General features: G+C 37.6%; 7 protein-coding genes across 10 annotated transcripts; 5 read left to right on the top strand and 2 right to left on the bottom strand.

The window, feature by feature from the left end:
* The first annotated feature begins 19899 nt into the window (after positions 1-19899).
* On the top strand, positions 19900-24653 carry LOC110760114 (nudix hydrolase 10-like). The gene is made up of 9 exons (XM_021962310.2): positions 19900-20210; positions 20672-20886; positions 21876-21941; positions 22413-22550; positions 22886-22963; positions 23059-23109; positions 23214-23248; positions 23956-24064; positions 24285-24653. Exons 2-9 carry the CDS (start codon positions 20710-20712, stop codon positions 24495-24497), a joined length of 867 nt encoding a protein of 288 aa, XP_021818002.1. The 5' UTR covers positions 19900-20210; positions 20672-20709; the 3' UTR covers positions 24498-24653.
* A 10106-nt stretch (positions 24654-34759) lies between these two features.
* On the bottom strand, positions 34760-36332 carry FLA1 (FASCICLIN-like arabinogalactan 1). Its single transcript, XM_021962571.2, has one exon. It carries the CDS (start codon positions 36195-36197, stop codon positions 34965-34967), a length of 1233 nt encoding a protein of 410 aa, XP_021818263.2. The 5' UTR covers positions 36198-36332; the 3' UTR covers positions 34760-34964.
* A 5587-nt stretch (positions 36333-41919) lies between these two features.
* Positions 41920-42961, bottom strand: TIC20-V (TIC 20-v-like protein). The gene has a single exon (XM_021962330.2). The coding sequence runs from the start codon at positions 42959-42961 to the stop codon at positions 42158-42160; it is 804 nt and encodes a 267-aa protein (XP_021818022.2). The 3' UTR covers positions 41920-42157.
* A 3044-nt stretch (positions 42962-46005) lies between these two features.
* Positions 46006-48576, top strand: LOC110760380 (uncharacterized). The gene is made up of 2 exons (XM_021962637.2): positions 46006-46199; positions 46327-48576. Exon 2 carries the CDS (start codon positions 46842-46844, stop codon positions 48192-48194), a length of 1353 nt encoding a protein of 450 aa, XP_021818329.1. The 5' UTR covers positions 46006-46199; positions 46327-46841; the 3' UTR covers positions 48195-48576.
* A 1189-nt stretch (positions 48577-49765) lies between these two features.
* On the top strand, positions 49766-52433 carry LOC110760405 (ADP/ATP translocase, mitochondrial-like). Its single transcript, XM_088252217.1, has 4 exons — positions 49766-49954; positions 50701-51226; positions 51336-51707; positions 51875-52433. Exons 2-4 carry the CDS (start codon positions 50723-50725, stop codon positions 52169-52171), a joined length of 1173 nt encoding a protein of 390 aa, XP_088108343.1. The 5' UTR covers positions 49766-49954; positions 50701-50722; the 3' UTR covers positions 52172-52433.
* Positions 52434-52920: 487 nt separating this feature from the next.
* Positions 52921-57804, top strand: SLO1 (SLOW GROWTH 1). 4 transcript variants are annotated; one of them, XM_088251991.1, is made up of 4 exons: positions 52921-55480; positions 55676-55772; positions 56051-56299; positions 56410-57804. In XM_088251991.1, the coding sequence occupies exon 1, from the start codon at positions 53209-53211 to the stop codon at positions 55276-55278; it is 2070 nt and encodes a 689-aa protein (XP_088108117.1). In that variant the 5' UTR covers positions 52921-53208; the 3' UTR covers positions 55279-55480; positions 55676-55772; positions 56051-56299; positions 56410-57804. The 4 variants fall into 4 exon arrangements, with proteins under 4 accessions (XP_088108117.1, XP_088108116.1, XP_088108115.1 ...); XM_088251990.1 differs by having other exon boundaries at positions 56391-57804; XM_088251989.1 differs by having other exon boundaries at positions 56051-57804.
* A 257-nt stretch (positions 57805-58061) lies between these two features.
* LOC110760595 (E3 ubiquitin-protein ligase BIG BROTHER) lies at positions 58062-63812 on the top strand. Its single transcript, XM_021962899.2, has 9 exons — positions 58062-58117; positions 59035-59121; positions 59208-59374; positions 59738-59981; positions 61021-61055; positions 61434-61478; positions 62217-62344; positions 63283-63391; positions 63481-63812. The coding sequence occupies exons 3-9, from the start codon at positions 59234-59236 to the stop codon at positions 63535-63537; spliced, it is 759 nt and encodes a 252-aa protein (XP_021818591.2). The 5' UTR covers positions 58062-58117; positions 59035-59121; positions 59208-59233; the 3' UTR covers positions 63538-63812.
* Positions 63813-70796: the final 6984 nt, after the last annotated feature.

The raw sequence follows: 70796 nt of genomic DNA, 5'->3' as shown, positions 1-70796 counted from the left end.
TGACCTGAAAAAACAATAATATCCTTGATATTTCGTCGATATTATCGATATTTCATACTATGGTGACGACACATGAACGCGATGTACCGAGATCACCCCTCATTAAGTATGAAGGGCCAAAGTCATCTCTTGTTAGGCAATAAGTCTTCACATAATTAATTCATATTCTTAATTTATTAAATATAAAAAATAATGTGTTTTCTCTTTTTATAACAAAGGGGACGGATTGCAGTATTCATATCATTCACTGATACTAATGATTTTATCAATTTCTACTTGAAAAGATAATGGGATTGTTATTGTATTTTATTCCAAAGGACAGTCCCAAGTAGGACTATTTTTTGTAGCGACCCCTCATTAAGTATGAAGGTCCAAAGTCATCTTTTGTTAAGTGATAAGGACCAAGATCAACCTTCCATTTCCTAACATGGTCTGGCCAATGCCTGCATCGGACGAAAGGGTTACCAGAACAGAGTCCACATCCATCATCGGATCTTGATCGAGTCTTGAATTTACACTCGCGACCGGGCAATGAGTTCAGGACTTCAGAGCAGTTGGATGACCTAACTGGCGAGCCCAATGAGGAACCCCTGCCGGAACGAATTTCAATTCCCTTAATACTTCATTTTTTGGCCTCGCTTGGTTCACGGAACGGATTTGAGGGGAAATCACTTCCCATGTCATTTCTCAAGGGATGGGAAATGTAAGATTCCTTTCCCACGTTTGGTAATGTCGGGAAAGAAACCGAGAGATTTCACTTTGTTTCTTTTCCTATGTTTGTTTGGAGTCGGAATAGAAAACAAAGTTTGTATAATTTTTCAATTATACTCATATTAAATCAAAAAAAAAAAAAAAAAAGAATGCATTTAATGATACATTGTAATTCTAAATTGTTCATGGGGACAAAATGGTCATGAAAAATGTGCATTGAATGTTAGCTCATTTTCCCAAACTTTCCCATGAGGAGGGAAAATAAAACCCAAGTTGAGAGGAGGGCTTCACTTTCCCCCCTACTTTCCCATGCGCTAGACAACCATTTCCCATGCTCGGATTTACCAAACATGGGAAAGCAATTGATTTCCCATCCCCAAGCCTCCTTTCCCATGAACCAAACGGGGCCTTTGGGTGAGCAACCGTACATGGGAATATTGGCACAAAAGCGAAAGTAAAGCTTCACTCTACGTTTCTGAGCCATGGAGTTAAGGTACTTGAAACTCATCATCCAAGGGCCTTTTTTATAGTTTCATTCGAGATGATTCTATCAATTCAAGCAATTCCATAAAACTTTAAAATTTGAATAGAAATTTTATCAAGCAATTGCAACTAAAGAACGGAGTTATAGCCACAAGCAAAACATGTTTACCAAAATTTGAAGTTGAGGTGGTTAGACTCACCCAAGTAGGTGAAGCGACCTAAGTGTGTGTTTAGTGTAAACTTCAGTGCCAATTCCAGTTTGGTACTCTATGGTTGCACTCACAAGGCATGTTTGCCCGTGTCTTCTCAATTTTAACAATTAGGTATCACGTTCTTTCCAATTTTTTCCAATGCGGCTTCACCGTTAGGGTTTCCATCAAATCTTCTGTTAGTTGCCTACGTTGCATTTATGAGTCCCACAGTTTTGTTTTTGTTTTTTAGGTGTAATAAAATAATCATAGAATTTTTAAAAATCAATTTCTACCTCTTCACTCAAGCACCAGCATCCCCTTTAGTCCGATCCCATACTAAACCATCATCCCCGACTAAAGCCCATTTGTGTCTCCGTCTCTATGACTCTCTGTCTCTCTATGTCTCTTTCTCTCTATGTCTCTGTCTCTCTTTCTCTCATCCCTTAATCAATATCTCCTCTCCGATGCACCTTTAGATCTACCTCTACCCCTCCTAGATCCCGCATCACCCTACCAGCTCAAATTTGCTGAGATTTTTTGGTACACTCAAATAAGAAGGAGAGGCAGAGCCCCACAAATGACGCAGTGGAAGATGGCGGTGAAAACCAAACCAATCTTTTGATTTGGGATTTTTTTTTTTTTAGTTGGCAACATCAAGCTTCGATTTAATGTGTGTATTTTGGGAAAGAAAGAGAAAGAGACATACAAAGAGCCAGAGGGCTGGGGGGAAGAGAAGGAAGGCATGTGTATAGGGGGTAGGGTGGGCTGGGTTGGGTGGATGTAGGAGATGCGAAGGGGCTGCTGGCTATCTCTTTGGAAACATTCATGCCATTGGTGTTGGGCTATGATGGTCAGGTAGGGACTATGGTTGGGCAAGACAGTGGGTGGTGAAGCGAGATGAGCACTTACAAACATGGACTATTGGGATAAAATTCATGCAAGAGGAGTTTCATTCGTTTATAATAAATAAGTTTCTTAATTATCTAAAATTAATACAAGTTCTTTCATATTTTAGGATTATCTAGGTTTATGATATAATTATTTATAATAAATAGGGAGATTTGGTTCAATGTAAGTGATATTTTCCCGATATCTATAAATAGGTGTTTGAGTTGTTAATGTGTGACATGTCTTGAATTATTAATAAAAATCGAGTTTATCTACAAGTATATTTTCTCTACATGTCAAAACCTTAATGTGAATTATCCTGGTTATGATTTGAAAACATCTTCTTACAAATTATATCTACTACTTTGGGCAAAGATTTTATCAATTATATCTCAGGAGTATTCTCTCTCCTTACTGAGAGTAGAGATCCTTTGTTATACATTCATTTGTCTCTATGACTTTATTGAGAGCCCCCGATAACACCTTTGAGTCACATTATTATAACACAATTGTATAGTGCATTCAAAGACAAACAACATAGCCACAAGACAACTAAGATGTCTCAGGTTTGAAGATCAGTTTGCACCATTGCAACTCATGAGTTCCAGCTTGACATATGAGTAAAGACTTATATTTTAGAACTCATGGTTTGATCGCATTCAGTGTACTTGTTCCCTTATAAGCACATACAGACTTATCTTGGTGTCCCTACACTCAATTACTCGAGACCTTGTCATCCTTCAATAGAGTAGATATAGTGTGTACTGGTCTTTGCAGAAGATCAACGATCAATTGATAATCCTATGACCAGGAAACTTTTAGGATATGATTAGGAACCATGAGAAGTCTCATTATATGCAATTTCATTACATAGCTCTCATGTTATTTCATATTCCTAGGAACACTGTTGTTTTACACTTATAATTACATACCAAAAATCATGACTGAAAACAACTATTCCTGCCCATTAATAACTTAATAAGTCATTAAAAAAGATGTCCTTAACATTAACTATTACACAATTAGTTGGCGTTAAGGGCATACTACTAACAATCTCTCACTTGTTCTTCAAAATCAATCTGACATGTATCTAATACACATCCTTTCCATGTGTCAGTCTAGCTATAACTGACTCATAGGCTTTGTTAGTGGATCAGCTACGTTGTCTTCTAAAGCTTCCTTGAGAACATTGACTTCACCCTAAGCAATGTATTCTCAGATAATGTGGAAAGGTCTCTCACTGTGTTTGGATTTCTGATGAGACCTTGGTTCCTTGGCTTGAGCTATTGCCCCATTGTTGTCAGAGTATAGGATGACTAGTGACTTGATGGTTGGAATTGAACTTCTTCATCCAAACAGCTTCTTTTGCTTCCTCATATGCAACTATATACTCTTTCTCAATTTTTGAATTTGTTGATGTGCTCTGCTTGTAGCATCTCCAACTTATTACCCCTCTGTTCTGCTTGGCATGATTTCCCAAGTGCGAGATTATGGTCCCTAACTTGGCATGAATTGTATTATATATTTCATATGAAGGCTATGTTGCATGAACACTTCACTAAGCTGAAGTGTTAGAGTGTCGGACACTTATACAGGACTTGGATATGCCTCAGACATGGTCAAGACACTCCTTGAAATGGGTCAACTCAAGGTCAAGACATGATAGGGATTTTGTAACTTCAAAAAAAAATTGGGGTCAAAACATAATTGTTGAAACTTTATTAGACAACATGACCATTTAAAATAAATAAATAAACTGGGGTTAAAATTGTATTTCAAAACTCTTTTATCCTTATACCTATTACCTTATCATCCATCTTCTTGCTCTCCCAACTTCCTCCATCTTTTTTCTTCCTTTCTCTCTCTTAATTTTCATTATATTTCCTTGAAATTTGGATTAACCACGTACTTGGAGATTAGAATTTCTGACAATATCTTCATCTTCTCAATTCAGTTTTTCATTTTGAATTTAAATAAGGTTTTCCTTAGGGAAAATGAGTAGTACTAAATCTAATTAGAGCTCCTCCATTTCTCATGCTCAATGCTCCTTTATGGAAGTATACTTGACTCAAATAAGAATAGTAGAGGAGGAAAAATTAGTTTGAAGCTTCATTTGTTAAAAATTAAAGGAGGTTGGATACAGCTTACAACAAAGTTACACAAAATAATTTATCGAAAATACAACGCTTGCTAGATGCAGCAAAATTGAGGGTAAAAAATTCTCAAGCTAGATGGCAAGACCTGCCCCAAATTCCTCGAAACCCAGGATGAATCATGTGGAAATTCCGACATCACACCAATGCCGAACCCACTTACTAACGATATAGCCTCTTTTCCAAACAAGGAAAAGAAGGACGAGAATTTCTATCGAAATTTCGGCAGAGTCTCCCCTGAAAAATGGACATTTACCAAAATTTTCAACCTGTCAAAAATACAGTTTAAGATTTCCAAACATCAACATGCACAAAGTACGTTACACACGACAAATAAATAGGCCTCTAGCCTCATAACCCAACATTTTCCAAAACATCCTTGCTTTAGAACTCCTTTGCAAAACCTTACAACTGTAACAAATATTGTAACAGAAATCAGAGAAGCTCTTTCCCTTTCCAAAATTCAAATATACACTTATGACAATGCAAGCACAGTTCAAACAATTTATTTTGCGGCTACAGCTAGGTTCAACCCCAGGCTACGTACGTACCCCTTTGTGAAGGATCAAGCCACACGTAGTTCTTATGTCGACAATCACGATTTCAAATGATATACGATTATTTAAAGTAAAACAAACGATTAATTTTAGATTCATCTACAACTTCAAATCCGACGAAACACACCCTGAACACATAATAAATTCCTTCCCTTATGTCAATTCATCCCCGCAACCATACCCTATCCAAGGCGTATGTTGCCGAACAACACTTTTCAATCCATGACTTGAACATTCATGCATGTGCAGAGTACTCATGAAGCACAATCCCAAGAGTCTCAACCCAGAAACGAATCCACATATATATATAGGTTATCTACTGTAGACGCCCCTGAACTTGGCCCCCAATTGAAATTGGGTCCGTGAACTTTTTTTTGTGCCAATTACATCCTTTAATTGGACAAATAGTTCCAATTAGGTCCTACTATCCAACTTTGTCAATTTGTCTGTCAAAATGAGGGGGTAAAAGCATCCTTTCGGGTTCTTCATCTAGCATTGACCCCAACTCCACCTTCTTCATCCATCATCGACCCAACAACCCCACCTCAAGAATCTGACTATTTTGGAAAGCCATTTGTTAGAGGAGACTTCGTGCAGAAAATTCCAACGCTCTAGAATTTTAGAAAGACAAAAAAAATAAAAAAATAAAAAAATAAAAAGCAGTGAGAAAGAGAAACTTACCCTACCCAACAATTCTCTTCTTCAAGGAAACTTTTCAATTCCACAATCTCTTAGCCTCTTCCTGTGGTTTTCACCTTTTCTTTTGCTTTCATTTGTGTTCATCAGTCTCCCTCTCTGTCTCTCCCTCTCTCTCCCGCATCCTATTCCCCCTCTTCCTTCAAAACCCAGATCCCAACCCAATTTGCAAAAATTTCTTTGTCGAAAACCTTAATTTGGGTACCTCAAGGAGATGCTTTTCTGGTCAAGAAGAAGACACAAAACACAACACTCTATTTCACATAATGTACAAAACCCAAAATCCCAAGTAGACAACTTCAATCTATCTTGACATCAGGACTGTGGAGGGTTTCAGGGGAAAACAATCCAATCCGGGGATCGTTTGACTAGACTTCATAGAGGAATCCTCAACAACCATACGGCCTGGGATGAGCCGTCCAACCAGGAGACTGCGCTAACCAGCACGCACAGCAAAATCCTCAATACTCGTGCGTCTGTGACAAGTCCTACGCGCGCAAACTAACTAGCTACCCATTTCCATGTATCAAAGTATCCATGTCCACTATTTCCAAGTATTAGTATTCAAGGGGAGGTACATATGATAGTACACATCATGTACCGGGGAAAACAATCCATCGTGGGAATCGTTTGGTTGAACCACACGGAGGACTCCTCAACAACCATGTGGACAGGGACGAGTCGTCCAACCGGGGGACTGGGCTGACCAGCATGCACAGCAGAATCATCAATACTCATGCGCCTGTGACAAGTCCCCACGCGCACAGACTACCCCGCTATGGGTCTACGGTAACACCCCATCAAGAGTGCCCGGGTCCCGACATATCCATACCATATCCACAATTTCCAAGTATCCATCCATTTCAGAATCAATAACCAACGAAGCCCACACACCAGAAAGTCCAACGCCACGTGTAGGTATAGTGACCAGGGAGGGTACATATGATGGTGAGGTTCATAACTCTTATATAAATATTATAAAATAATATTCACTTTCTTAATTCAATCTTCCCAAATATTTATCCATAGTATAGGAAATAAACTCTCAAAGATATATTCCATAAAGACCCAAAAATAATTCAAATAGTAATAAGATCTTGTTTACACTTAATTTCCATAAGATACTATATTCCACAATTAAAATAATAGACTTTCGTAAATAACTTGATATCACCCAATCCATATACTTTAATAATAATCATAATAACATTAATTAATGATAAATAATAACCTTTCGAGATCCCATATCCTCGTTAACCCATTAGAAGAACGAAGTACCCTTAAAAAACAAATGTCCACATATTTACTAATAATCATAGCCGAGCCCAAGGCTCACTTTCACAACCCACCAATCAAATATCTCAAGCTCAACCATTCCATAACTTTAATTGTCAATATAATATCCAAGAATTCCATAAGATACTATAAAACAATCTCATAATCCCAACATAATCAGAATAACTCAAATAATAGTCAAGACTCGTTTACATGGTCATTCTAGTACTTCTCGAATGGTGAAACTCCCTCGGAAGATTCACGGTCAACTGATCGGTTCATAATTGTATATCATTTTGTACCCTTCTAGCTTATGATTTGGTTATGTTTTTTAGTTAAACTTGTGCTTTTAATCCTTTTTGTGTTTATCTTTCAGTTCATTGAGCTTTAGGTAATAATGATGGCTTTAGAGAGCATAATTCATGCAATTCAAGCATGTTAAGGCCTAATTTGGATGAATGGATGAAGAGCTTAAAGACAAACTCATTTTGGCTACAGCCCCCTGCCAGTCCAGTTCCGTAGGTCATATTGCAAGCTTTGTTTCAACAACCTACATAGCTCGAATGAGGCCACATTCTTCATGAAAGTTGTTCCGATTGGTGTGTACTATAACATATCCAAAATTCAGCCCCATTGGATAAATCTGGAGTCCGTTACCTAGCAAACACAGAACCATGCTCAGGATGGATCTTATCAGCGCGGAAAATGAGTTAGCAATTTGTTTCGGCCTTAACTTCTTCCTCCGACCTTGGATTGGCCCAAATAACATATGGCTGGAAAGAAGACATTCTGAACTCCAATTTCGAGTGCTTAAAGTCATAATTTGATTAAGAGAAGCCCAAGTTGTAAGCCCTTGAAGTTGCTGGTCATGCTGACCTCAGCATGTGCTGGTTGGATGCTTGGTCATGGTGAGCTAGGTATGAGCTATCATTTCTGGTTGGAAGCTTGGTCATGGTGACATGAAGATGAGCTAGGGCTGCTGGTGGGATCTATTGGTGAAGTGCATCAACCAATTCAAGATTTTATAATACAAGTGCATCACCCAATTTAGATTTTCTAATACAAGTGCATCAACCATTTCAGATTTTATAAAACAAGTGTTGTATGCATTAGCCATATTGAATTCAGATTTTCACTTCCCCTTGGCCTATAAATAGGGAAGTTCTCTAAGCTTGTAAACACACCCCAGGGGGGGGAGCTCTCAAACACTTCTCTAGAGCTCCCTTCCCTTCTCTCCCTCAAATTCTCTTAATTTTGCTTTCTAGTTCTCAATTCTAGCTTTCCTTTTTCTTCTTAGTTGTAATTTATTTTTCTTTGTAATGTAAATTCTTTCCTTAAGTTTTCAAGTTGAATTAGTTTCCAAGTTTCAATTATGGTTTTTGTTCTTATTCATTATGCTTATAAGTTAATATGCTAGTTTGAATGATTGATCACCATTTAGGCTTGCATGTTAGCTATCTTGGTTTGAATTAAAAGTATACACCATGCTTTAATTCGAATTGAACTATGAATAGGAAGAGTATGTATGGACATTCGACAACAGGGATTAGATACATACTTGGTTGTTTAAAATGTTCTTCTATGCTTAATGGGTTCCTAATGCTTAATTTTAGGTTAGACAACAAATGATCAAATTAGGGAATTAGGAACACAAGGTTATGACCACACACCATGGCTTAATCATACTTTAGCTAGAATCAATCCATTAATCTAATTGAACTTGGGAACTTATTTGCTTGAGTTATTTCCTTTTTTTTCTTGTTGTATTTATTTCCTTTCTTTTTCATTTCTGTTTTGTGTAGGGAAAATGAATGGGATCATTCAATCACCAATCCTCGTGGGATCGACCTCGCACTTACATACGCTATACTACCGAACGGCTCGTGCACTTGCGAGTATCACAAGTTGAGGATGCAACTGAATCCATTTTGGTGCAGCTGTATCTACACAACATCAACCGAGAGTCAAACTGTCCAAACTTGGTCAACCAGGCCCGCAGGGCCCATGACCTCCGATTTTTAATCCGAAAGTTCCTACGGGTATAACAAGGTTTAATAAGCATGTCCTGCAAGTTTGGTCCGAATCGAACGGTCGGATCACTCATGATCGCATGATCGGACGGTTATCGTTTAACGCAAACTTTAAGTTATTGAATCGGAACATTTGGGGCTCCGATTCACGATCCATGAAATCCTACACGATCCTAGGAACGTCTAGATCAACATGTATTGAAATGAAGTCGATCCAATGGTCCGAACATATTGTACCCGGATAACGGTCCGATCGACAGTCAAACAATAACCAAATTCAAATCTGAGCATACCATCATGCTCGGGACGACACGAGAAACATTTTAGGACACAAAGACCAGCCACAAAGTGGCCCACACGTGCTAGCAGCGCCTGGGTGTCCAAAGCGATTCTGGAAATCGGAAAATCTCCAAACTGCCGGTCAAGATTTATACATACATGATCAAAACAATGAATTAAGCAACTTTTGTTCTTGGACCAACCCCAAAAAGTGGCCGGAGATGGCTGGAATCACGAGCCGAAACCGGCCAAAACTTTAATCGCTTAATTGACAACCAAAACGCAGAAATTGATCCTAAACAACCCAACCACCAGGTAGAACACATTAAGACCAAGTTCGAAGAATTTGGTGGCCGGAATCGCCCGAACGAACTCCAAGAAGTTATGGGTTTTTGGCAATTTTTGGCGAAATATGGTGGCGGTTAGGGCGGCGAAGGGTCGGGATAGATAGAGGACAATGAGCTGGTTCTTTTGGTACCAACCTCGTCACGTTTGGTGGTCGGTGGCTGCGGTAGCGACCCAAAAATGGGGCGGATGAATAGTAATAGGGGGTTGTTTGTGCGAAGGGAGAGGGAGAGATCGTGAGGGAGAGAGAGAGAACCAAGTTTTTTTTAAAATAAAAATCAGACTTTGAATTATTTACGGTTATGCCACTGGGCTTCCGTAACTCGTAACTTCTTTGTTACAACTTTGGTTTGAGTCCATTATGTGTCTACGGACTCATCTCGGCACGATCTAAGTTGTAGTACCATTCATTTCTCCAAAATCCTTCCGGATTAAAAAGTGACCAAATTACCCCTGCCCTTGGGGACAAAATTATAATTTCATAATGAAATAAATTAAATAATATAAATGACTAATTAAAGTTGGGTCAGGGTGTTACACTAGAACTGTTTCTTTGCCCACATCAAGCAAAGCCGGTTCTTTACCATTTGAATTTTTATAATTTGGTGCTATGGATGAAGGAGTTTGTGAACCAAAGAATAGGAAGGGAAGTGGACCTCTTGAGAAAGCCTTCCACATCGATTGGATGATCTAATTACAAGAATGTTTTACACAAGTGGCTTGTCATTGAACCTTGCAAGGAACCTATACTCTGTCAATGCCATTGGTAAGGCTTGTTCTCACCTCGTTCCAGATTATTGCCCTTCTGATTATAATGAATTGCGAACTACACTTTTCTAAATAAAAAAAGAAGATGAGTCATGTTGGGATAAAATTAGAGTCGATAAAGAATAAATGGAAAGATAAAGGTGTAAGTGTGTGTAGTAATGGATGGTTGGATTCACAAAGAAGACATCATTAACCACCAACTGATGTTACATTAATCGTCATTCAAATGAAGCTTCTTTCAATTGCCGATACACACTTAACTTCCATCATTGGGATGACGAGCAGGTATAAGGAATAAAGCGTGAATGACAAAAATTGGATCCGTATCAAGAAGATGATGTTGAAAAAACAAAAACAATCAAAGAAAAAAAAATATTGAATGAGGTACTTTGTTGAATGTTTTAAAAATATTCTATGTGGCCCACATGAGACCTATGTGGTAAATAAATTATTTAATTGGTTTAATAAATATTATTCAAAATAATTATATTGGTCAAAAAAATAGAAGTAGTTTCCTATTTTATTACTGTGATGAGTGGTAATTGATTATGGGCTTCACTAGCAAACGGGTCCTCTCTCTGCCTATAATAGTGCACATATCCATATTATGCGTACACTGATGAAGACGTGTATTAAGGTTTTTCTAACGTGCAAAAGGCTAGAGAGAGAAGCCTATTTCCTCTACATTGAAGACTCGCCTACAAATCGCTCAAGATAAATATCTTGATATGGTAGAAGACTAATTATTCAAGGCATGTATGTAATTTATGTCTAATTGAATTTCAGCCTAATGCTATTGTGAAAAACATGAAGTTCAAGATCTTGGATCATGGATTGGGTCTTATGATTTTAGCCAATATTAAATTTACACTTTGGTCTAAAATTGGATGAACAACTATAATTTTTTTATGTGGTGTATGAGGTTTTAATTTAAAGATTGACCAAGAGTAGTAGACCGCTCCATTGCATTGCACGTTGTTTACATACAAGGTCACTTTTTTTTGTTGTTGTTGAAGTTATTAGTAAATTCATTTAGTTTTTCTTAATCATCATAATTTTATCATTTATCATTTCTCCACTTTTAGGTATCAGAGCAAAGAATGATTTGATGTTGCTCCAAATTGTGTTGCTCTGTATAAGGATAAAGAGAGTTTAATAGAAAGACAAAAAAAAAAAATTTGATCACTAGTTTCCTAATAGTTTGGAGAGAAGAATTATCAATGAGGAGTTTACCTCTTTTTCAACTTAACTATAAGATTTTTCAAGTAGTGACTCTATGAAAGATAGATGTTATATGCAACCAATGAAATGATAGGTCCATGGAGCTTCCACTCCAACCCTTTAAGCTTTGGCTTTGGAGTTACTTGGACAACCTTGTTCATCCTCATGTTGTGAAAGAAATTGGAGTACATATATTTTTGAACATGAGGAGGAACAAGATAGCACCACAAAGAGTCGAAGATTTGGTATTTATTCATAATAATCTCCATCTTTTATCAAGAAAAATGCCAATTTACAAAGAAGGTGAGACTAAGATGTGGGTTGTTCATGAGGATGGATTTGATATAATGAACATGGAAAATGTAGGTTTACTCGAAGTTGCAAACCTTTCATTTGATGAATCAGAATTAGAGGCCATCATGTTTTCTAATAACAATGAAGAAATGCTTGAAGATGTCTTGGGTTCTTTTTCCATCAGAATGCTTGGTCGGGCTTTGTTGATTCTTGGACCGCCATATAATGGTGAATCAAGCCTTCATTGCCCCTTTTTATGAGTTAGCAAGAACTAGGCTCAAAGCATCCAAAAGGAGAAGCAAGTCTTAGGGGAGTACTCTGTTGTTCTTCCAACCACATCGTGTTTTGTGTTGACGTTAACGACAGCCCTGAAAATGGGTAAAGATGATTTGATGATGTTGAACAGAGATTGTATGAGCTTGGCATGGGAGTTTGGAGTGAGAGCTAAAGACCCACAAGTTTAGCAAATGAGAATGCATGTGCTTGGCTTGGTGTTGGATATGCTTGAGTTTGGGTGTTGAGAATTTGTTGTTTGAAGCTCTGACTATGGTGATTTAAGAGTTTCAAGAGAAGGAGAATGGAAGGAAAAGCTTGAGGCTTGAAGGCTTTGGTGTTTATAGCTTGGCAGAGTATGAGGAGGAATGAAAAGCTTAGCATTATGCTTAGTGAGGCTTTATAGGGAAGATAAAGGATTTCAAGGCTGAGAAAGTAAGAGAAATGGTTGTGATGCTTACAACAACCAAGAGAATAGGTTAATGGTCACTGGATGCTTGTAGTAGCTAAGAGAAGGGTGATGGTTGCTGGGATGCTTGCAACAGTCAAAAGATGGAGGTTGATGGTTAAGGAATGATTGTGATGGCTGCTATCATGTTTGCAGCAGCCAAAGGAAGGTGTTCTGATGGTTACTGGGGTGCTTGGAGCAACTTAGAGGAGAAGGGTGATAGCCAAGGAAAGATGTCGATGGTTGGGAAGCTTGCAACCGCTAAGAGAAGGGGGTTCTCATGGTTGCTGAGAGGCTTGTATCAACCAAGAGAAGTTGGTTTCTCCCTGACTCATAGCTTCTAATTTATAGAAGGCAAGTGTTTTCCCTTATTTCCATTGGGCAAAAGGAAAGGATGAAACCATCATATTTCCAATGTGTAAAAGGGAGCAATGGGGCATACTTATTTCCTGCAAGTAAAGCTATGTATCGGAAACTGACTATTTCTTATCGGTAAAAGGAAGTGTTGGAATTGGCTTGTTTCCATCGGGTAATAGAGAGTGCTTGAAGAATATTTCATTTGCTCACTCACATGAAAGAACTTCAAGTAATGTCTTAAATTGTGGTGCTCCCAAGCAGCCCAAAGTCTCCATTATCCAAGAGTTTTCGTGGCCTTTGTGGACCTTCGCAACCTTCCATAGCATAACCCCTCATGCAAGCCCCTTGAACCACATGACTTGGGCTCATGTGAGCTTGGTAGATGATTAGCATAAGAAAAATGTATTAGTTTTGCATGGAGTTATTTGACATGTGCTTGAAATACTTCGGCATGTGTTATAGTGGCTTGGCCTTTTGTGACCAAGCTTAGTGACATATCATATTTAAAGGAATAGGTTTTTGGCATGGTATGGATATTACTAGAATATGTATAAAATCTTATGTACATATTTATTTTATCAAATTAATTCCCAAAAATATAATTGGAATTAATACAGGACTAATTTATCCCTTATTTCGTACGTCATATTGGGCTTTTAAATGCATGTGGGCTTCTCGTGACTTTTTGGGCCTCAACAAGTTGATTGAGACTTGAAATCAATTTATGTTTTGTGTTGTGTTGTATTAATTATGTAAGGTGAATGAATCATGTTGAACATAAGTACTTTGCTTTATTTTATGGTATTATGAAATTAAAGTATGAGCATGGTATTTTGTTGGTTTAAATATATATTTAAGCATTATTATAAATTATTTTTTTAATTGCCGTGTTTGTCCTAGCTTTTTTATATTTGTCGTATCCTCGTGTTCCCGTTTCGCATTTCTTTGTTCGTGCAACATAGAATGAATTGAAGGATTGTTTCAAGTGTTGTTAATGATTACTTTTGTTGAATAATCTACCAAAATTAATTAGGATTACCATAGGGTTGGTTTTCCCCTGTTTGGGCCTATTTTCAACCGTCGTAAATAAATAAAGCAATTGAGCCAATGCATGGCCTAGGGCTCGAAACTAGTGGGTAGAAAATAGGGAAATTGGCGGCTTTACCCCTGGCTCACCTAATTTATTCACTAATATCCTTATTTTGAAACCCAATCACAAATGCCCCCTATAAAAACTCTCTATTGACAGCCTATTACCCATCTTTCACTTTTGTTTAGCCGTTCTGAGCTCTCTGAAATCCTCTTTCACAATTTCTCAATCTCACTCACTCAGACCTCCTCTCCTCTCTTCTCTCTCTCTCTCTCGCACCCACATCAGCGACAATCACTGTCACCTCCTCAGAAACCCTAACCCACATCAGCGACAACGACCTTTCCACCTCCATCTCTCACTCTCTGTCACCTCTTTCGACCTCTATACCTAGAGATGGCGTCTCAGGTAGCCAATTTTCTCCTACACATTTGGGTTTTCTTCTCCTTATTTCAATTTCATATATGGGTTTGGATTTTTGGTGCTTGATGTGAGTTCAAGTCCCTCCAAGTCAAATTTGGGTGAGATTGTACATAAATTTGTTGAAACATAATTGTGGGTTGAATTTAAAATTTTACTCTCTCTATATACAATTAATATTTTCAGCTTGTGTAGAGAATGTTATTTTAGTGGCATTATACAAGAACTTTTTGAACCAAAATTTTGGGATTGTGCAACAAATATTTCTCAGTTTGTCTTAAGGAATATTATGCTTGAAGCTTGTCCAATCTACAATGATTTTGAAGATTTTATTTTGCTTATTGAATTTGATTACTGAGTTAGGTTTTTATTCTTACAAAAAACAATTGAAGAAACACAGTTATTTGGTTCAATGATCTGAATTTGTTTTGTTCTGTTTTGGGATGTGATTTTTGAATGAACTACATAAATTGATTATGTCTTGAGGTGGAGGATATCTCCAAAAGTGATTGTGGAGTTTGTAAGTTTTATGAGAATGCCAATATTTTAACATAAGTTTGATACTGTAAAGTTGGCATATGTTGGATCTTGTTTTTCTCTATTTTTCGTACTTCAATCTTAGATCTGTTTTTGGTGCAGTCTACAATCCTCAAGGTTGGTATCATGCCAATGTTGTGTTGGTGCTGTGAAAAGGGTTCTTGGAAAACTTAAGGTTTGTTGATAGCTCTTGCATTTATCTAGTTCCATTATCTTGCTTTACTTCTTCTCTGAGACTATGCTTCTTTAACTGTTTGAACAATGCCAAATGCACTATTGATGATTTCCTGATTTGTATTTTTATTCGCCTGCCAAGACACATATTCACTTCACCCATGTTTATAATAACTTTTATATTGCAATTGAGTAGTACGAAATCGCGTGCATGAATGTGAACTTTAATTTTACAATGGTACTATCTTGTGAAAGTTTCTATATAAAGAATTGGGTCATTTAGAAAAGCCAACAATCTGTATGAATATAGGATTCTTGAAGGTAGTCCTTCACTGGAGAAACCACAGATAGATTTCTCAAACGTATATATAACTCAACAAACTTCAAGCTCAGCTCTTAAATGATGGTATTGGTTTCTGTTATGAATTTTGGAATTGGTTTATATTTTGAAATTGGTTTTAGTTGTGATTGAATGTTATGTTTTTGTTTCCATTGTGATTGAATGATTTGCTTCTAATATGCATTTTTGATCCGTTTTATACAGATGGAAGATTGTCTTGATTCAAGTGGCAGCATCCTCTTGGGGAGGAAATTACTATAACTTTCAGCTTAAATTCGGTACCAAGAGGAGATATCGTCGAATTTTGCTGATAGATATAAAACGTGTTAAAATTCCCGACCAAGAGGAGATGTAAATTTTTTGTTTTTTTGCCACTTTCTTATGTATATCTTAAGATGTAATGAGATAACATAGTTAGTTGATCAATTTATGAAAGTCAAGTTAGAAGGAAATTTGTCAATCTCTAGTTTCCATGGTTTTATCTTTCCCCTTGCAAAGAAGAAAAATACAAATGTAACCAAATCAGTGATTTCATTGGCAAATGCCATGACAGATATGTATTGCATATGTATTGCACATGTATAGCCCTTTATTGCTTGTGTATTGCCTCAGTATATCCTTTTTTTTAAAGTCTGTTGGAATAAATTTATAGGGGGAGTATGAAGTTTGTGTATTGCCATTAAATAGTCTTTTATTGCTTGTGTATTGCCATTGTATAACCCTTTATTGCTTGTGTATTGCTACTGTATTGCCCCCTCATATATTTTTTTTTTTCAAGTCAGTGTTGGAATAAATTTATAGGGGAAGTATGGAGTATGTGTATTGCCATTGTATAGCCCTTTATTGCATGTGTATTGCTACTGTATTGCCCTCGTATATCCTTTTTTTTTCAAGTCTGTATTGAGGGTGTTTATTGCTACTATATTGCCCCCGTATATCCTTATTTTTTTCAAGTCTATATTGAGGGTATAAAGGTGGGGATGGGGGAAAAAAGCTTCACAGATGTGGGGATGGGGAAAAAAAGCTTCATAGGGATGGGGATGGGAAGGGCATACCCACCCCCCATTCGACCCATTGCCATCCACAAAGGCAAGAAGAATGAATTATATATACACATAAGGTATATAATGTGCTCTCTTCAATGTATAATTGAATAAAAGTATTTTTCCATTGCATACACTTGTGAATATATAAAAACAAAAGATTCAAGATTGAAATTTCTCAAGTAAATTGAACTCAATTTCATTCCATGAGGACTAAATAATTAAATGGTCTGTCAGATACACAAGTAGTCCCTCAATTACATGTTTTTTTTTCCTTATAACTACAATACACTTCTTGCAACTAAATGGAATGTTTTCCCAACCCAAATTGATGAAGGTTCTCAATGACAACAATCTTCTAGAAGCCAAAAATCTAGGTCTAACTGTCATGAAAAAAAAGAGTCAATTATCTCAAGACTTAAGAGTTAGGATTTTGAATCACTAGAGACCAATCTTGTGGGACAAATTTCCTTCTAACTTGGCTTTCATAAATTGATGAACAAACAATGTTATCTCATTACATCTTAAGATATACATAAGAAAGTGGCAAAAAATAAAAAATTTACATCTCCTCTTGGTCTTGAATTTTAACACATTAGCAAAATTCGACGACATCTCCTCTTAGAACCGAATTTAAGCTGAAAGTTAGCAATTTCCTCCCCAAGAGAACGCTGCCATATGTATAAATTGGATCAAAAATGCATATTAGAAGCAAATCATTCAATCAAAATGGAAGCAAAAACATAACATTCAATCACAACTGAAACCAATTTCAAAACAGAAACCAATTCCAAAATTCATAACAAAAACCAATACCAAAACAGATTCAAAAACCAATACCAAAACAAGTTCAGACATATTTACAGGCACTACAAGTATCATAAACATACACTTACATGCAGTACAACAAATAGAGTGGATAAATGTAAAACTGCAGTATGACATACATTTTTTAATAGAAGAAAGAAATAAAAAATTATGATATACATCATTTAAGAGTTGAGCTTGAAGTTTGCTGAGTTATATGTACCTATGAGAAATCTATCTATGGTTTCTCCAGTGAAGGACTACCTTCAAGAATCCTATCTTCATACAGATTGTTGACTTTTCTAAATGACCCAATTCTTCATATAGCAAACTTTCACAAGATAGTACCATTGCAAAATTAAAGTTCACATTCATGGACACGATTTCGTACTACTAAATTGCAATATAAGTTATTATAAACATGGGTGAAGTGAATATGTGTCTTGGCAGGCGAATAAAAATACAAATCAGGAAATCATCAATAGTGCACTTTGCATTGTTCAAACAGTTAAAGAAGCACAGTCTCAGAGAAGAAGAAGAGCAAGACAATGGAACTGGATAAATGCAAGAGCTGTCAACAAACCTTCAAGTTTTCCAAGAACCCTTTTCACGGCACCAACACAACCTTGGCATGATACCAACCTTGAGGACTATAAACTGCACCAAAAACATCCAAGATTGAATTACAAAAAATAGAGAAAACCAAGATCCAACATATGCCAACTTTACAGTATCAAACTTATGTATTGGCACTCTTATAAAACTTACAAACTCCACAGTCACTTTTGGAGATATCCTCCACCTCAAGACATAATCAATCTATATAGTTCATTCAAAAATCACATCCCAAAATAGAACAAACAAATTCATATCATTGAACCAAATAACTGTGTTTCTTCAATTGTTTTTTTGTCAAAATAAAAACCTAACTTAGTAATCAAATTCAATAAGCAAAATAAAATCTTCAAAATCATTGTAGATTGGACAAGCTTCAAGCATAATATTCCTTAAGACAAACTGAGAAATATTTGTTGCACAATCCCAAAATTTTGGTTCAAAAAGTTCTTGTATAATGCCACTGAAATAACATTCTCTACACAAGCTGAAAATATTAATTGTAAACAGAGAGAGTAAAATTTTAAATTCAACCCACAATTATGTTTCAAAAAATTTATGTACAATCTCACCCAAATTTGACTTGGAGGGACTTGAACTCACATCAAGCACCAAAAATCCAAACCCATATATGAAATTGAAATAAGGAGAAGAAAACTCAAATGTGTAGGAGAAAATTGGCTACCTGAGACGCCATCTCTAGGTATAGAGGTCGAAAGAGGTGACAGAGAGTGAGAGATGGAGGTGGAAAGGTCGTTGTCGCCGATGTGGGTTAGGGTTTCTGAGGAGGTGACAGTGATTGTCGCCGATGTGGGTGCGAGCGAGAGAGAGAGAGAGAGAGAGAGGAGAGGAGATGAGGGTTGAGTGAGTGAGATCCAGAAATTGTGAAAGAGGATTTCAGAGAGCTCAAAATGATTAAACAAAAGTGAAAGAAGGGTAATAGGCTGTCAATAGGGAGTTTTTATAAGGTGCATTTGTGATTGAGTTTCAAAATAAGGATATTAGTGAATAAATTAGGTGAGCCAGGGGTAAAGCCGCCAATTTCCCAATAAATTAGCTGCGCCGGGGGCAAAGCCGCCAATTTCCCTAGAAAATAAACCTTTGGGCTAGTTCAAGTGGATTTAAAGGGAATTATCTATTAAATTGATAAATCATCTAAAATCCCTCAATGATATTGTTTCTTAGCAGTAAAGACAAGTTAATTAAATTAATTGATCTTAATTGATTAGGTCTGATCCTCATGAATAGCGTACCCTAGTAGACCATGGACCTATGAGCTAGGGCAAAAGTCATATAAAAAGGGGAGATTATTTTTTTTTTGGTGAGAACCAAGGTATCCCCCGCGCGATTGCGGGGACTAACCCTCGAGGTACTGTCGGGCGCAAAGCGGGGACCTCTCCCAACAAAGTCTGCTCTATTCGCAAGCGCCTGGGATCAAACCCAGGACCTCTTGTTTAAAGGATCCAAGCCCCTTCCACTTGGACCAACTCCTATTGGTAAGGGGAGATTATTCATTGTTAAGACACACAACTTTTCAACAATCAACTTGATCCTCATAAATATGACACGTCGAAGACTTAATCACAGACTCATCAGCAGCATGGTGGATAAGGTGCAGTGGGTGATTGAGAAAGGGAGGGGTTTGAATCCCTTTTGTGCGCAAGAGCGAGGCTTTTCAATATTTTTCTTGTATTTTAAAAATTATTTAAAAATGATTATTAGTCTATACAAATCACTCTCAAACGAGTCCTTATAAAAACGCTTATGAGTTGAATCTGAAGTTAGGTAACACCAAACCCAACTTTGGACAGCAACAGAAGCAAAATTATATGGACTATGGGGGGCGTAATCTCACTAATGAGGCCCCGAACCCTTAACGTACGTTTCTCCGCCTGCACTCTATCACTAATGGCGGTCCCCCCCACTAATATTCCTCCACGCAAGCCAAAACAATATGGGCGGCTACCAGATGGCGCAATCAGCGATCCTATTGGTTCTGCAAATGGGTGGAACTACGTCACCCCCCACTTCGCCGTAGAGTAGTTTTTCCCCATCCCCACCGTTACAATTATAAATACCCAAAGCCCCGCACTTGGAGAGTTGGACTGTTGGATAGTGGAACTGAACAGAGTGAAAAATCAAAGACTTGTCGAACTCGCAGCATTTCTTCACGAATTCAAATCTGTCTTAGGGTCTGTTTTGGTGCTCACTTCAGGTTCATATTTTATACTTTTCCTATATATTTGCTTGTGTCAATAATAATATTTCAAGCTTCTTGTATCTGTTGCTGTTCTTCTCTGAAATGTGATTTTGAATTTTTTTTTTTTTTTTTTTTCATTATCTGTTTGATGGAATTGATAGAATTTGTAATAATGGTTCTTATTGTTGCACTTGAATGGTTTTGACCTATCCACTGTTTTATTATCTGTGTGCAATGTGATATTCTAAGAAAATGATAATGGATTTGTATGAATGTTACAAAAGAATTTGGATTTTAATGAGTGAAGTATAGCTGCCAACCATAGTGATTTCATGAATAATCACTACCATTTTGTCAATTGGGGCTGTTATTTCATTCTCATTTGGTTAGGAAATCCGGTTTGCTGAGAAAAAATGCATATTTGAGGTGTAACTCAGTTTTATCTTTTCCTTCTCTCTTTGGGTGTTTTCTTTCAGGTATTTTTGGGCTTGTGACTTCTTTTTTGGTTGGAACAATGTCAATTTCCGTAAATTCATCAGACCGGGTTTGTGGAAATGGAATCCAGCATGTTGAACTACTTCCTGCAACCAATGATGTCCATGGAGGAGTTATTGTAGACATGAAGGATGCTATGGATGCTCAACACTTTCTTACTCTGCTTAGGGCTTCAATCTCACAATGGAGGAGAGAGGTGCTATTATCTATTATATATTTTATCGGATATCAACTTGTTCATTAAACAATTTTCGTTTAATAGTTTGATGGAGTCTTTAATCAATATTTTAAGGATATTAAAGGAAAGGTTGTAGAGTAAAATTCTTCTCCTCTAATTCCGCATCATCATGAAGAGCATAAAGAAAAGTATGAAAAAATTTGAGGTTGTGGATTGCAATAGGCAAGGATAACATGAAACTTTTGGAACAAGAATTATATGATGTAGACATCAAGCAAGGCAAGGGAGACTATGAAGCTCACAAAACAAGGAAAACACTAAGGTAGGAGTCATGCCATTTAATGAGCCTGTCAAGGAAATGGTTATAACTATTGATTTTATGTTTCCTGGTCAATCCACTTGCATGGCTGAAAAGAATTCATCTGTTGATCTTGCTAGTTGCTATTTCTGGCGCTAGATGAAAAAAATTGGTCGAAGCTCCAAAGTTGCAAATGAGTACTATGATATTACAAAATTTGAGATTGATTTTCTAAAAATCAGGTGAGAGTAATGGAGAATGATGAAAATCATAATTTCAGGGATTTTTATTGGGGAATTTTGAATGCAGATTTTAGTTTTAGTTTTGGAGAAACTGCTCAGTCTCAAAATTTGACATTGGTTTGAAACCAACTTTTAATAAATCCTTAGGTGTCGACTTGAACCCAAGTCATCTCTCAAGATTTCTGTCAGGGTTGTTTAATATTTAATACTGTAACTGAGATACGAAGTTGAGGTATGTGGTAGTAGGTAAAATCTTTCTTTGTTTACAATGTACCATCATATGGTATGATCTTTATCTAATAATTCAGCATGCCAGCAGTTTGACATATACTTAAATCTACTAATATGTATGTATGTATTTATGTTTGTGTATGTGTGTGATTAATGAATTTGGCAACATGGTTTATCTTTTTCTTGGTGGATATTCTGATTGTTTCTTCCTTCTATTCAATCATTTTCATATTCAGGGCAAGAAGGGTGTGTGGATAAAATTGCCAATTGAGCTTGTAAATCTTGTCGAAACGGCAGTTAAGGTAATTACTCTGCAGTACTAATACATTTGCACCGTAACTGTCTCCATAGACATTTTAATAATATCAACCCATAAGGTTGTTCTTAGTTTAGTGTTGCATTTTAAATGGGAACGTGACTGTCTTGATAGAAAAATAAAATATGAGCTATGTACTTACATAGAACCTGGAGGTCTTTGAACTCATACTCTGCATAGCTCTCATAAATATGTATATGTACAATGAAAAAGAAGGCAACGAGCTAATACTCTACATAGCTTCTGGCACAATAGGTTTTAACTTGAAGAAACTAAATTTCAACATAAAAATTAGTTTTATTTATTTTTCTTTCATCTTCTGTTTTTTAAAATAAATAAAAAATCAGGCAGTTAAGGTACAGTGCAGTTATGATTCGATGACGGCTTTATGTCATGTTCTGCCCATTAATCTTGATAAATCTGTTGTCTTGGCTTACACCTATTATGTTGATGCCAGGAGGGGTTTCGATATCATCATGCTGAGCCACACTACCTCATGCTTGTTTATTGGATTCCTGAAACTACTAATACTCTACCTGCAAATGCTTCACACCGAGTAGGTGTTGGGGCTATTGTTGTGAATGATAAAAGAGAGGTACTTGCTCTTATCTACCATTGCTTAATTGTTTTGGATAAATGTAAAACACTGAGTAGCTTGCTGGTACTATTGTTGTCTAATATTGCTTATCCATTGGACAAAGGTAGTACAAGAGAATCGTGTAATAACACATCTGCATGCATTTACTGGTTTAGTTAAATGAAATATCGCGGTCTTCTAATTCAGCTCTTGTGCATATATTCAAGTTTTTTACTTTGTTCATCACCCTTGTTCTTCTGTGTTTCTGATACAGTAGGCTTATCTTTTGTCTTCAGTTTGTCAACCTTGTCGTCATCTGTTGTTGGTTTTGAAATTAGATTTCTTCTGCGTAGATGCTTGTAGTCCAGGAGAAGAGTGGCAGGTTCCAAGGAACAGGTGTGTGGAAAATCCCAACTGGAGTTGTTGACGAGGTATTTACCTTAAGGTCCTGGACTAAGAAGTTTTTTAATTATTCAAAACTATGATGCTTGTTACTTTTGGACATTAAATGAGCTCTTCAATATAGGGTGAGGATATTTTTAAGGCAGTTGTAAGAGAAGTTAAAGAAGAGACAGGGGTAAGTTCTCAATGTCTATCAATATATATTGTTCCTTTCATACCTTGTAGTTTATGTTACCAATATTTTGGTGTGATGAAGACCACTGGTTTTAACTGCTTCAGATTGATGCAGAATTTTTGGAGGTATTAGCATTCAGGTACAAGTTTGCACACTCTTGAATCACTGTATGTTTTGATGGAATCGTTATATTATATCGAATTTGATTGGAGTGGGAAAAACTAAGTTATACATGTCAGAAAAGAGTCTCCAAAACGGGATTAGAAAGTCAACCCAAGTTCTCCTGGTATCTTTGGCTATCTAAAGTATATTTCAAGGATGTCACTGAAAGGGGGGTCACCTTGAAGATTGCGTAATTACTGGTTCACTCTTAGGAAAACCAACCTCATACAAAGTTCTTTTGTCATTTGGGTCATCTAGATGCTAAACTCTTTTTATATTGTGCTTTCCTAGAAAATGATGAAATGGAAATAGTTCTGCAGTTAGGAAAAATAGGAGATACTCAATTCTGACTGAATCAAAAGCAGGCTTTAGATTAAGCCAATGGTTCTTTCTCTAATCTGGTCCAGCTCCAATTCTATCTCTGATTCCACTACTTTAATCACATATCTCAAGCCATGTTTCTGATGAACATAAATCCTACTAGAGTACTGTGCAAGAGACTCTGGAATCAATCATGTAATTTGTTGGTGTTTCTTTTACTGCTTTTGGGGTCCATCAAAGGCTTTGCTTCTCATAAATACCAAATTTGTGGAACTCCAAATCTTTTCTTTTCTTCTTGTTTATATATAGTATGATATATAAACATAATATTGTGAAATAGTCATGGTTTCGTGTTACCTTCAGGCAATCACACAAGTCATTCTTTGAGAAGTCAGATCTATTTTTCGTGTGTATGCTGCATCCTCTAACCTTTGACATCGAAAAGCAAGAACTGGAGATTGAGGCAGCCAAGGTACTTCTTGGTTGATAATGTGTTTGAAATGATGCTCAGATTTAATTTTGGTATATCATAATGTTTCAAACAAAAAAAATATAAAAAAATTATCTGTGAACTTAAGCAATCGTTGCTTCTCTTAGACATGCCAAAATTCAGATTCTTTCAAATATGAGAATTCAGTCAAATGCATGCACCAATTGACTAAAATTTTATGGCATTGTTTTATTTCATGTAGTGGATGCCACTTGAGGAGTATGCAGCTCAACCAGTCACCCAGAAGCATGCGCTCTTCAAGTACATTCTTGAACTGGGCTCAGCAAAATTAGACAGAGACTATGCTGGGTTTTCTCCACTGCATATAACATCAGTTTTTGACGATAAGTTGAGTTTTTTATATTTGAATAGGCAGCAGATGCAGTGTCTAAGTTCTCTTGATCAATCATCCTAGATGCTTTTATCATTTTTTTTCCGTAACCGTTTTATTACTTCAATTTATATTCCCTCCATTTATCTGTGTTTTCTGTAATGTTGGACTGGTTGATGTAGTAAGTAGTAGGTTGAGAGTATAAAGAATAGAGTCATAACTTATCACTTGTGATTTCAAGGGAGAACAGAGCATTTGCTTTTGTGACCAATGGGGAACAAACAAGGACCAAATTTGAGATCTCTTCTAACATTAGAGGGGAAAAAAATTACTAAATTAATTAAGACCTAATTGGTAAAAACTAAAACAAAAAATATTTGATGTGAAGCGACTGTCATCAAATTTAAGGTATGTGGAACTCACAAACGTGCTTGTACACATCAACGGCTTAGAGTCACCCGCGCATTGATTGTGCACACATCAACGACTTAGAGTCACCCACGCATTGATTGTTGTTATTAGACTCTCCCATTCCAAAAACAATTGTTGTTATTAGACTCTCCCATTCCAAAAACAAAAACATAAAAGAAAAATATATGGTTTTTTTTTTTGTTTTTTTGTTTTTCGAGTTGTCCATATGTTGTAGAAGCATGCATGTAAGTTAAAGCTTGTATGCTACCTGTACATTGTTATGACAAATGGTCTGCCATGCGGCATCAAATCCGGGATTCAGAAACCCAGTTGGAAGCTGGTGGTGGAATTCTACAAAATGAATTAATCCAATAAAGCTTCCTCGCTCATAATTCATTTCCCATCTTTCCTTCCTATATTTCTTTTCAACTTTTCATTCTAGCCGGAGGATAGAGGAGTAAGCAATGTTTCCTGCAAAACTTGTTTTTGTCACAGCACTCTGTTTCTCTGTCTTCTTCAACCTTGTTTTCACTGGGGAGATCACTAGAGATGCCGTATCTTCTCCTACAGACTGTGCCAATTGCCCTACATGTCAGTGCCCTCCTTCCATTCCAAATCCAGGGTACCCTTTATATGGCCCTCCTCCACCAGGACCACCACCCCCACCATCAATTCCTGGCTACCCGCCGCCGCCGCCGCCTCAACAGCATGGTCAAGGAAAATGCCCCCCAACTCAGCCTGGACAGTGCTGCCAGCCCCCTCAATATCTCTCTCCACCAGGTGCCTCAGGAGGATTTGTGCCTTACCCTGATGGCAACCATGCAGGTGCAGCTTCATCTGCTTTGCCAATCTTCCTTCCAGTTATGATGCTGTTGTTGTCCTCCTCAGCTGTTTTCTTTTAAGTCTGCATGCTATTTTCTGGTCTTTTTGTGTAGGAGTATATAAATTTTCTAAATCTCATGTATGTAAGCAATAAACCCTTTTTAATATTGTCAAAGGTAGGTTCTACTTTTATTATTATAATTTTGTTTATGAGTTCTGCAACTTGGGTTCATGTAAAATGTACTTAATTAATGTATTCTTCTCACTTTTCCGAAATGTATCGAAAAATCAATTGGTAATGGGTGGAGAAATCTGCGACACTATAAACAACTGAGGCAAAAAGCTTTCATTTCCCGGGGCAAATACTCTCAACATGAACTGCATGCGTGTTACAGAGAGAGAGAGAGATCGGTGGGCTTTGAGACAGAGGTCGGTATGTCTGTCTGTGCCACTGCCTAGTGACAAACTTGTGACGTTCTTTGAAATGAACTTATTCACCTTGTGTTTGTATGTATGTTGTGCATGACGACTGTCAAACATGTATCAATTGCTGGCGAATTTGAATTGCTCTGCTAAGCGGTACACAAGACGTGAGCAGCTATAACTCTCATAATTATCCAATTCACATTCTCTCATATTTTTTGTGCTGAGCTGATATTCATGTTCTTGTGCGTAAGAAATAAGTTTTCGTGTAGTAATAGAAGCATCAACTTGACCATTTCCAATCTTATGAGTCTCGAACCAAACCTAATTTTGAGACTCCAAACCTCATTATTCATCAAAATGTTATATAGAAGTGTTCATGATCTTTCACACAACCTCAAATACATAGAAGACATATCTCGATCTCAGAACTCATTCAATCGCAGTAGCAACAACACGAGCAAAAGATACGAACAACTTAAGACTTAATGTCTCTCTCTCTCTCTCTCTCTCTCTCTCTCTCTCTCTCTCTCTCTCTCTCTCTCTGAAACTGTTTTAGCTCTCTTTTTATAATGAGATTAGGGTTAGAGAACGTATCTGATGAGAGCAGGGCATTAAGCTTATATAGGGCTAGGTCAAGTTGTCTCTAGTCATCACCAAGGGCCGACTTGACTAACACTCTAAGCCCATTAAGCTTATATAGGGCTAGGTCAAGTTGGCTTCAAAACTTTCCTTATTTCACCTAATTTAAACTCTTATCAAACCTGATATAATTTGGTATCTAGTGCACCGATCTAAAATAGGAATACAACATTCTCCCACTAGATCAAGCATTAGAGCACTAAGCTTCTATATTGCAAAAGTTTGATAATCTTTATTGGTCATGAATTTAAAACAATTAAGTCTTTCCCTTCAAGCTATAGTGAAAAGCGATTAGACAAAACAAACTATAGACAAGCATTGCTCTCCTTTATTAAAAATAGGCCATCTATAATCACATAATGCAATCTCAAAACACATGAAGCACCTACAAACGCGAACCTTAACATGTATTGATCCGTAATGTGAATCTTTATGCTTTTTAGTACACATACCTCTTTATGACTTAGCAAGAGTCAATCTGCAATGTTACTAAAATAATAGTATCTCAAAGAGACCATAAACTCACATACATACACAAAATGCATAATAAGTTTAAACAGCTAAATAGTCAAAATGGTAGAAATTATTTAATAATAAAACTGTCAACCAAATAACATCCTTAAATGTAAATATCTCAATTCAGAAAACAGCAAATTAAACATACTAGAAAACTATCAGAATGGGAACAAGACTCCCGCTAGATTGCAACATCAAAGCTAGGAAATAATCCCATGCTCTCAACATGTCTCAAAAAAGGTTTTGAAGGCAGAAACTTTGTAAACGGATCTGCAATCATATCTTGAGTTTTGATATGATCAAACCTGAGTAGTTTGTATGCTACCTTCTCCCTGACTATTAAACAATTTCTGTCAATGTGTTGAAGTCCATACGACATCTTGTTGTTCATGCAGTGAATGACAGTCGATGCATTGTCATTGTATATCTGCACTGGTCTTGAAATCGAGTCCACCACCTTAATATCTTTGATAAAATTCCTTAGCCATACTGCATGAGAAGTGGCTTCATAGCAAGCTATGTATTCTGAAAACATAGTTGAACTCAAAACACCAGATTGTTTAGCACTCTTTCGAGCAACAGCTGCTCCTGCCATCTTAAAAAGAAAACTTGAAGTAGAGATGTAATCACCCTCTACTTTTCCAAGATTCGCATCAGCATAACCAACGAGCTCCAAATTCTCTATGCATCTGTAAATCAACATGTAAGCCTTTGTTCTTTGTAGGTACCCTAGAATCTTCTTTCCAGCTATCCAATGTTGCATTCCTGGATTTGACTGAAATCTCCACATCTTGTGGATGCACAAGGCTATGTCTGGCCTTGCACATACTTGTGCGTACATTATGCTTCCAATTAGAGAAGCATACGGCTTGTTCCTCATCTCAGCTTCTTCTTCTTTATTCTTGGGGCAGTGCTCCTTCTTCGAATCTCCTTTAGCTAATGGAACCTTTCTGTCCAGAACACATACTTATGCCAAAACGCTCGAGTACCCTTTCAATGTATGTTTTTTGCGACAAGCCTAGTAGACCTCAAGCTCTGTCTCTCTGAATTTCAATGCCTAACACAAAAGCAGCTTCACTCAAATCCTTCATCTCAAAATTGTTTGAAAGTAGCTCATTAGTGTCCTTCAATAAATTGTGATCATTTGTAGCCAAAAGTATATCATCGACATACAACACTAGAAAAATAAAATGACTCCCACACTTCTTTAGATAAATGCATTGATCAGCTATGTTCTCTTCAAAACCATAGGATGAGACGGTTTAATGAAATTTTAAATACCACATCCTACTTGCTTACTTCAGACCATAAATCGCCTAGTCAAAGTTTGCAAACCATATGTTGTTTTCCCTCCTTTGCAAACCCTTCAGGTTGCCACATTTGCTTCTTCAAGTTCACCATTAAGGAAGGCAGTTTTTACATCCATTTTATGTAAAAGCAAGTCATAATGCGCCACCAATGCCATAATTATGCGGACAGAATCTTTGGTGGAAACTAGAGAAAACGTCTCAGTGTAGTCAATGTCCTCTCTTTAGGTGAATCCTTTTGCTACGAATGTAGCCTTAAATCTTTCGATTTTTCCATCCTTATCCTTCTTTGTTTTAAACACCCATTTCAAGCCAACCAATTTATGGCTCTTGTAAGGTTCAACTAATTCTCATACTTGATTATTCTTCATGCTTTCGATTTCATTTAACATTGCTTCCCTCCATTTGTCTGCATTTTGACTCTCCATAGCATCATTAAAACTCATTGGATCAGCTTCATCTCCAATGTCAAAATCTACTTCACATAATCTGAAGTTGCTGTGGATTTTCTTGGTCTGTCAGATCTCCTCGGTTGCATTGGTTCTTGTTGATTATCTAGCTCAGGATTTTCGACAGCTTATTCTTATTGTTGTTTATCAACTGGTTCTTCGAACTGAGGAGGTTCCAATACAGTTTCACTTAAAGGAATCAAGAGTGTAACATCTTGTTCATCATTCTCAATCACAGCTACATTCCCTTCTTCAAAAATAAAATCTTCATTCCCAATAGCATTCTCCTCATGCTCTATAAACTTTGCACAACTAGTTTCAACAATTCAGGTACCATAATTTGGACAATAAAATTTAAAACTCTTTGACCTTGCAGGATAACCAATAAAATAGCAGCTAATCATTTTAGGATCAAGCTTCTTCTCTTGAGGGTTATAGATTCTAGCTTCAGCCTTACAACCCCATACATGAAGATGTCGCAAGCTAGGCTTTCTGGTGGTCCAAATTTCGAAAGGTGTCTTTGCTGGGCACTGTATTAAGTATTTAGTTTGCTATTTTAATCACCTCTCCCCATAGATGCATAGGCAAATCAATTTTGGAAATCATGCTACAAACCATATCTTTCTAAATTCGATTTCTTCTCTCAGCCACACCATTTTGTTAGGGAGTTCCTGGCATTATGTACTAAGTAGCTATTCCACTATATTGTAGATACCTAGCAAAAGGTCCAGCACGTCGTCCTCCTTAATCAAAACATCCATCATATTCACCCCTTATGTCTGACCTCACAATTTTGATCTTTTTCTCAAGTTGCCTTTCAACTTCAGTTTGAAAAATTTTGAACATCTCAAAAGTTTAAGATTTTTCTACTATGAGGTATAGATAACCAAAACGAGAATTTTCATCTATACAAGTAATGAAATATTGATTTCCATCAATTGTTTGATGAGGGAATGGTCCACAAATAGTATGGATGATCTCTAAAAGATCACTACGGCAAGTTGCGCCTTTCTTTTTAGTCTTAGTGAGTTTTTCTTTAACACATTCAATACAAATATCATCATCACCGAAAGTCAATGGTGGCAAGACTTGTTCTTTAACAAGAATTTTCATTCATTCTTTTGAAATATGCCCTAAACGTGTATGTCATAACCTAATGGATGTTCCCTCACTTCTAATCATTTTCTTACTTGATTCAACCGTTAAAACTTCACCATCTTTATTGTAGTTGAGACAATATAATCCAAAACCCAGTAGCAAGAACATTGGAATTTTGAGATAATGCGAAGCCATCTTTATTAAATTATATATTAAAAAAAAAAAAAAAAACCCAAGTCTTGATAATCTTGAAACAAAAATTAAATTCATCTTCATTGAGGGTACTAAAACTACATCATCCAACTCTAAAATAAATCCTGAATCCAATTCCAGGTTAACAACTCCAATGGAACTCCAATGGCTTCCACATCTACTTGCTCTCCTTTCCCCACGAACACTTTAACTTCATACTTTCTTGGCTCCTTCCTTCTTGTGAATTCCTACACATTATGAGCTATATGAATTGAGGCACCCGTATCTAACCACCAAGAATTAGAAGGAACATCCACTAAATTAGACTTAAAACTCACTAAAACCAATTCTTTATTACCTTGATTCTTCTCGGACCACTTCTTGTAACGGTTGCAGTTCCTTCATGTGACCATTTTTCTTGCAAAAATAGCACTTGAATTCAGTAGTAGGGGTCACACCAAGCAAGCTGTTCTTTTAAGACTGATTCTACTTACTTCCCATTTTGCAGCACCCTTATTCTCATACTTCTTGGTAGTGACCGTGTTAACAACACCACCATAAGCTTGTGTCCTATTCTTCTCAAGAACAACGATTGTAATCAGGTCATCCATTGTCCAATCCTCCTTCAGGGTGTTGTAGGTGGATTTCATCTGATCATAAGGCAGAGAATCTAGTGCAATGTGCACTAGATAAGTAAGATCAATAGGTACTTTCAGTCTGTTCAGTTTGGTAGCAATATCCACGAGTCCCATGAGATGTTCTCTCACACTCCCTCCTTCATACTTCGTATTAGCCAGCCTAGAGATGAGGTTCTTCGTTTCAACCTTGTTAGATTCCTTAAACTTCCTTTCAATGGATTCCATAAATTGCTTGGCACTTCTGTTTCTTTAACTCCACCGAAAACGGCTTTCGAAATAGTCTTCTTCATAACCAAAAGACACTTCTTATTTGCCATCCTCCAAGCTTCATGCACCCTTGGGTGATAGAATAATCGATATCACTCATGCCAAGAGTAACTTCAATATTGAATTTCCATATTTTGAAGTTCGATCCAATGAGAGTTTCAATTTGTGAAAAATTGATTGAGGGAGTGTTCAAAACTATAAGGATTTGCAAAAGGAAGTATAAGTACTTTTCAAGAAACCGATTCTCAATTTGTTAAGAGAAAATAATTTTTCAATTTAACTTTAATGCACAAAACTAACAAATAACATATGCAAGCTTCCTTAATTAAGTATCACACTTTTTTGGTAAGAGATTACTTATAGCTTATAAACAAATTACATGTTATTTTGTGCCATCATAAAGAGATTACAAGATAGATTCTGTGTGTTGAAGAAACTTATCAAGTAATTTAGGTATGATGCAATTTTGGTTATTTATTTAGGGTTTGAGTATTTAGGTTTGGTTTTGTTATGAAAAATTTGTTGATTCTCAGAACAAACACCAATTCCTATCTAGCACGGAAAATAACCAAACAAAACACAATCTAAGAGAAAACCCTAAAATTCCCGTGAATAGTGTTTTCTATCATGAATAGTATTTTAGGGGTTTTCGACCCATTATACATTTCTAAATAGGGAATGTCGTAACTAACAAAACTTACTACTTAGTTGTGAGATAATGCCATTTTTAGGGTTTTAAGGTCATCTAGTAAGTCAAAAACAGGTTTAAAGTTTTGAAGATATGAAAAATCAATTTAAACATGCTTTTTCAAGATTCTTTAATATTCATAGTATTTAAACATGTTTAAACTATCATCAAAATTTTAAACATAACCAAAACAGTCATGGCATCAACGAAAAATAAATTGCAATAGGCATGCTTGTGTGTGAATAACCATGTGCTCTAATACCAACTGTTAGATTTCTATATAAGTGTTCATGATCTTTCACATAACCTGAAATACATAGAAGACATACTTGGCATCATCTTCCTTGAGTACACGATCTCAAAACTAATTCAATCGCACCACCAGCAAAATGAACAAAAGACATGTACGACTTAAGACTTCTGCTTTCTCAGAAACTGTTTCAACTCTCTCTTTATGATAAGATTAAGGTTAGAGAACGTGTCTGATGAGAGTAGGGTCTTAAACTTATATAGGGCTTGGTCAAGTCGTCTCTACTCATCACCAATGGTCGACTTGACTAACACTCTAAGCACATCACACAAAAGGAAATAAATAGGACCCTTTTAATTGGCTTCAAAACAAACTAGTCATGTTCGATCATATCATAACTCAAGATATGATTGCAGTTTTGTTTGCCTTTCTACCTGCACAGCATTTTCTGAGACATGTTGAGAGCATGAGATTATTTCCTAGCTTTGATGCTGCAATCTAGTGGGAGTCTTGTTCCCATTCTGATAGTTTTCTAGTATCTTTAATTTACTGTTTTTTGGATTGAGAGATTTGCATTGAAGGATGTTATTTGGTTGACTGTTTTATTATTAAATAATGTCTACCATTTTGACTATTTAGTTGTTTAAACTTAGTATGCATTTTGTGTATGCATGAGAGATAGTTGAAACAGTTTATGTGAAAGACCAGGATCTTAAGCTTATATAGGCTAGGTCAAGTTGTCTCTACTCATCACCAAGGGCTGACTTGACTAACACTCTAAGCCCATTAAGCAACGGTTCATGCGTAAGGAAATAAATAAGACCACTTTAATTGGCTTCAAAATTTTCCTTGTTCCACAAGGTTTTGGGCCTCAATAATTTAAACTCTTATCAAACCTGATACAACTTAATATCTAGTGCATCGATCTAAAATAGAAATATAACACAAAATTCTACTCCAAGCCACAAGTCTCATAATTTGCGACCCTAGTTTTTTTTTTTCTTTTATGAGTTTCCTGCTCGGACTCATGTTTTATCCACTTAAGAATAAAAGTAGGCCCCACATATACCACATCATCATTTAATGGATTTTTTTTTACAATAAACCTTACTACATAATCATATTGCAACAATTTCGAAAAGTAATACTTAAATGTTAAAATTAAAAACAAGGGTGCTAACATGCTTTATGCATGAAAGTCCAGGGTACTAAATTGGAATTAATCTTTTTTTTTTCTTTTTTGGAGAAATTTTGGGATTACATTCATAACTCAGACAAAAAAGTCACTAGCCACAAAGGGCCAATACAAACTAGCCACAAAGGGCTATTACAATAACAGAGCAATCTAACATCAAAATTAAGAGAATCTGGGGCTCCTCTACTAACGATTACGCAAGATCAAAGAAACTCTTACATAGGCACCCCAACTAAGAGTGGAACTCATAATAACCAAAAAGAGATAAAAGTTGAAGAAAAAAAAAAAACCAAACCATAATAATACGAATAAAACTCTCACATAAAAGAAGTGAAAAAGTCTAAATACTAAACTCAAAATCCAAAACAAAATACTCGAACTAAAAATGAAGTCGAGCAGATAACTGTTTGACTATGTTTTCTATGTTGATACAGAATTCGACCTCTAAACATTCAAATCATCTTTTGCATTTGGACAACTGTTTCTAGTTGTTTTGCAACCAGTAAATAATGTTCATTCCCTGGTGTGTTGGACAGACAGCTTTCTTTCGATTAAAAAAAAAAAAAAGACAGACAGCTTTCGTTGTGTTTTTCTGGAAACTACCTCACATTTATATAACCCTTGCATCGACTAGTAGGTTTTGTGGTTGGGATCATGTGAACCACTTTAAAGGGAATGGGGATGTGATAAGGCCATTGAGGTTGACACAAAAATTGGAAGGCAGCTCATCCTCCATGAGCTTTCCTTTCTCTCACTATCACTATCGAGCATACTAGAATTCAAATCATTGAAAAGATGATCACCCACTTTCCTTTGTAGAAACTTCTTTTTCTTTTCATCCTTAAAATAAATTTCTTTCTCATTTCTTGCTTCCTTGTCCAAAAGAAAATCACTTCTCTCATCAAGCTATTATAAGTTAGGGTGCTTGTTTTGATAATGTATATATTGTTATGCGTTAAAAAAATACAAGTGAAATTGAGGAAGAAGAATTTGAACACAAGCCTTTGGATGCATAGATTTGTTACATTGGTAGCTACCAAATCAATCATATTTATACATTATCAAAAGGAATTTAGGGACAAATAGAGGTAAGATGCATTGTAAAGAACAAGCTCCCACCAAATCCAACATTAACAAACAATATAAAATGACATGCTTAAATAAATCGCATCTCAAGTCCAACACACAAGATTCCGAGCCTCTGCATTTACCCGCATTTCAGAATATCTCCAACAGACACTTCCATTTCACAAATGCTTCTCTATTTCAAACTTGTCTTTCACAATTCAAATGAAGAAAAACTCTTACAATTTTAAGCATATATATGCAAAATAAAAGTAACAAATTAGAAATCATTCACATTAGCTATAGGTATAGGTAGCTGAAACATTATAAAGACATTGTCCAAAAATTCAATAAATAATAATTAAAAACATCCCAAATAAAAATAACTGAAAACATCCTAAGTGTATATATAGATCGATGTGAATCTACACCAAGTACTCGACAAACAAAAATAACAACCTTACAAATTCCCCCATAAATTTTAAAACAATAAAAGAAAATAAAAAACCCAACACACCCACGCACAGAACAATAAAATTTCAAATTCATCTCACTTATTGCCCAGTGAAAACAAATTCAAATAAAACCTTACAACAGTAAAAAGCCTACCCACATGCTGAGAACCAATCCCCCGAATCCCATCCTTCCAACCCCAACGGCTCCATTCTCATCATCCGCAGTCTGATCCGCGGGGTCATCATCCGGCGAGTCAGCGGGCGATTCGGAGTCTGGCGAAGGCGCGTCCTTCGTCTTCTTCTTCGAACTCTTTGGCGCGTGGACCGGTTTCTCAGGAGCCGGCGCCGGCGCTGGAGTCAAAGCACCCTTGAAAAGCTCCTTGGGCTGCAGAACCTTGTCAATAGTGTAAATAGCCACAGGCTGTTCGTCGATCAGAGTCCCCGTGATCTTCGCCGTCACGATCTTCGTCTTCAGAGTGACCTCCTGGCCGTCGTTTTGGACGGTGAAGTCAAACTTGCTAGCGCCGTCAGTGGCCAGAGTGTTCTGCAGCCCATTGTTGGACTTCAACGTGGCAATAGACTGGTACACCGGAACGCCGTGGTACTCGAGCAGCGCCGCCTTCCCGGCCCTGGTTAAGTTCTTGAACTTTGGCAGGAAAGCCTTGAAGGCATCGTCCATCGGGCAGAACACGGTCAGCCCGCCGCCGACATTGTCCCCGTAGGTCTTGAAGGCGTCCGGATTGGCGAGCAGCGTGTCGGCGAAGACCTTGCAGCCGTGGGCGGACATGATGCTGGTGATGTTCAGCTCGGCGGGGCCCGGTGCCGGGGCCAAGGCGGCCTGGCTGGGGAGGATGGAGCTAATGTGGATGACGGAAATGTTGTACGGAAGCTCTTCGACGGATTTGACGAAATGGGCGGGGAAGGTACCGTCGTTGTCCTCGGGGGTGAATCCGACCTTTCCACCCTTGAGGTCGGTGATGTTGACGAAGCCGGCGGATCCAGGGGCGGAGCCGGTGGCCTGGAACATGGTGGCGGCGAGGGCGGTGCCGTTGGTGATCTGGTGGAGCTTCTTGGCGCCGAAGTAGTCGAGGAGGACGTGGAGGGAGAGGATGTTTTTTATGGTGTAGATGGAGGGGGACTTGGCGAGGAGGGCTGACATGGCGGAGTTGTCGACGGCACAGACGGTGATGGTGGTGTGCTGGTTGATTTCGGCGGCCAGGTGAGTCAGGGTAAGGTAGTGGTTGAAGGTCGAGAACTCCGGATGCTTGGCCAGCATGCGCGTGATGTTGTGGGCTTGGGCGAGGGTAGTGAGGAGGGTTAGTGTTAGGAGGAGGGCGCCGGCGGCGGTGGCCCGGCGGAGCTGCATTGTGAGTGGGTTTTGGATCTGGAGATTTTGTGTTTAGAGAGAGAAATTATGGGTGGGTTTTAGAGAGAGAGCGGTGGAGGTGTAGGTTTGCTGGGTGTAAAGTGAGAGTGAGAGAGTGAGAGTGGAGGAAAGTATAGGGAGGGGGAGGTTTATAAGAATGGGGCTTAGATGTGAGGAAAATTACAGGTGAAGCCACCTGGGTTTGGTCTCTGGTGTCTTTTTGTTGTTTAAGCCGAGTGAAGCATCAAGGGCCTGTGTGTGGGCCCCTTTTCTTTCTTTGTGTTTTGTTGGTTTTGTTCTTTTCTTATGCGGAGAATTTTGGGGGAATTTGTTTGGTTGCGGGTTTTGTTTAATTCATTGGAGAAATTGGGGTTTGGCGATGTTTCGGGTATCTCTAAAGATTTCGAGTTCCATAAAGTGAGCCGTGATTAGCCTTTGTTAATAACATCAAATCAACTTTTTGTTCCACTATTTACCATTTCAAAACAATTGGCGGGTGGTCACTGGTCATTCAAGTTTTCAAGTATTATCTATTACAGAGGATTTTTTTTTTTTGTTCGAAAATATAAAAGATACATTTTTTTATTATTAGTATTAAGAGCGATAGTATTTTATTGATAAGGTAAACAAAACAACTAATGTGCCGAATATGGATATAACTTCTTCAATAATCAAACACAACAACAAGTTGAATTGATGTGAAGAGAAACGCACAACCCAAAAAATGATGAACATCTGATCCCTAAATTAGCAACTATAAGCACTTGTACTCAAACTTGCAATAAAGATTTGCCGTGCAATGATAGAAACAACAAGTTTGTATTGAAAGCCAAAAGGAAATAAAATATTCAAAACAAAAAACAAACAACATCAAACTCCTAAATAGTTCATGGGAATTTATAGATTAAAACAAACCCGCTCCACATCCTCTTGAGCAACTCGAAGAGAGCCATAACACCACACCGGCTAAATCCATAGTATCACACCAACTAAACCCGGACCCAATGCAACTTGACATCATCCCCGCTTTGTAGCTCCAAATCTATATCGAAGGCTGACAACTTGAGCCAAATCCTTATATGCGTGGGCCAAAAGACGACAACTATATCATGGCGACAACAACTATAAAAATGATAAGATTATATGATGAATAAAGTTTTCTCTCATATCATCGAGGTTCTATAATAAAATCAAACACAAGATCTACTCTGAAAATTTAATGAGCATGGAGCCGGATCAGATGCCATCAAGTGAACAAGCCGGTTCCATGCTTGAAGAACATAAGAGAAAGTGGTTGCCGGCACTTGACTAGCAAGATGATGGATAATATCATGGAAGATTCCCTTCCAGTGAACGAAGCATCAGTAACAAAAGCTTTCTCCAACTTATGAATTAGAAGCTTCCACTATTACCAAGTAATGGAAAAAGTGAAACATGTTGCAATTATATGTTGCAGTTTTATTTCGTGTTGGACAAATGTGGTGAAATGAGGGCATCTCTAAGATTTAAAAGTTTTACAAAGTGAACAATTATTATTAGCCCCTTTTTTCTTTTTAAATCATCAACCAACCAACTTTTCCTCAACTCTTACCATTTCAGCCCTCCGACTTTTTCTCAACTATTATGCAACAAGACTCCTTACAAGTTACAAGAAAAATATTTGTTTTCATTCCTATGCATATAGAATTCCATAAATAAATAAATAAAAAGGACCTTTTACAACCACTATGGGATCGGGAGTGACACAGATGGGTCCAATGTGCCCATGCCTTGATATCAAAAAGAAAAAGAAAAAGAAATAGTTTGTATATTAATGTCATGTATTGTACATATTCATTAATAAAGAAAGAGGAGTGAGATTTATGATGGCAAAATAATGGACCAAATAATAGAAGGTTCGATTAGGGGTTTTGGTTTCCTCTAACCGCTTACTCTCAATGAAAAAAGGTTAGGCTACTTACAGGGACTGAACTAGAATTGTAAGATTGGAAGGGCCGAGATAGAAAACACAAGTCTATCAAATACATGTAAGTGTTCAAAACACATGTTAGAAAGGATAGGATACTTGACTAGGCTCGACAATCATACTCTCTCATATGTAGGGGTTGTATTGGGTTCTTTTCTTTAATAATCGCTGCCAACAGAATCTAATCTAATTATCTTGACTTGCAGATTAGAGGTTTCAAATTCGAATTTTCGCAGCATCATAATTTTTGTGTGCGTGAAAATTTTTAATTCGGCAATAACCTGAAGGCTTGAAGCGAAAGAGAGGTTTGAAACTTTAAAGAATAATGTAAAGAAGAAGGACGTTAGCGGCAGATCACGTGGTTTTAGCATCTACTAGATCAGAAATCAAGGCACCCTCTCTCTCTCTCTCTCTCTCTCTCTCTCTCTCATAAACCCTAAAACACCGTCTCGCACGCATATGTTTTAGCATCCAACTTGATCAGAAATCAAGGCACCCTCTCTCTCTCTCTCTCTCTCTCTCTCTCTCTCTCATTAACCCTAAACACCGTCTCGCACGCATAGAATCAGCTACTAGCACGTTACAAAGTCTGCTACATGTGGGACCAAGAAAGATATTTGGGGCCCAGCTCACCCTAATCATTTGCTGCATGCACGACCACAGAGTTCAAGTGGTGATCATCCATCAATACCCGTCAAATCGTTGACCTCAACGGACAATCGTCTGAGTGACTGTGCATATGACCGTTGATTTTCAACGGCTATGGCTGGAACGTGTCGGCAGGCAACACTGGGGTAGTTTTGTAGTTTTAGGGAAATGAGAGGGTGGTTTCGCTGGAAGTTGTGTGAGTGAGTGATCTTCCAGATAAATGTAGGGCCGATCTGCTACACAGCCCAAAGCATTGCTAGGCTGGCCATAGTCCTATAAGATAAGGCCACGCGGCGGCATGTATCTACCATCTTAAATCGGCTGGATCCTCCACCGACAATTGCAATTTGCAATTTGCATGGTTGGAATCACGATAATCCTTTGACAACTAAGATTTATTATCTTTTAAATAATAATAATAATAATAAATAAACATATAAACTTTATTTTATAATATAAATGAATTTCTAGTCAAATAATTAGGTTTGAGAATTGTGGGAGGACTTTGTTATAAAAATTCAACGCTTATTAGTTTTGATGGACGTAAATTTCTTTTAGGTGAGGATAATATTGTAAATTCACACTTTTTCATATTAAAAAAAAATTTTAAAAAGGAAAAGAAAAATCAAATAATGGCTTCATTTCATATAAAAAAGCGATAGTTGTATTCATAAATTAGGCACAAAGACCATAACTACAAGGGCAAATACCCACAAAGGGGGTAATGCAAATATGGAAGTATAGTAACCATGCAGGGTTAATCCAGATATAGGCCACAAAAGGCCATAGAAATTTCGGCATAAAAGCCACATGCCTAAATAAACCAAAAATGAATTACAGTGCCCAAATCTAGCAATACAACTACAACTTCTAAACTCTCACAAGTACAAAATATGAGTAGAGACTAGAAAACAATCAAAAACTCAACTCACACGGAGTTGATGCAATTATTACAAACAACAAAAAAATGCAAACAAACAACAAACCAAAAACCAATGGAGCCACCACCACCGTAGTTGTTTCCGTCACCACAATTGTCATCGCTGCGTTGGAGACAGAGAACACCACCTAGATTGTTGCCACTCACCTTACAACGAAAAACCAACCAACAAAAACCACATATCCAAGTAGATATGGTTATCCAAAACAGATCTAGGCACAAATAACTCCTCCACAATTAAAACCCCAAATCTAGTAGATGGGAAAGAGGAGAAATAAGTAGGTAGGTAGGGAAAGAGAGGAGGGGGTTAGAACACACAATGCAAAAGAGGTTTGAGAGAGAGAATAGAGGCTAGGGTTTTGGAGAGGTGAGTTTACTATCTTAATAATAATGAATAAATGAGACTATAAGTGAATTTTACCTCTCAAGGTAGCTTATTCCAACATTTGTGACTCTTGGTTCCACCTACGAAATTGTTCTCGTGACCCCTAGTTTCACATGGCACATTGCACTTGCATAAAAGTTGAAATTGGGGAGTTTTTCAATATCTTATTTCTTATCAAACAATGAAATTGGGGAATTTTCTACCCTATTTAGTAGAGGTGGAATTGCGCTATTTCTTGTCGAACAATGAAATTAGGGAGTTTCTAAATATCCAATTATTCTCATTAGCAATAAATATGTAAGGTTACATTGTGTGTCAAACAAGAAAAATAAGGTTACACTGTAGTCTTGCATGGAGCGTGGATGAACAGTGGGGGAGACCGGGAACCGATGGAGGCAACACCGAAGCCAAGGCAATTGGGGAAAAGGGTTGCAACAATATATTTGTTTTTCTATAACTAATTTTGTGTGTGTGTGTGAAAATTTTAAATTATTTAATGGTTTTTATAATTCAAAATATATGTAGGTACACTTTCAAGAATAGTGGAAGGGTGTCCAAATAAATGGGGTGTCTGGAGACCAGTTTCTTTTTTATCTTTCCTATATATATGGGCCAAGTCACAATTTTTCATGCCCATGGCTTGTTTAGCCCTGAGTTGTTTTACCAAAGTCGTGTATTGGGCTTAGCCCATCAAATCGAAAGGTGTAACTAGTACAAATCTTTTCATTTTTCAAGGAAGTTGATTTTCCCACTTCTCTTTTATCTGCTTACACTTCTTTCATTGAAAATTGTTTGTTCTCGCTTCTTTTTTGTCCACTTATACTCCCTTATATGATATATTAAAGAGTATTTAAAAACAAAAGGGAGTGTAAGTGGAAAAATCATCACCCTTTTCCAAATGACTATAACAGAGTTTCTGTTATTCGTATTAACAGCTCCTCTGGGAAAAATGTTTTTATGTGGTGCTAACGATTTAATAACTTGTCCTTATGTGTGGTTGCGTTCTAAAGTCGCATCTTCAAACCTGAGTTCAATATGGCTAAAGGGAAAGAGATGTGTGTGATTTCCAATCATTGATGTGTAAATGACTCCCATGTTGGTGGGATTGAGGAAGGCCCATAAACACGACAGAGTTCAGGTTCATTAGCAATATGTGGCAAATTACAGCACCTGCGTTGCGTTTCAGTGTGGTGGATAAATTAGAGCCACTAATTACCCTTTTGTTCCCATACCCGTCCATTATAGAATTGTGACAGAAAACGACACCGCTATGGAAGAAGGCATTCCTCCTTCCCACAGAGCACGACATGACACATACGCAAAAATAATTTATCAAAAACATATAACAAAAAAATTCTGCACATCTGCACACATGTTAAACTTTGGTTGGCAAGAAAGTAGGGAAGAAGGCAATTATATTCTACGGGAAGCTAGCAAGAAAAAAATATAAGAAGATAAGTAATGATTGAAAAATATTTCCAGCATTTGTGGTTTTAAGCTTTGTTTTTGGAACACACAAATCAACACCATAATTTTGAATTTTGTTAGAACTAACAACAATATTTTCTATGCTTCCTTGTTCCTGCACATAAGAAGAAATCCAGATATAGTCATTGATTGTAGCTAACATTTTGATTTTTCTTTTGCAGCAATTCCCGGATATAGTAAACTTTTCCTAATTGAATTAGATCACCTTCCACAAATGGGAAGGAAAACAAAGAAAATAAAAACAAAGGGTCAGCTTCTACTTTGTTACATTACCTGAAATAATGTAAAATCACAATTTCAATCAAATAAAACACATTCATTAAATGTGTATTGGCCGAGATTAGAAGTATGTAACGAATCCTTAACTTAAATACTTATCCGAGACTGTCCCTTACAACAACAACAACATTCTACTACCATATAAGCTTCTTTCTCTTTTGGCTAAAAGCATAAACATAAATTGTGACTCAAAATGTAATTATCTGTTGCCATTTCCCAGCATAACAAAAACAACAATAGGCTACAAAAATAGCTCAAGGAACTTGCCTCTCAGCAGCTTCAGCTACAATGGGCAATCTGGGCACCTGACCCAAAAAGCAAGAAGCAGACCCATAAATCAAACACACCAAAAGGAAGAGAAACACGGTGCTATCCAAGCTCATCAGCACATCCAATCCCAACCCATCTTTTGGGTTGTAGCTTCTCTCCACAAGATCAGGGAAAATCAGCAGCACATCAAGCACAATAACTTGCATAGTATTGAACCTCACATACCTACTAAAACTGGAGTTCCTAACAACACCAAAGTAAAGGGTTAAAAACACCAAAAACCCATTGAAAGGGAAGCTTTTGAAGACCCTTATAGCTGGTATCAAGGGTTGGATGAGCATCTGAATGGCAGTGAACTGAGTAATTACATACTTGCCATATTGTATGCCATCAAAGAAGGGGTAGAAGTAACAGACGGCTGAGATCAACCGGTCAGGGACATCCACTGACTCGTCGCTACCCTTGGATTGGGTGGTCACGGGTCTTCTGGGTTTGATTTTCTTGGTGGGTTTGGTTGAAATATTGGTGAGAGTGAGGAAAGATTGTTGCTTGAGAGAGAAGAACAAGGGTGAGTGAAGGAGGGGTTTGCAGTGAGAGAGGGGCAGAGGGGTTATGGGAGAGAGAAGGCTGGACATAGCCATCTCTGTGAGAAATGAAAGGTTTGGTTTTTGGGTGAATGGGAAAAGTTTGTGAGCCGAAAATCTAGAGAAAGACAGCTGCTGGGATTGGGTCATGGCCCAAAAGAATATCTCTTGCATAGGAAGAGAGAAGACACCAAAATACGACATGTCGTTTAAATACAAATTTATTTTTTTTCTTTTTCTAATCTGAGTTTTTTTTTTTTTTTTTTTCTTCTTCTTCTCCTAATCTGAGTTTTGGTTCAAGACTAACCATTACGAGGCAAACATTTTTAGAGTATTTTATTTCAAATGATGAAAAATATCATAATTTCATTGTGTTAATTCATACATATATAGCACAATGTATGAGAAGTTACATTTACCTTGAGAGATGCTTACTCTCCGTTTGAATGAAGGAATTGAAAATTACATAAAATTCTAAAATGACATAATTTAGATTTCCATCATTTCAATTTTTTGCAATTGAAGATTTCAGTGTTTGGATTATGTATGTTGAATTTTGTAAATGACAAAATTTTGTAAATTGCACTATGAAAATTGTAAAATGACGCATATTTTGGTGGAAATTAAACTCGGGAATTTAATATCCCAATTTCCATAGTTTTTTTTGCACATCATTTAATAAATTCCACGCTTAAGTTGCCAAACAATGGAATTGTTAATTTCTCCTTTTAAATTCCCAACTTTTAGCTAAATTCCAAGTTATTTTCTCTCATCCAAACGAATGGTAAAAGTCTTTACTGTAAAAGTGAAAGTAAGAGGGAGCGGAAGTGAATTTGGTTCTTTGGCTTGGAGGTGCTTTTTGCAGGCAACAAAGGGATGGTTAACCCTACATTTGGCCAGCTCCCACGCTGTCAAAGAATGGCCTTCTCCTGTAGTTAGTATAGTTCCTGCCAACACAAGACATTCATAAAAAAGGAGACATTAAACATCATGATCATACAAACTCATTATGACCATCTGGAATCCGGAATTGTAAACTCAGAACAAGAAAAGATTTTACTTGATTAGAGGATGCATTTTGATTACATACTTTGTGGGGAATAAACTTGAATTCCTTCATAAAGGAGCTTGTGCCATGAAAACAAAAAATATATAGAGACATTAGTAGGTCATTGAGCACATCAATGCCTAAGTCAGTTGACTATAAGGGGAGAATTAAGATTTCTTAGTTCAGGGAACAATTACCTTCTCCAAGAGGTGGAGATTGGTTTATATTTCGCCATTCGCCATCCCATATTGTGCCTAGGCCTAGTATGGGCCCATGCCCCTTCTCCCCCTCCCAAGTTCACCATTTCCTCCTCCCCATTCCACCTATTTCTCTCCTATCACGCCTCTTTTTCTCACATAGAAATCATGATTACCCTCTCCTTCAAAGCGCATGGCCTCTTAACCCTAAACCTTAAACCGAGAAGATATGCAGTTAATCATTATAGCCAATATTGCGAAGTGCAAGATCCTCTTAGCCATATGGGCCCGTTTGGTTCATGGGAAAGGAGACTTGGGGATGGGAAACCAATTGCTTTCCCATGTTTGGTAAGTCTAGATATAGGAAATCGTTGCTTGGCTCATGGGAAAGTAGGGGGGAAAGTAAAGCCATCCTCCCAACTTGGGTTTTGTTTTCCCTCCTCATGGAAAAGTTTGGGAAAATTAGCCAATATTAAATAAACATTTTTCATAACCATTTTGTCCCCATTAACAATTTAGAATTACAATATATCATTAAATGCATTCTTTTTTTATTTGATTTAATATGGGTATAATTGAAAATTTATACAAACTTTGTTTTCCATTCCTACTCAAAACAAACATGGGAAACGAAATCAAGTGATATCTCCCGATTACTTTCCCAACATTACCAAACGTGGGAAATGAATCTTCCATTTCTCATCCCTTGAGAAATGACATGGGAAATGATTTCCCCTCAAATTCATTTCGTAAACCAAACGAATCCGAAGTTATGAATACCTTGTCGACAACTACCTCAATCATTCTTACCTTAAATAATTGGATCACGAACATATCAAATCAATTAAAATGGAAATTTTTGACCCTATCGTTATAGGTTTAATTCTGTTCATCACAATCAATGATTTTGAATGAAACGTTACAATATATATAATAGAAAAAAATAGAGAATTTATCAAAACTAGCCAAAATTTACCCCCCACTTTCAAAAATGTCAGTTTTTATAAAATCTTTCAAATGTAGCCAAAAACTCACCTGAATAGACGCAAATGCCCTTTAAAATTAAAACCCACATAAACTTAAAAAGAAAGATCATGTACAAACGGGATATGTTATCAAAGTATTGAATCTATGTGCAAAGACTTTGTTATCAAAGACTTCGGGAACACACCCACTGTCTTTGTGAGAGCAGCCATTGCTGTGTTTATCGCAGCAACCTGAGAGGAAATATCCATAAATAGGACCAAGAAACTTAAAAACTTATATTAGAGACACTAGTATTCAATAATTATGTTTTGAATATTCAACTTATTGAAAAACTGTCTTTCTTTCGCACATAAAGGTCATACAATCAAATTTGTAGAAAGCATCGTCATTGCATGAAATGAGGAGTGTCTCTGTGGGAGTTGATCAGGAACTTAATAACCGTACCAGAATGCTTATAGCTTGGTTTTCCAAATCACAAAATTGATAGAAAAATATAATAGTATTGAATCCATGTGCAAAGACTTTATCCTCACATGGGCCAAACCAAAAGCGCTGCATCTCTACTGTATATCATCTCAAATCTACAAAAATTGTGAGGGAAAGCATGCTTTTTTCCTCATCTTCAAAAGTTTACACAAAAAAATTTAAGAAAATTATAAAATTAAATATTCATCCATTGTTCATACTAATTCATAAATTTAAATAGTAAAATATTACACATATCTACGAGGTATGATGAAGTGCAATTGTATTCAAATTTTGTGTAGTAGGGTTTTGCTTTTTAGGTTTATGTGGGTTTTAATTTTTAAGGGTATTTGTGTCTATTTAAGTGAGTTTTTGGTTATATTTGAAATATTTTATAAAAACTGACATTTTTGAAAGTGGGGGGTAAATTTTGGCTATTTTTGATAAAAATTCAAAAAAATATCGTTTATTGGCGTCACATAGTTTATTTCCCATTTATTAGCAACAGATTGTAAACTATAAACTTGGGGGATGTCCTAGAAATAGTTTGTACGACATCGACTACTGTAGAGCATTGACTTTGATCCAGTGGATGTAAAAACGGCAGTGAGTTCCTGCAGGTTTTGAAAGTAAACTCATTTCCTTCGAACTCAAACAGTCTCTAAAAGCTAGTGAGTGCAGTCTGAGACTCAATTTAATCTCTATCTACAGATTGGGTGAAATCTTCGTGGTCGATCTTGAAAAGGTAGGCTTCGAAAACTCTTTGCTTTCTATTTCATATGGATTCTATATTTGTAATTTGGATTAATTACCGTAATATATATATGGAAATTGGATTGATTACCGTTATAACTCTTTGTTTAAATTTCTAGGAAAATTCGTGGGTCGAAGTCCAAATATTTTCCAGAACTTGTTAATCTTCAGATTGGATCTTTTTGCGTTTCTGGGTTTGTTTCCAAATTGTCTCTGCTTTAATATTCAGTCGCAAGTTTGGGGTTTGAAGCTTATACCCTGAACGAGGCATTGAGTGATTGCCCATTAGTTGGTCTAATCCGTTTTTGGGCATTATGGGATTCGCAAGATACAATCTGTTTGATTGGTGAGGAAATGGAGGAAAATGAAAGAAATTGTGAATGTTAAAAGTTTCCAGCGTTTTTGGTGTTGGTGGAGGAAAAACCCTCTCTGATAAACCAACTAGTTGTATCAGGATTGGAAAACACTGGTTGTCTCGATGTTGCTAATTGGAAAACACAGCTGAGATATATGGCCTTTTAGTTGAGTGTCAGGATTGAAAGCTTTTAGTTTCTGATCTGTTCTTGCTTTTCTTTTTTTGGTTTTTGTAAAAAACCAAACTGAACATTACAGTAATCTGATTGAGTGTGGAAAGATGGATGGTTCAGGTTTGGGAGGTGGTTTTTTGTCTGGTCCCAATGGGGGGATGCTAGACCTTGAATCGTCCATTCCTAGACGCCAAGAGATACAATTGGGTCATCCGTTGTTAGCACATCATCAACATCACATGAATGTCATGAGTGGCGTTAAAGGTGATCATGATCCCATTGGGCTTGTGGAAGTGAAAGGGTCAATCCCAAAAGTTTGTTCGACTACTGTCAAAGGGAAGGCAGTGGCACCTTTTAATGCCAATAATGGTTACAATTTGAGTGATGAAGACGAGCCAAGTTATACAGATGATGGTGGTGAGAACTTCGAAGGGGCCAAGGGCAAAAAGGGATCTCCATGGCAGCGAATGAAGTGGACTGATAATGTGGTTAGGCTTCTTATAGCTATTGTTGCTTGTGTGGGTGATGATGGTACGCTTGAAAGTGGCGAGGGGCTTAAGAGGAAATCTGGGATTTTACAGAAGAAGGGTAAGTGGAAGACTGTATCAAAAATAATGATTAGTAAAGGTTGTCACGTGTCTCCTCAGCAGTGTGAGGACAAGTTTAATGACTTGAACAAGAGGTATAAGAGGTTGAATGATATTCTTGGGAGGGGAACTAGTTGTAGAGTGGTGGAGAATCCTGCTCTTATGGACTCAATGCCCCACCTGTCTGCCAAGGCGAAGGATGACGTTAGGAAGATATTGAGCTCAAAACACTTGTTTTATAAAGAAATGTGTGCTTATCATAATGGACAGAGGATACCTGATTGCCATGATCTCGATCTCCAAGGTTATTCTTTGCCTCTTGGGAGGTGCTCAAAAGACAATAATGGATCCGATGAAGAAGAGGCTGAAGAAAACCATGATACCGAGGATGATGAATTAGACAACGAAGATGATAACGATGCAGATAATGATAGGGAGAGGATGGGAAGAATGGGTGACAGGAAGAAGGCTAGTGAAGAGGATGGCCATTTCTGGCCACAATATGTTCTTCTGGATAGTTTTGAAGTTGAAATGGGTGAGATTTTTCAAGACCCAACGAAGTCATTATGGGAGCGAAGAGACTGGATCAAGAAACAGAAGTTGCAACTCCAAGAGCAAAGAGTCGGCTTCCAGGCCGAAGCTTTGGAGCTTGAAAAGCAGAGGTATAAATGGCTAAGATACTGTAGCAAGAAAGACAGGGAACTGGAGAGGTTGAGGCTGGAGAATGAGAGAATGAAGCTAGAGAATGAGAGAAAGGTACTGCAACTGAGACAGAAGGAACTGGAAGTAGATTTGAGGAGGTCAGAAGCTTCCTTAGAGCCTTCATCTCTTGGGCTAGGAAGAGATCAGATTGATTTGGGCAGGCATCAATAGCTTCTGAGCTCAAGTACTGTCTGTGCAATACTGGAGCGTGGTTGACATTCAGCAAAGAAGACCTTCAAGCTCAAAGCTTTGTGAGCACCATCGCTCGAGTGTTTTTTTCTCTTTTGGTCAAACGCCTATTGTCGACTGTCGAGTTAGTTTTAGAAATAGTTGAGACTTTTGCTGATTGTTGGATGCTTTACTGTAAAGATGCAAGTTAGTGTTTCGACCAAAAAAAGGAAAAGGATGTGACATCATGTAAGTGAGTACTGTATTTCGCCATTTTTTGAAGGCATGTAGTAGGTGTTGTTTATATATGGTTTAGTCTTCAAAAACATTTGCGAACATGGGTTATGGAAATAAAAATGAATGATGCAGTCCTCTGATCCTTTTAGCCATTGCTGTAAAACCCCAGTTTTCGTCTCCAACCATTTTTTCTCAACTTCGGTGGCATTCTCACATTGAATTTCAGGAAATTGTTGGTTTTTATTATTGTTGTAAATGAATGATTAGAAAAAGGTTCAAGCATTTTTGTGTGCTATAGGTGCAGTTTTACATCCGATCTTTCCTGTTCTTAATTTTTTTTTTCCAAGTGCATCTCATTTGATTTGAGGACTATAGTTAGAGCTCACCTCAGATGTTTTCTTTTTTACATCAAAAGAACCATTCATTCACATGTAATTTTCAAGTGTTTTTCTTTTTACAACGATATTATTTCAAATTATTCTAATGTACCGGGAGCGAGATCAACATCAAATGTAAGAGGACTGGTACATTGTATTGGTTAACTAACCTATCTCACGTTTAAATGTAAATTTCAAGTATATCTCACGTTTAAATGTAAATTTCAAGTAGCTCTCAACTATGGTTAATAAATTAGTCACTGAACGGTTACGAGGGCCTTTGATTGCTTTGCACCCTGGGTAAATGGAGAAAAACTTGAGTGGGTACACCCATGCCACCTCATCAACATGCAAGTTAAACATAGCCTTAAAACAAAGTAGCACAAAATTAGTATGGCAACCTTAAAAATGCTGTGGAATGGAAGCATGACAAATGCCACCAATGCATATTTCCCATTTCCCCGAGAACCTGGCTTAATTGTCTCAATCAACCAAACCAAATTCAAAGAATCATTTTTAATCACATTTGACATGCCAATTTTGTTATCACATTCACATTCACATGCCAAATGCATAACTTTCCTACTAAAATCACCTACAAATATATATGTTTTAATTACCGAAAAAATAAAATCATCTCCAACAAAAAAACCCATATTATATATATTTTTTGCTTTAAAAAAAAAAAAAAAAAAAAAAAGAGAGAGAGAGAACTTGAGGCTATAAGAGGGAGTGTCCATTTTGGTTTCAAACCCTGCAGTCTCCTTGGCATTCCCACCATATCTTTCTCCACGTTAGGCTCTCCTCCTTTAATATTCCGAGTGCCAAGCTCAAAGGTAACCCTCTTTGTCTCTCTCTATCTCTGACTTTATCTTACTGCAGCGATCGCATCTCTCTATTAATTTGCGTTCTTTTTTTATTTATTTTTATTTTTATTTATGTGGTGTTTTTGACCTTGTATTTTGCTCAAGTTTCGGAGTTCACAGATTGTTGTATTTGCATTTTTGTTATAAACAAGCAAAAGGGTCTTTCAGATCCTTGTTTTACTTTTGGTTCTCTTAGATCTCTCACTCGCTTTCTCTCTCTCTCTCTCTCTCTCTCTCTCTCTCACTCTCTCTCTCTGTGTCGTATACACCATCTATTTCAAAGGTATTGTTGCTGCATGCATCTCTGTGTGGTTACGTTGTTATTCTCTTTTACATCATTTGACGCGTTCATGAAAAGTTTGGATCTTGATCATTGAGTGTTTTGATTCACTTTGTTGCTGATATATGTTTTCTCGCTCATTTTCATTGGATTTGAAGATTTTTTTGGTTTTAATTACCATGTGTTAGGTGTTTTTGATTGATTCAACAATTGTCTTTCGTGAAATTTGAATTCCGGATATTCTCCAACATAGCAAAGACAAAATACACTTGACAAAATGGTCATTGGCTATTACTTTTTAGTTTTAACATAGATGTGTTGCACATAGTCTATTACATCTATCATTCTATGTGAAACTTTTGGATTTGTCTATCTATTTTTTCTTAGTGATAGGTTTTGCTTTCATTCCTTTTTTTATCTTATAACCAATCTTTTCAGATCATGTTTAGAAAGTCATCGTCATTCATGATTCATGGTTCTCCATTTATTTTCATTTTTCATTTTTCATTTTGTGAGTTTGATAAAGGGTATGTTGGGGAACTGTCAGGTTGTCTGGAGCAGCTATTTATTCCAATTGGTCCATTTTTCCCATATTAAGTTTGGGGTTCTAAGCAATGAATTCCGATTCTTATGTTCTATTTATTCCAATTGATTGGTTCTATGTAGCATGATATTTTCAAACTGTTTAAACAATAGTGGATATTTTTCCTTGGCTCCCTTTCTGATTACAGAAGTTGTCGAGTTTGCAGGTGTTTGATTTTTTGCTAAGTGATGGCTGATAGGCACCAAGATCCAACTGTTATGCAAAAGTTTTCTGGTCAGCTACATCTAGGTTCCAGCCTTTCTCAAGACTCCCACAGCCACTATGGGGGCTTCCAGAGGCCTGCTCTCAATCAAAGGCGTTTCGCATATGGAAATTATTCTAATGCAGCATTGGAGTATCCAATGAACCACGCATGTCGAGCTAATGATCCACTGGTGGCTTCAGGTGTCTTACCTGTGTGTGTCCAAGCCCCAAAAGAGAAAGGATTTTCGGGCTTCGCTATTGATTTCTTAATGGGTGGTGTTTCTGCTGCTGTGTCCAAGACTGCTGCTGCTCCAATTGAGCGCGTAAAGCTCTTGATTCAGAATCAGGATGAGATGATCAAGGCTGGTAGGCTTTCTGAACCCTATAAGGGAATCGGAGACTGTTTTAGCCGAACGATGAAGGATGAGGGAATGGTAGCATTGTGGAGAGGAAACACAGCAAATGTCATCCGTTACTTCCCAACTCAGGTCTGTCATTCCCATTTTTTCCAGTTTGTTAACTACACTCATCTCTCTCTCTCTTTCTGTTATCTCTGAGTCTTACTGCAATGTGCTTACATTGTTGTCTCCTGTCCAGGCCTTAAACTTTGCGTTTAAAGATTACTTCAAGAGCCTGTTCAACTTCAAGAAGGACAGGGATGGCTACTGGAAATGGTTTGCAGGTAACTTGGCATCTGGTGGTGCTGCTGGTGCGTCTTCTTTATTCTTTGTCTATTCTTTGGACTATGCTCGTACCCGTCTTGCAAATGATTCCAAGGCTGCAAAGAAGGGAGGAGAGAGGCAATTCAATGGCTTGGTTGATGTCTACAAAAAGACTCTCAAGTCAGATGGTATCGCTGGCCTTTACCGTGGCTTCAACATTTCTTGTGTTGGCATCATCGTGTACCGTGGTCTGTACTTTGGAATGTATGATTCTTTGAAGCCTGTGATCCTCACTGGAAAGCTGCAGGTAAGTGACTATCATACATTATGCTTAATGTAACCACTATAAAACAAGTCGATATACTGCTGTTTTATCTAAACTCTCAACAATCAGTTTGTGTATAAACGGTTTCTTAATAACTTGTGACGATTATCTCACATGTTTTCTATTTTTAATTTTTTGGACAATTCCAGGATAGTTTCTTTGCTAGCTTTGGTCTTGGTTGGGTTATCACCAACGGCGCTGGACTTGCTTCTTACCCGATTGACACTGTCCGTAGAAGGATGATGATGACGTCTGGTGAAGCCGTCAAGTACAAGAGCTCGCTCGACGCTTTCTCTCAGATCCTGAAGAATGAGGGTGCAAAATCTCTCTTCAAGGGTGCCGGTGCTAATATTCTTCGTGCAGTTGCTGGTGCTGGTGTGCTTGCAGGTTATGACAAGCTTCAGGTGCTAGTGTTTGGAAAGAAGTACGGTTCTGGTGGGGCTTAAGTGAAAAATGAATGGACAATTCCACAACCCAACCCTCCATATAGCTACAGATATTGATGAAAAAACAACAAACTTTCATCCTGAGTTATATTTTAATTTTTTTTGTCAGGGGATTTTCACTCAATAACCTAGTGTTAGAGGATTTTGTCTCCTAAGCGTTGTTCCATATGCCAGGAGTTTTGCTCTCACTGTCCTGGCTATAAGAGCTGTTAAGAGCTCATTTTGTTAAATTAATGTTTAAATACTGGTTCTTCTCTTTACATATTTATCTTGGCAGTTTTCATCATGATTTTTTACTATTTCTGAAACTAAATACATAACAATTGAAATAAGAGCATCTCCCATGAGACTTCTTCAAGGAGATCCTTAGCTAGAATAGAGAGTGGATGAAGGAAAATCTCCCCATCCTTCTCTTTATTTTAGTCTAGAGTAGTCATATAAAACTGATCAGCCAAAATAGCTTTCTAACACTTTTTAACTCAAAATTAGCAAACAAATAGAGTGTGTTGTTGGAGATGCCCGAATAAATAGAGCATCACCTTCACTGGTTCGTTTGGTGAGCTGGATTATATGGCTGGATGAGATTCATAATTCTAATCAAATGTTTTGGTGGTGTGAAAACAACCTGAATTGGATGATGTCCTATTCTACTAGGCCAAAATGTAGTAGGATTATGAATCCCATCCAAAAATTAGGATTAAGTTGGATGAGATTATGTCTAACCCTCCTAGGCCATGTAATATCATATTTCAGTTCATCTAGCTTCTTAATTATTTGTAGTAGCAAGCACATTATTGAATTAATGTTATCATCTCCAATTCAATGTAATCAAATACGATACAATTCTACTTCATAATTCAATTCAGTCCCAGCCAACAACATGCTCTAGGGTGGAGAAGTTTTTACTAAAAATTTCTCCTTTTCTTCTTCAAGTTTTGCTTTTCTTTTTTTCTTTTTTGCAAATGAAGAAGTTTTTTAGTGTTTGACCAACAGCATTTCGCGCCAGTATCACACACCAATGCCGATACTCAAATCTAATGCTCATCATCCTCCTCTCTATCTCCATGTCCACCCTCAGAGTCAGACCTCCACGTTTCGTTCCAAAGCCAGTCTCAGACCCTCTCCTTTCTCTCTTCCACACCCGCTCTCTCTCACCCCACAAACACAAGCCCACCAATTGGAACACAACCCACAAATCAGTTCAAGCAAACCCACTTCTCTCCCTATTAGAAACATGCAAATCCATGTCCCAGCTGAAGCAAATCCAATCCCAAATGATCCTCACGGGGCTAATCTCAGATGGGTTTGCTTCGAGTCGCCTAATCGCCTTTTGTGCGCTTTCAGAGTCGCGAAATCTTGATTATTGTAACAAGATTTTGTACAATACGCAGAACCCAAATGTGTTTTCTTGGAATGTGGTCATTAGAGGGTATTCGGAGAGTGAGAATCCGAGAGAAGCAGTTGTGTTGTATAAGAAAATGTTGAGAAATGGTGGGTCGAGACCGGATAATTATACTTACCCGTTATTGTTGAAAGTTTGTGCTAATTTAACTTTGAATTTTACGGGTCGCGAGGTTCTTGGGCATGTAATGCGATTGGGTTTATATTTGGATATGTTTGTTCACAATGCTGTGATTCATATGCTTGTTTCATGCAGAGAATTAGAGGCCGCACGTAAGGTGTTTGATGAAGGTTGTGTGAGAGATTTGGTTTCTTGGAATTCTTTGATTAATGGTTATGTCCGAAGTGGGTTGGCGTGTGAGGCGTTAAGGATTTATCAGGAGATGGAGTTGGAGGGATTTAAGCCGGATGAAGTTACAATGATTGGAGTGGTTTCTTCGTGTGCCCAACTAGAGGATTTGAGACTTGGGAGAAAATTTCATCTGTTGATTGAAGAGAATGGACTAAGTTTGACAGTTCCTCTTGCTAATTCGCTTATGGACATGTATATGAAGTGTGGGAATCTTGAGGCCGCTCAAGCATTATTTGACAACATGACAAAGAAAACCATTGTCTCATGGACTACAATGATAGTGGGATATGCCAAATATGGGTTTCTGGAAATTGCTCACAGGCTATTGTATGAGATTCCAGAGAAGAATGTTGTGCCATGGAATGCAATGATTGGTGGCTATGTGCAAGCCAAGCATAGCAAGGAGGCTTTGGCTCTGTTTCATGAAATGCAAGCTAGTAATATAAATCCTGATGAAATAACCATGGTTGGCTGCTTATGTGCATGCTCACAAATTGGAGCACTTGATGTCGGGATATGGATTCACCATTATATTGAAAAACATGGTCTTTCTATAAATGTTGCTGTGGGGACTGCCCTTGTAGACATGTATGCTAAATGTGGGAATATCACAAAGGCTCTCAAGGTCTTCTGGGACATGCCAGGAAGAAACTCTTTCACTTGGACAGCTATTATTTGTGGTTTAGCCCTTAATGGACATGCACATGTTGCCATATCTTACTTTGCGGAGATGATAAATACAGGATTGGTGCCAGATGAGATAACTTTTCTTGGGGTCTTATCAGCTTGTTGTCATGGGGGTTTGGTTGAAGATGGTCGTAAGTGCTTTTCCTTAATGACCTCTATATTCAATCTTTGCCCTGAACTTAAACATTACTCTTCCATGGTGGACCTTCTCGGCAGGGCTGGTCTTTTGCAAGAAGCAGAAGAGCTTATCCATAGCATGCCAATCAAGGCAGATGCTGTGGTGTGGGGTGCATTATTCTTTGCTTGTTATATTCATAAAAATGTTTTGATAGGAGAAAGAGCCGCTTCCAGGCTTCTTGAGCTGGACCCTCATGATAGTGGAATTTACGTTTTGCTTGCAAAAATGTATAGGGAATCACATATGTGGGAGGAGGCAGAGAAGGCACAAAGTATGATGAAGGAGAGAGGAGTAGAGAAGACTCCTGGTTGTAGCTCAATCGAGGTGAATGGCACTGTACATGAGTTTATTGTTAGAGACAAATCACACCCTCAGTCGAAACAGATATATGATTGTTTGGTTGAGTTAACAAGACAAATGGAGCTTGTTGGCAGCATATCAGAAGTTCCTGCATTTTGGGATAACTTCCACCTTGGTGCTGAATTTTAGGCAACAAGTTTGAGTCAGCAGGTGAAGGAGAAGAGTGCAGATGAGAAGGCCTCCATTTCAAACTGTCAGACAATGTCCAAAGAGTGCATTTTAAGACTGTAGTTTGATTCGAAGAGTACTAACAGAAAACTTGGACAGTAATATGACTGCAACAACTGAAGAACTTCTCTATTAATTGTTTATCCTTGGTGCTTCTACTCTGGTATGAATTCTTAAAGCTGCCTTTTTGTTTCTTTTTCTCCTTTTGCTTTCTAATTTGTATGATTCTTCAAATTTGTCCACCCTTCCTTCCGGGTCGACACAGTTTTTGCGAAAAAAAAAATATGACAAGTTTCCAGAATGAATTTGTTTCTGTGTTTGTCTTACTGACTGACAATACTTTTTGCACTATCGCGAGGGTTCTTACAAGGAAAACATGGTAGCTGTTCTTAAGCAGCACCAAAATGTTCTCAAGGTTGCTAGCCAAGAACATCTCAGTTCCATCCTATGCCAAGGTATTGGAAATTTCTCGATGTGCTTTTCGTGATCTGCTCTTTATTAGAGATTTTCTGCACGAGGTAACTGAATATAATTAAGGGTGGCAGAGTTTAGACAGGAAAGGCATACAGAGCTGCCCCTGATCCATTGTTGGTTTCTTCAACTGCTTCACTTCTTCTGTTGGTCCATTATCTCTCTCACTCACACAGTCTTTGGCAGCTTTTCTGATAGCAATGTTGTGTGCTAAATGGTTCCTTTCTCTGATTGTAATAATAAGTTCTTGTGTTTTTTTCAGGGCTTGAAATGAATCTGAAGTTAAGTGTTTGGGTAGATTTGCGTCAAAAAGAGCATGTCTAAAAATGCATGTGGCTTGCGGAGTTGCAATGAGAAAGAAGAAAGCAAAGTCGTATTAATGGGGCCCCACCACAGGTAGCAATGGGGACAAAACGCAGCCAGCTTATTTTTGATTGCAAGCGACACGTCGGCAGAAAAAAAGAATAGAGAATATTTATGATTTGTCCACTTCACTTCCCTTGCACGCCAGGTTTTTATTCCATCCTCCTCATCACTCATTTCATGTCTGCTCTGCTCTTATTCACCTAAAGCTTTCCCTCTCTCCTTCACATGCCTGACAGCCTTTACCATTTTGGTAAGACAACCAGCTCTTGTCCTCTCACCCATGGCACACCAAAAGCTCAAGTCGCCTATCAAAAACTATTGGGGGGGGGGGGGAGAGAGAGAGAGAGAGAGAGAGAGAGAGATGGAAGAATACCTTTTTTTTTCTTCCCACATTTGGGGCAAGTAGCAATCATGTTGATAGCATCACAACTTCATTTTCATTGGTTATTTTGGGTCCTCCAATGGTTATGATGGGGTTTGATTCCCATCACTAGTATTCCCTTTGCTTAGCATCACTTAAATCTAGTAATTATACCTTGGTGCTTAAGGCAAACACAATAACACAATTCAGCAAATTTCGTTTAATTCAATATTCTAAAAAGTGCGTTGAAATTTGGAGACAGACAAAGAAGAAGAAGATTGCACCAACTAGAAGTGGGATCGGCATTCATCACAAACTTTTGCGTGCCCGGGGTTATAGTTTATTTGTTCAATCATGTCATGTGTTAAAAGGGAACCACTCCCACCAACAAAACTTTAGAACATAGTTGGCCCCCTCCCATCCACAACATTATAATGAAGTCATAGAGAAGAAAGAAACACAGCTAAGTCATTCTCATTTCTCTTTTGTTTTTGTAACGATATTCTACTTGAATCCAATTTAAATTACGAGAGGGAGACTTGAACTCAGGTACAAAGTGGGGGAGCATATCCGCTTTAACCAACTTAGCTAAACTACTGTCTGTCATTTCCCTTTTGTTTTGGATTAGTTTAGAGCACCTTTTTCTTTTAAAGAAAAAATAGCTTGCAAGTTGTGTAGAGAGTCCTAACTAACCTTAACTGACACCAACTTCCTTTTGGGGGGGAAGTCAGATGGTTTTGGTTATCTATTTTCAACCAAATTTATGCGATTGCCCTTTTTCCATATGCAAGCCAACCACTCATTGCAACCCCCCAACCACAAATCTTTGGATTTGGGATCATTTTTCCGATGGCTGTGGACCCCATGCCGGTAATCAAATGTTTCAGCTCGCGCATTCTACAGCGCATGACTCTTGAGAATTATTGCATCTCTTATTTCCCCCATTTTAAAGATAAGAAATTAAGAATACGGAGGATAATGTATTTTTTTTACACAAGCGATATTTTACTTTAAACTAATCTAATTTAATTTACGGGAAGGAGGATTTGAACTCCGGTACAAAGTGAGGAGTGCATCTGCTCTAGTCAATTTAGCTAAGTTTATATATATATATATATACATTCCCAATTTGGCTAAGCCCAAAATATACAAATTCAAATTTACATAATGCTACTCGAGGAAAAAATAAGTTTACATCCACAACACATGTATATTTATTAATATTATAGTATATAGTGTAAAATTTGTCACATCGTATAATAATTGAGATGGATGGAATATTGTTGTTACATACAAATATTTGTCCTAGTAGCTAATAGCTATGATGGAAAAGCAACGGTTAAAGGCAGAGACATGCTATGATTCTTTAGCATAGGACGCGTGACAGCGGATCCCAATCTCCTCATCAAACGGACTTCGCGTGTCACTGAAACCACTGCATAAAGCCATTGCAGACACTCGGGATTCTCTCTCTCCAATTACATACTAATACAACAGAGAGAGAGACGCAGAAGAGAGAGAGAGACGCAGAGACCAAAGAAGATAAGCCCTTTTCTTCAAACAGAAGCGGAAGAAGCGCTTCTGAGGAGAAAATCCAGCAATGTCGGTTCTTTGATCCCTCACTTTCATCCTTATGGAATCAGTCTTCTTCATCTTCTGATTATATATCTTTGTTTTACTTGTTCTGATCCGTTCAGACTTTCTCTCTCATTTTCCGTCGTATTTCCTCTGCTTGTGGAGTTTCTTTTTCTATTTTGTTTGGTTGATTTGGTGTTATTAGAGAGCGCTTCGAGATCAATGCCGTATAATTAGGTAGATTTGGCGGGCTCTGTTTGCGTTTGGTTGCGGAGAAAGTTGAAAGGAAAGGAAAGGAAAGGAAACGAAATGAGAGGAATTTTTGTTTTGTTTTGGATAAAATGATTAATGATTTTCTTTCTAAAGTTGTTTCTATTTCCTAGTGATGAATTTCTTTCTAGTTCAGACCATTATATTTTCTCTCCAGCTAATCCAAAAACTAAAACAATCTGGCTGGAATCTGCATTTTAAGTTTAATTGTGGTGATAATGATGCTGTGGTTTCAACAGCGATTCGTTATCTTATTATCAGTTTTTTTATTTATTTAAATTTTTTCTCCTTTTGTGTTTGGTTGAACGGAAACTATTCCATTAGAGAGTTGATCAGAAGGAAAATTTTAGGCGAAATTGATTGTGGATGCTTCCTGAATAAATATAAGAAAATTTGGAATTGAGTTTCTTTTAATAACTAATTGAAATTGATGCTTCCCTTAAATAGATGAAATGGAGATGAGTAATTTTAGAAAACTGCTTAGATCTGCCAATGCCAGTTGAATTATGACATTATGGGAAACTACATGAATCTGGAAGCACTTTGATTTCCTTTTTTCGTCCATCTTCCATCCTAAAACTCATGATTTATTTGCTCTCTGTGTGAATTTGATTGTTGGTGAGTTCTTGAATTTTCTCTAAGATGAAATTTTGATCCTTGGTTTTGATTTGCAGGAATTTCTAAATGTGCAAAAGTGATTGCACTTTTTGGCCTGAGTTTTGTTATATGATATTGGGTGCTAGAATTTGTCGAAAGATCAGGTTTGCATCTGCCGATTAGTTTTGTTTGTTGACCTTATGGTCTCTTCACCCTGTAAATACTCATTTCTTGTCTTTGTGCCCTTTAGATTGCTCGTCTGTCTTGTAGCTGAAAATGAATTGGAACCCGCACATGGAAGTTCATTACACCTACACCGGCTGTCCTTATAGCACGGCGGGTAGCTTTATGGAGTATTTTGAAGGTCTTACCTATGAACATGTGAACTTTATTTTTTCAGGCGATTCACATGCTCAGGTACTTTCCACTAAATATCAGCATAAAGGTTTCTTTTCAACTTTCCATAGATGGTGATTCATTTAATGAGTCTTTACGTGCATTAAATGGAAACCAGGCTCAAAATATACTAATGTGTAGTATGAATCAATAGTATTATTCCTTGTGTTTTATCCTGTTTCCAAAATGTAGGATCACTCATACGTAATGAGTTCTTGTTTAATTTTCTACTATCGATAATGCAAATATTTGAACCTTGGATTGTTTGTCTGTATTATATCTATCAGTGTACATTTCTTTCAATTTCTTGCTCGCAGTGGAAATCACTGCAGATTTTACATCTTGTTCCATGTACAATAAGATTTTTCCTTCTTATGTGTGTAGGAGAGTGCTTACCCAACAATGAATACAAATTATTACAAGTTTGGGTTAACTGAACCTGGGAATACTTCATATTATGATCTTGGTTTTGGTCATGCTTATGAGTTGAATGATCCTGACCCAAGAAGTGGTGAACAAAGAAGGCTTTTGCAGAGCTCTTCAACAACGACTAATGAACAAAATGTCGCAGTGAATTCAGAATGGGAAGGAAATGCAAACACTTCTACGCGCGACAACCCCATAGAATGTCAGTTCTAAGTGTTTTTTTTTCTTTTTTGGGTGGCGAATGGGATTGCAGGTGGTGATAGGTATCATGATTATGCTCTGGTTCCTCTTTTCTGGGTCCTATATTAGAGGCCCTGAAGGCTGGAAAAATGTTATTTAGAGAATAAAACAATGAATTAGTGACTAGTATGTTCATTGGCGATGAAATTTCCAAAGGTGAGATAGTCTTAGAGCATTCTCTAGTTGTTCTTCTCTTTGTGGATGGATTAAAACATTATAGGGCCTGCAGGGACCAGTAACATAGACGATATATAGGCCTAGTGGTGACTTATAGAGTTAGTTGACATATATTATTCCTCTTGAAAAGAAGAAGTTAGTGATTAGGTGTTTGATTGTTAAAAAGTTCATTATTTTGCATAATGGTTTCATTCCAGTTCCAAGGATTATTACTTCATTCATACATGGGTAGGCGTCAAATTCATGGACGTAGGTTTTTGGCAACCACCTTTTCTGAATTTTAATGATAGGACCCACTGTTATAATGTTTACTCGTCCTTGGTTTGTGTCCTCTTGGAGTTCTCTAATAATACATTTTACTTATACAAAAGCTTTTATATTGTTGTACTTGCTCTTTTTCATTTCATATTCTTTTGAATTCAAACTTTCTGCTGTTTAGAGCTACTTGATCTCTCCATGTGGCCACCATGGTTCACCCTGTTAATTAAAAATTTAAAACCATTGTGTGATGAAACCTATAAGTACAACTTCAAAATATATGGCAGGCTAAATGAGCCCTTATAGGTAACATGGACTGTATATATTAAACTCCACTGATGTAACCATGTGACAGTGTATTGTAAACTTAAAATCTTTGAAGGACCGTGTACTTGCATGTTTCTTCTGAGTTTGACTAAAAGTGATGTTAATTCTGTTTTCTCCTCTATTTCGATCCTTTTTTGCTCCTAATGTCGTTTGGTGTTAATTCTGTTCCCACTCATTTACTTTACACTTGATATTTTCCTATTTTTCCAACAATTGAAGTATCATATTTTACATTTCAGGCCCACGGAGATATCAAAATTCCCAGGATTATCAGGTATTTAGCTTCTCCATGATTTCGGTGCAGAACAAGTTGAATGCTTTTAAGTGTTAAAATATCTCTGTCTAGATATACTATACAATTAGGCTTCTGTTCACGTTTGCATATATGCACTACATGTGCACACAGGCACCTATATTGGGGACTGAGTAGAATTGATTGCCTTAACATGAATGGAAGCTTTAGATGATTAAGTCATCACAGCCTAGGCAGGCCTTTTCCTGATTTCCATTTATAATTTTTCTTCCTAAAATATCCTAACCATTGATTTTGTACCTGGAATTTTTTCCCTGGATCATTATGACATTCAACTCTTTGTGCGAGAAATATAATGAGTTGAATATATTGAAAGTTGAAGCATTTTCTTACTTGCAGGTTATTTGGCAAGACAACATTGATCCTGATAGCATGACTTACGAGGTTTGCTACTAGTTTTATACTTTCTCCTCCTCAGAATTTGGATAATACATTTCTATTATCATTAAGTAATCTGTCTTATCTATTGAAAAGTTTTGATTTTTCTCTAGATTATGCATTCATTAGGATGTTATGCTAACAAAAAGGATATTTTAGCAGTTCATACTGAATTTTTTCCCTTGATGGTGTAGATTTACTTCATTGGTAGGAAGGTTACTTGTGCTCTACAAAGTTCATTTCATGACTCTTTTTGTAATTTCAGTTCGTTCTCAATGACGTGATTCTTGCAAATTTGTTAAGACTTTGGTTCTTTTCTTTTTTATCTCTCAACTGCACAATTTCTGCCTGTTACTGGGCACTGGGCATACCTTGAATTCATACTTTGTTGTCATTAGTTTAAGTGGATTGTTTTTTCCTGAAATGCTACATTCCTTGCATAATAGTGTAGAATATTATATTCCTAGCTAGTCTCATCAGCCTCATCAGCTTTTACTGGTGGATATGATTTTTGGTTCTGGCCATAGAGTTGTATTCTTGGTGGGGATCCGACTCCATAATTGTTAGTGAGTGAATCTCTGAAACATAACCATGTTCTCTAGTTTAAGCTGTTGTATGTCTTTAACACCTTTGTGTCGTATGGAAACATCTAGTACTTGTTAAAAACATTTATTTGGTTTTTATATTTTTGCGTTTTTACATATATTTTGAATAAATATTACTGACAATGTTTTTCATGTTCAGGAATTACTTGAGTTAGGTGAGGCAGTTGGAACTCAAAGTCGAGGTCTTTCTCAAGATCAGATTTCTTTGCTTCCAATCTCGAAGTACAAATGCAGCTTTTTCTCGAGAAAGAAATCACGAGATGAGAGGTACTCTCTCTGTCTCTCTCTCTCTCCAACAGCCCCTCAAATCAAAATTTGAAATCTAAAGTCCTACTTTATGGAATTGCTTATGGTTTATTATAGCACCAGACAGTTTAATATTTACTAATGTTTGCAAGAATAACATTTTCCCTTGCTCTACTTTTTTTTTTTTTTTTTTTTCAATTTATCTGAAAACAGAAAGAAAAGAAAATTGGTTTTTCTTGATTTCATTAGTATGGGATTCTGGAGAGATATAGAACACTAATTTATCGGAGAATGAAGGTACCCTTTTGCACAAGGCTGTTTGATCAAAATGTTTCTACGATAGAATGATGACATAAATGTAGCAAATAGGGCATTATAAGCAAGGTAGCTCACTGTCAAGCATAAAAGTAACGACTTGATTTTCTGCTGCATCATGCTTCAGTGGCTCACTGTCTAGGACAATTATGTTGTTTGCTGTCTGTGATAGAAATATATGTCCAACATGGTCATTCACTAGGATAGACTGTTCGGTGTATACTAAATTATAATGTGTAGTTATATTGCACTTTTCTTGTCACTTCAATTTTATGTCTCATAGAACTCATATCTGGCTTCTGATGAAAAATTAAATGTATATGTCAAGATGCTTATCATCCATCCAACCTTAGATGGGATTAGATTGGTTTGGATTGAAAAATCTACAAAGAGACCAGTATAAGTATTGGATTGGATTTAGTTTTGCTAAAGTTTAATGGTTAAGGTTTCATCTTGGTGAGTGATTTATATAATTTAGCTCCCAATGGTGCATGGTGCCTTCCAATGGTACTGAGTATTTATCTCCACAACCAAGGACAGCGTTCAAATTTCCCCTCCCACTTTGCGCTCTTTTGTAACAAAACACTAATTTTTTTTTTTTTTTTTTTTTGTCATATTAACTTGTATTCCCTTGTTGGACGTAGATGTGTGATTTGCCAGATGGAATATAAACGAGGGGACCGACGGATTAGTCTACCGTGCAAACACCTCTATCATGCTGGTTGTGGGACCAGATGGCTTAGCATCAACAAGGCAAGCTGTTCTGGTTTTTTTACGATATGAATATGTTGGTGTTTTGAATATGTTGGATTAAGTTTAGCTTATAGTATTTGATTTTTCAGGCTTGCCCAATATGTTACACTGAGGTGTTTGCTGATGCGTCAAAGTGCGAGAAATAATCCTGATGAGCTTAAAAAAGACGAGAGCCTTCAGAGTCTATGATTTTTCTTCTTCAAACGTGGCGGTTATACAGAGATGTTTGCTTCATTTTTCCACGTTATTTGTAGAAGCATTGTGTTAGCTGTTATAATAAAAATGAAAATATTACCAAGTGAAGAATTCAGATAAGTAGATGATGTGTCGTGGATTTGTGAGGTGCATGGCGTTGTTGTCTTAGGATTATTATGCTTTCTTTGTTATATCATATAGGGCCCTATTTTTTGTTTTCACAAAAGGCTCCTAAATTCCAGGATCGTCCCCATCACAAGTCAACATGGATAATAAGTGCAAAATATAAACATTGAAAATAACACTCTTTGGCTATAATCATATCAAACTCGCAATCATTTGCATCAAACACCTGCCAAAAAAAAGAATGACTTTACTACTCCTGAATTTTTCTATGAACATCGGTTTATACATAACTAAACAAAATAAACTTTTCGGGTTTGTTGAAGAAAAATGTAAACAAGTTCATTGGGCTTGGGACTTGAACTTGACAGCCCAACATATTTTAATGGGCATAGCCCATGACTTTATGTCTTGGGCACTAGGCCTTATTGCATGGACGAACCCATGAAGCCCATAGTCCCTTATTGACTCAGCTTTGAATTTTGGTGGAACTATATTTATTGCAAATCGACATTAATATGTCTCCTTCTGTATAATTAATACTAGTCCAATTCTATTTTTAGTCACTTTATAATTGAATTTCACCAAGTTCTCCTGCTCAAGTTTATCTTTCAAGTGCTTTAGCTTTGAAAAACCAAGTATATGGTAAATGTTCTTCGCTGTTTTTGCTACATGGTGGGATGGATAAAGCAATTGGTATATTTTCATCTTTTGTGCAGTGGTCAACATGGGTTTGTGGTTGCAATTACAGGCGTAGAAAACATTGGGAAGGGGTTGATTCACAATGGGACAGGGTTTGTCACATTCCTCGTGAAGTACCAGTGTGTTGTTTTCACACCATTCAAAGGGGAGATCTTAGAAGCTGTTGTTACTATGGTGAACAAGGTATGCTTTCCTCTTTTACCTATCAAGGTGATGGCATCAATATTCTTTGTTTTTTCAAGCACTTGTATTCTTTATGCTAACTGCGGAAAATATGTAATGACATCTTAATTCTGAAAGATGGATTTTTTGCTGAGGTTGGTCCTGTTCAAATCTCTGTTTCAAACCATGTAAGTATCTTCCCTTGTTTATTCTGAGCAGTGATAAGCTTTTATGCATATCTTGTTAGAAAATTTTGTCTTGTATGAAGTCATAAGCTTTGGCAAGGACTAAGGCGGGTTGCATTGTTGGTATTGTGTGTGTTTCTCTTTGCCTTCTAATTTTCCCCCATCCTTCAAAAGAACCATTTCTACTCAACTTTTTTAATAAAGTGCCACCTCTAAAGAATCATATACTTTTGGCCATCAAAACGCAGACCTTGTGAATGTGAATGGCGAAGCTGAGGAATTGGAGAGTCCAGTAGATGAGGGCGGCGGTGACCATGAGGTCAGGGTAAAGGGTGCCGACGATGATCCGGCCGAGGGGGTACTAGCTCTCGGAGTCGAACCAGTTCCAGAAGTCGTAGAAGCCCTTCTCGGTCAAGTAAAGGGTAGTGCAGTAATTGAAATAGGGATCGAACTCGTGGATCATGGACTCGTAGCGAAGGACGCTGAAGAGGCACATAATGAAGGCGAGGATGTAGACTAAGCAAAGGATGGAGACTCGGATCAGTAACTCTTGCTGCTTGGTTTTGAGTTTGAGGGTTTTGAATGAGAGGTTGTTGAGGAGATTTGGTTTCAGCCCTGACATGGAGGTGCCCGGGGACGAAGATGGGCTGGTCTTCGAAGTGGCTGTGCCGTTGACCGGCTCAGGTTTTCCGACCATGTTTCCTTTGAGAATTGAGGAAGAAGAGGAAAATGAGTTATGGATTTGGGGGTTTTGCTTTCAGAGTTTGGGATTTGTCATTTGGATTGGGTCTATAAGAGTATGCTAAGACTGAGACTAAGACACCACTCTAGTAAGCAGACACTAGACAGGGAAATGTAGACATTGATATGCGACCTATATAGATAGATTCATAGATTCATAGAATGAATGACTTGGAGGCCTCTCATTGTTTAGAGAGAGAGAGAGAGAGAGAGAGAGAGAGAGAGGGGGAGACTAGACATTTGGACTTTTTTATGGGCCATCTCTTGCCTCAAACTGGTCTTTCCTTGTTTCTTTTTTCCTTTTGTTGGGCCGGCCTCTCACCCCATACGCTGCTTTTCAATTTCATGCCTTGCTAGCTAGCTTTCTTTTTTCTTTTTCTTTTTTTCAATTTTAATTGAAACAAAATAATATCCCTTCCCTTTTTTTTTTCTAGAGAAAATATAGCCCACAAAGCTGCCCAGTACTTAACTGTATCCCAAAGTTCACTCACTCTCACTCCCTTATAGTCTTCAAAAATTCTCCTATTACGCTCCATCCAAATGTTCCAGAAAACAGAGTGGACCAAACAACCCCATAAGGTTGAAGCACGCTTCCCCGATCCCCAAACCACAAAGTCAGAACGGAGGAAATCAAAGCACCCTTTCGGAATCACCCAAGCAGTACCAACCTCCCTCCACAAGATCCACCAAAGAATCAAGGAAAAGGGGCAATTTAAGAAAAGGTGGTCCGCACTCTCCTCACACAGCTTACATAACACACACCAGTGGGGAGACAAATACATAAAGGGTCTTTTCCTTTGGACAAGATCCGACGTGTTAACTTTCCCAAGCACCACCACCCAAGCAAGGACTCTGACCTTAGGGGGAGACTTGACCTTCCACACAAGAGTGAAAGGATGAAAGGTCTCTGCCCTCCCTTTGTTGTTCAAAAGGATTGAAAAGACTTGCATGTGAAAGATCCAGAATCCTCTAGATCCCATCTTCTCCTATCCCTTTTAGTAGCACACAATCTGATGCCTTCCATTATTTCCAGCAACTTAATCACCTCGGCAGTCTCCCTTCCATTCAGATTCCTCCTAAACTTGTAGTCCTAATTATGAGGTAAAACCTGAGGATCAGCAAACCAGTTACTGCTTAAGGTCTGCTTTGCGAATAGCGCGAACAAGTGCGGAAAAATGTCCTTTAACACCCCCTCCCTCACCCAACTGTCCTTCCAAAATCTAACCTTATTCCCGTTTCCCACCTCGAATCTGCAGCACTGTAAAAAGGTTTGATAACCAGCTAAAATGTCCTTCCAAGGGTAAAGAGAGGTAACCGTAATAGCTGGATTAGTATCCCATCCATTAGTGGCTAACCCACACTTGCTTTTGACCACCAAAGCCCACAGGGAATTAGGTTCCATAGGGAGATGCCATAACCATTTAGCGCGCAAAGCCTTGTTCTTTTCCTTCAAAGAACTCACTCCAAGCCCTCCTTCCTCCTTAGAATTAGCCACCCGCTCCCATCTAACCAAATGATCCCTCTTTCCTTCCTCCACACCTTCCCATAAAAAGGATCTCATAAGCTTCTCCATTTTGTTAGCAACACTGGCCGACATTTTAAACAAAGACATATAATAGGTAGGAATACTACTCAACACTGCTTGAATCAAAGTTAACCTACCCCCTCTTGAAAGAAACGCTCTTTTCCATTTTTGAAGTCTCCTTTGAATCTTCTCCAACACTGGGTCCCAGAAATCAATCGCTCTTGGATTACCACCAAGGGGAAGACCTAAATACTTTATAGGCCAATCCCCCACCTCACACCCCCAACCACCAGCAAGGCGATTGAGGTAAGAAGAGTTTCACCCAATCCCCACAAGAGAACACTTAGATTTATTGATTTTCATGTCGGAAACCAGGCAAAAAAATCCAGTAAGTCCAAAAGATTAAACCAATACTCTCTTTATCCCCGATCAGAAAAATAGTATAATCAACGAATTGGAGATGAGAAACCTCCACTCTGTCCCTCCCAGTAAACAGACCATGAATAAAATTATGCTCTTGAGCCTTCTCCATTAGCCTACTCAAAACATCAATAATTAGAGTGAACAAGAAGGGGGGTATCGGATCCCCTTGTCTCACACCTCTAGTCGCCGTAAATTTGCCCCTCGGTCGGCCATTGATCATGACAGAAAAATTGGCAGATTGTAAACAGCCCCTAATCCACCTTCTCTATCTCCCACTGAAACCCTTCCTATCCATTACCTTGTCGACCAATTTCCATTCTACATGATCAAAGCATGGTCAAAATCAATCTTAAAGACCAATCCCAACTTATTCAAATTCATGGCTTCCTGGACAACCTCATTAGCTACTAAAATCGTATCCAAAATATGCCTATTTTTCACGAAAGCTCCCTGAGTAGCATAAATTGTATTGTCCAGCACCTCTCTCAGTCTTGTAGCTAGAACTTTAGACACCACCTTATATAAGCTCGTCACCAAACTTATTGGCCTAAAATCCCTAAGCTTGGCTGAATCATTCTTCTTGGGGATTAGACAGATTAAGGTTTCATTAATAACCGCATTGATAATCCCTGAATTATAGAAATCCTCCATTACCTTCATAAGATCACCTTTGACAATATCCCAGCAAGATTGAAAGAAAAATAAAGTGAACCCATCAGCTCCGGGAGACTTATCTTTCCCACAATCGAACATAGCATTACGAACCTCCACCTCTTCAAAGGGCCTCTTGATCCAAGCTGCCATCTCGGAGCTAATAGGGTACCAATTTAGACCTTCCACTCCCCACCCCACTTCGTCATTGCTACTATAAAGGTTCGTAAAAAAATTAATTGCCTCCGACTCAATCTCGTTTTCGTTCTCAATAATAATACCATCCTTCTTCTCCAACCGCTCAATGTAGTTTCTTTTCCTATAACCTGTGGCCATCATATGAAAAAACTTGGTATTTTCGTCTCTATTCCTTGCCCACTTAACTTTGCCTCTCTGTCTCCATTTCACTTCTTCTTTATAAATAATGTCCACCACCAAAAGTTGAAGATCCTCCCTTTCTTTTCTCAACTCACTGTCCAAACCATCCCGCCACTCTTGCATATCAATGGCCGCCAATCTAGCTTCAGTCTCCCTCTTAGCAGTCTCCATATCTCTGATCACCTCTTTGCTCCACAGTTTCATCTTAGTTTTTAGCAACTTGAGTCTGCTCATAAATTTGTAGCCTTCCCAGCCATAGAGTTGGTCTTCCTTCCACCAGTCTTTAAGGATTCTCTTGAAGTCCGGATGCTCCAGCCAAGAATTCTCAAGTCGAAAAGGCCCTGGGCCCCATTTTATTGTAAAAGTATCCAACTCAATAGGGCAGTGGTCAGAAAAAATCCTAGGCAAAGCCTTATGCCGAACTGAGGGAAATAAATTCTCCCAACCTACCGAGAATTAAAATCTGTCAAGCCGCCTGCATACAGCTCCCACTCTGAGATTAGACCAGGTGAAAGAGGCATTTAGTAGACAAGGGTCGTGCAGATTGGTTTCCTGTATGAAACCATTAAAATCACGCATACTCGCTGTCTCTCTTCCACCATTAGATTTCTCATAATTGAATCTAACCACGTTAAAATTCCCTCCCAAACACCAATTGTCTCCGCACAGACCGTAAAGGTCCGCCATCTCTTCCTAGAAACTTCTCATGTCCCTCTGCTTGCAAGGACCATAAATACCAGAAAGCCACCAACTATGGGTGGGCATAAAAACCAATAAATCGATCAAACCGACCGAACCAAACCGAACCAAATCAAAAAAGAGTTTTTTTTTACTAAATCGAAAAAGTCAACCATGGACCTGAACCGAATCGAAGGTCCACGGTTTGGCTCTCGGTTCTAATTTTTTCAGAACCGGTGAACTTGAACCGAACCGATCAATATTTAAATATATATATGTTACACGTGGCGTCATGTGATTGGCCAAAAAAGATTCTTGTGAGACTGCTTGCAGCAGATCCCTCAAAATGTTAGGGTTTATTCTAAGTTCAATTTATGGTTTTTTTCTTTTAAATTAGGCTTGTCGATTTGGTGGTTGAGGTTGATGTGATGATATATTTTTTCAGTTAAGGTTTTAGGGTTATCGAATTAGGCTGCCACCAATTAGGTTATGCTGTGTTGTTATGATTATTTGAAATTGACAAAGAAATTATGAACTGTTAGTTTCATTATACAAATTAGGGCTGCTAGCATTTAGGTTCTTCTGTTAAATTATTCTAATTAGGGCTGCTACCAATTAGGTTATTCTGTTAAATTATACTGTTGTGATTATTTGGTTCTGTCCTTGGCGGTTTTGTTTTGCTAAATTAATTTTTGTTTTATGAAATTAGGTTCTGTCAAACTGCTAGGTTCTGTTTCTGCTGCTGCTATTCTATTGTTATGCTGCTGTATTAATTACGTTTATGTTTCTTTTTGTTAAATAGGTTATGCTGCATGCTAGGTTTGTTTTGATTGGTTAGTTTCTGTTTTTATTAAAGAACAGATGGAAGAGTGATGATATATTTGCAGTTTGACATTGTTCATGCATGACTTCACCAACGCCTAGCCGTGACTTCACCAACTCCAAATCCGGCCACACTCTTTCAGTCCCTAACCCGGCCAATTTCTCAAGTTTCGGCTGCCTCACTACCAGACCCCAGCCCGACCGTGGTCAATCCTCAAAGCCCGACCGTAATTCCAAGGTGCCTAGGTGAATTTTCCTACCTCCAAACACCAAGATTCAATAGTTGAAAATTTTCTGCCTTCTTGTTTACACTGTGGGTTTTGGTCCAAAAAAGCCCACCCTCCCTCTCGATTTGTCCTGCAACCGGTCCCTCTTTCTCTCTCTCTCTCTCTCTCTCTCTCTCTCTCTCTCTCTCATCTCTCTTAGCTGAGCAACAGTCGGCGATTGCCACTGCCTCCCTGAAGCTGTCAAAGAAGATGTTCTTCCACATAGTGTTGGAAAGAAACATGCAGCTTCATCCTTATCACTTTGGCCGCAATCTCCATGAAAATCTCGTGGCCAAGCTCATGAAAGATGTTGAAGGCACTTGCAGGTTCCCCCTCCTCCTCATCTTCCTCTTCTTCTTATTAAATACGATATAACCCTTGCGATTTTCTTTTGCTTTTTTTTTTTTGTTGCCTTGTAGCCTTGCGAAATTTAAATCCGAGGAAAGCTTAAACCTTTCGATTCTCTTTCTTCTTTTCACTTTATTTGCTACATGCTTATTTAGGAACGGAAACCCTTATCTGTTTGATTATGCTCTAAACTTGGGTAAACAAAA

Source organism: Prunus avium, chromosome 4, assembly GCF_965620075.1.
Source record: "Prunus avium chromosome 4, drPruAviu1.hap1.1, whole genome shotgun sequence".
Classification (NCBI taxonomy): Eukaryota; Viridiplantae; Streptophyta; class Magnoliopsida; order Rosales; family Rosaceae; genus Prunus; species Prunus avium.
The sequence above is the reverse complement of the archived record's forward strand: the minus strand, read 5'-3'. Positions and strand labels throughout refer to the sequence as shown.

Bases quoted from the DNA above. Each gene is read 5' to 3' on its own strand.
- LOC110760114 (XM_021962310.2), top strand. From the start codon at position 20,710: ATGTCAATTTCCGTAAATTCATCAGACCGGGTTTGTGGAAATGGAATC. The intron at 22,964-23,058 runs GTATTTACCTTA...TCTTCAATATAG, and splicing joins CAACTGGAGTTGTTGACGAG to GGTGAGGATATTTTTAAGGC. The intron at 23,249-23,955 runs GTACAAGTTTGC...TGTTACCTTCAG, and splicing joins TTGGAGGTATTAGCATTCAG to GCAATCACACAAGTCATTCT.
- TIC20-V (XM_021962330.2), bottom strand. From the start codon at position 42,961: ATGTCGTATTTTGGTGTCTTCTCTCTTCCTATGCAAGAGATATTCTTT.
- FLA1 (XM_021962571.2), bottom strand. From the start codon at position 36,197: ATGCAGCTCCGCCGGGCCACCGCCGCCGGCGCCCTCCTCCTAACACTA.
- LOC110760595 (XM_021962899.2), top strand. From the start codon at position 59,234: ATGAATTGGAACCCGCACATGGAAGTTCATTACACCTACACCGGCTGT. The intron at 61,056-61,433 runs GTATTTAGCTTC...TCTTACTTGCAG, and splicing joins AAAATTCCCAGGATTATCAG to GTTATTTGGCAAGACAACAT. The intron at 62,345-63,282 runs GTACTCTCTCTG...TGTTGGACGTAG, and splicing joins AAGAAATCACGAGATGAGAG to ATGTGTGATTTGCCAGATGG.
- LOC110760405 (XM_088252217.1), top strand. From the start codon at position 50,723: ATGGCTGATAGGCACCAAGATCCAACTGTTATGCAAAAGTTTTCTGGT. The intron at 51,227-51,335 runs GTCTGTCATTCC...TCTCCTGTCCAG, and splicing joins TCCGTTACTTCCCAACTCAG to GCCTTAAACTTTGCGTTTAA. The intron at 51,708-51,874 runs GTAAGTGACTAT...GGACAATTCCAG, and splicing joins TCCTCACTGGAAAGCTGCAG to GATAGTTTCTTTGCTAGCTT.
- LOC110760380 (XM_021962637.2), top strand. From the start codon at position 46,842: ATGGATGGTTCAGGTTTGGGAGGTGGTTTTTTGTCTGGTCCCAATGGG.
- SLO1 (XM_088251991.1), top strand. From the start codon at position 53,209: ATGCTCATCATCCTCCTCTCTATCTCCATGTCCACCCTCAGAGTCAGA.